The sequence below is a fragment of the Strix uralensis genome, chromosome Z (assembly GCF_047716275.1).
Source record: "Strix uralensis isolate ZFMK-TIS-50842 chromosome Z, bStrUra1, whole genome shotgun sequence".
Lineage (NCBI taxonomy): Eukaryota > Metazoa > Chordata > Aves > Strigiformes > Strigidae > Strix > Strix uralensis.
In genome coordinates this window covers 98,939,327-99,011,108 of record NC_134012.1, presented here as the reverse complement: position 1 = coordinate 99,011,108, position 71,782 = coordinate 98,939,327, and the positions used below count along the sequence as shown (strand labels likewise).

The 71,782-nt window shown below is 40.5% G+C and overlaps 1 protein-coding gene across 4 annotated transcripts; it reads left to right on the top strand.

Annotated features, from left to right (window-relative positions):
- Positions 1-12,489: 12,489 nt before the first annotated feature.
- SMAD2 (SMAD family member 2) lies at positions 12,490-64,506 on the top strand. Of its 4 annotated transcripts, XM_074857094.1 has the most exons (12): positions 12,521-12,571; positions 16,112-16,153; positions 24,078-24,370; positions 48,867-48,956; positions 50,108-50,301; positions 50,807-50,941; positions 54,100-54,174; positions 55,481-55,534; positions 56,611-56,823; positions 58,618-58,755; positions 58,914-59,058; positions 62,596-64,506. In XM_074857094.1, the coding sequence occupies exons 3-12, from the start codon at positions 24,135-24,137 to the stop codon at positions 62,717-62,719; spliced, it is 1,404 nt and encodes a 467-aa protein (XP_074713195.1). In that variant the 5' UTR covers positions 12,521-12,571; positions 16,112-16,153; positions 24,078-24,134; the 3' UTR covers positions 62,720-64,506. The 4 variants fall into 4 exon arrangements, with proteins under 4 accessions (XP_074713194.1, XP_074713198.1, XP_074713195.1 ...); XM_074857093.1 differs by lacking the exon at positions 16,112-16,153 and having other exon boundaries at positions 12,490-12,571; XM_074857096.1 differs by lacking the exons at positions 12,521-12,571; positions 16,112-16,153 and adding an exon at positions 12,648-12,667.
- The last annotated feature ends 7,276 nt before the right edge of the window (positions 64,507-71,782 follow it).

The following is a 71,782-nucleotide window of genomic DNA, read 5'->3' as shown; positions in this document are numbered from 1 at the left end:
CTCACATCAAGACAGGGAGCAAGGAGTTAATGAAGTCTTGTGCTCAGAGACCAGCTGTGGGGGATGGTCTTTAGGCAGCTCTTGAACTGTGGCACTCACTAACCTGCCCATTAGTGTTGCTGGAAAAGGCATATGTATTTTCCTACGTGAAGTAAAGTAAAACCAAGAATCGCATGGGGAAAAAATAACACATTTCATCCACAAAAAAAACAATCCGATGGAGATCTACCTCCAGCCCTTTTGGTTTTTCATCTGTTTAAATGGTCAGGGTGCAAAGGGAGTGGTTGGGTGCTGCCCGGAGTCGTAACCACACTGGTTAATGTTTCAGTGCTCAGTCACGTCTGGTTTCTAGCTGTTACCTGCTCTCACTCAACTGATTTTTAACTCACTTGGCATTTTCCATGCGTGCGAGATGTTTGATTAGATCCCTTATGCTGCATGTGTGGAAATAAAAGGCCAGCTAAGAACAGACAAGCGATTAGGCGTTAGGTGAGGTATAATCCTCCCTAATCACATTTCTAAACCTGGTAGTTGGAGGTAGGATTAGAGTTATTAACATGCGGACACTAAGGCATATAATTTATTTAACAATTACTGGCTCTTTGTGAAGGGGGTATACAGAAGCTGCAACCACACACCGGCTCCTCCATCTCATGCAGGATGAAGCTGCTGTCAGTGACAAAGATAGCAGATACGGCTTGCTGTCCGCTGGCACAAAGGGCAGCAAAATAGGGGCTACCTTGGATACAAGCAGAAACAAATCTGAAATCCCCTCGCAGGACCCCTATCCAGTCCTATAGGAGCATACCTGACATCTAGATATTAAGCTGCGTAAATACAAACAAATAAAAAATCATAGGGTGAAAAAAATTTAGCCAGTGTTTCTTAGTCTTCTCTTCCTGAACGCACTGTAATACAAATGTACAATAGTTTAAAAAGCTGGAACCTGTTGCCTTCACCTCCTGCTCTTCATAGTACAACTGGCAAGTAGTGATGTTGTGCAAGAGCAGCAGGGAAGGAAATACTAGAGCTCCTGGATCAAACCCCATCCTGAGCTTGTCCTACAGTTTTCCCAGCTCAGCTGGGCACTACGGTGTTACATCAGAGATTTACATGCCAGTTAGACATCCTAGTAGTCAACAGATTTGTATTTTAATTCTTCAGTCTGTCACACCGATGTACCTCTCTGCCTCTGGAGAACTGAGGTTTGATCTTGTGATTGCATTGAAGGATGTTTGGAACAGCAAGGTTTTTTTTCCACTTTGTTAAAAAAAACAAACCAAAACAAAACAAAAAATGAACCTCTGTGCCCCAGCCTGTTGCCTGGTACGCATTAACCTACTGAAGGATAGTTCCAAGTTGCTCTAAGAAGGATGTCGGATCTGCTCTGCAGCAGAAGGACTGGATGCCAAAGCCTGGGGGCAGCTCAGTCTGATCCCAGGACCATGCAGATGCAGATGGAAAGCTCCAGGGAGAGCCCAACACACACAGCTCCTTTGTCCGAGCTCTCTGGTTGCCACAGTCCCTGGCAAAGGCTTGGCCCAGGGCCAGTTGTGCTCTCCCAGTCAAGTCTTGGGCATGGTTTGGGATTTAGGTCAGGCCAGGGACCATTTGCAACAACGTTTTTCATGTGCCCGCCCTGTTTTGAAAGCCGAAAGTCTAGTACTCTGGGCGTTGCTCATTCCACGCCAGTGGCTGCGGCCAGTTGGCATGGTACATAGACCATCCCCTGCTCTGCACTGCTATACCAGCTGTGCTCACCATGCTGCATGAAGAGAAAACGATACTGCTACGGTCAGGTTTAGACCAGGTTCCAGGTTTAGACTCCACAGATTTAGACCCTGCATGCTCTTCTGGGTGCCTGGGGCCAGGCTTGCAGGTTTGAGGCATCCAGAAGTATCCAAAAATGAGGAGGCTCCCTTTATAGTCAGCGCAGAATAATAGGAACTCCAGGGGCTTATTCATCCCACCATAAAACAAGCTCTAAAATAGGCCAGATGAACTGTCCTCTAGACAGCCCTCTTTTCCTGATGACTGTAGAAAGTTTAGAACTCTGACATCTAACTTCTAAAGTTTGGTGTAGTGCATCCAACCATCTGTCTGCAGGGATAAGGGGCTGGTGCTGGAGGTAGCCTCAAGGCACCCCTCAAAAGACACTACAGATCTAGCCTGTAAATCCCACAAATGCCTGTTGTTGTGTATATTATAGAGCAAAACCAGGTTCCAGATATTCTTTTCTGGGACTGTAATTATAATGGCATGGCCGGAGAGGTTGTTCCTGCTTCTCTGATCTCCCTTCCCCAGGCTTTGTTCTTGCCCCAGACAGTGGCCATGCGATGCAGCTCCTGCCTCAGAGCACGGAGATCTTGCAGGTAATGCACTTTAAAAAGGACCTGACAGCCTTGACAATGTTTCCAGCTGAGACTGTAGTCAGGCCATGTCACAGATTTGAGTCATATCGGTCACTGTTAAATCACTGTGCTCAAAAAAGGACAAAAAGACAGGAGAGGGGAATGGCAGGATCCCTTCATGGAGACAGTCTTATCTGTCTGGAGTTTTAAATGGTGCTGGGACAATTCTCTTGCTCCTCTCCACTCCTCACCCTTTTGCTGAGAAGCAACCTAAGAAAAGAATTTGATTATTTGTTTCAAAATAGATGTTTTTCCCAAGCCACTAGCCTTCATTTTTAAACTTATGCCAAGTGTAAAATGTCTCTGCTTTTCTTCTGGTTTTATCTAGCAACAGGAGACCCTTATCTACTGACATTACCTGTTAAATAAGTGCAAACTACCTGTAACTGCAGCATTGCATGTGCCTGGGGAATTTATGTAAGCCTAAACTGATATCAGGGATGGACTTTGGAAAAAAACCTCAAACATCTTAAAGAGGCAGAGTTGATTAATCAAATCATGTCTTCATCTGAAAATGTTGTACCTGCCACTGACGAAAATAACCTCAGAGATGATGATTGAAAGAGAATTCACAGTGAAAATATTCTCCCCTATCATTTTGTTAACTTTGTGCGTTTGACAGCACGTCACCGCGTCTAGACAGTTTCACGGGTAGGCTGACAATCAGCTGTCTGGCACTGACACGTGGTAGGTGAGACGCTACATACGCTCTTCCTCCAGATCAACTAGAGGAGAAATATCAGGAACATCAGCTGAAGGATGAGAAGATAGCAGTCAGGAACAGATAATCAGAAAGAAGCCCAAGCACACCGGCTGTTGTTTCTCCAAGCGTTACCATGAGAGGGCAATTCATGCACAGAGCATTGTAGCTGCCAGTGCCCATTAGCATGGTCACTGGGGTTTGTGCTGGGCATTTTTCTTGATCAGAATGACTCCTGGACTCAAAGCCTCCTCGAGGCAATCTCCGCTGTGTTTCTTAAGAGTGGACAGAGTTCAGACTGACATTCCCCGACTGTCTTCCTCCCCAGACAGTGTAGTCACCTGTAACACCAAGCTTGGTGCATTGCAAAATCCACCCGGACCTGGGTAAGCAGCCAGCCCTGAACTCCATGTTGCTCTGGTTACAACACTCACAAACCCTGAGCTACTGAGTTCAGTCAAGAGGTTTTCAACTCTGTTTAAGTTATAGACATATCCTGGAAAGGGCTTTCCAGATGATTCTTTTGTTGCCTTTAACTTCAACAGGGTTTTTTTCTCACTGGTGGGCCAGAGGCAAGCTGAGCTCCATACACAAAATTTAACAGTAATAAGTGCACCCAATTCAGGGACCTTCAAGGTTTGCATTATGATAAACTCATCTGTCAGGACTACTTGGGGCTTCACAGGGCCAAAATTGTCAGGTCTCTGCCCTGCAAGAGCACAAACATCCATCACTTGTGTTAGCTAAGGAGAAGCCTATGGTTGCACTCAACACAGTAAGGTCAAAACTGCACTCAGAAGGTGGCTGTGTCCTTGAGTCCAAAAATATCTGCCAAAACTTGCCTTAAATCCTTACCATCAGATTTAGCATTGAAATTTCTGCAAGATACTTGCATTCATTCTGCAAAGGAAGACACAATGTCCTTGGAACATCTCTAATATCACGTCTTGCCAGTGCTTGAGGTGCAAACTATTGTTTCTTTCTTTAATCTTCAAACTGGCAAGCAAGCCATTGCTTCTGAGGGATGTTACTGTTTGTCTTCAGTTGCTGTTGATTACAAATTGCTGCAGATTACTGTTTGTCTAGACTCAGAAAGCTATTTATCTTGGAATGACCACTTACAACAGTATTATTGGACATTAGCCTCGTTCACATGTTTCTTCCTCTTTCCAGACCACTGGTTCTATTTCAGTTGCTGCTTCTATTTATTTGTGCATGGCATGCATTTTCCATGTTTTATAAGACTTTAATCTTTTTGTAGCTCTTTCTTGCCCTGTTCCTTGCTGTGACATATATCAACAGGCTGATTAAGTTCTGAATCTGACTTTTGCAGCCCATGTGCTCTGCTTTCCTCATCTCTGGTGCTTAAAACTCTATGATCTGTAATATGTTTGACTGCAGTCGTGTCAAACTCGCATGAAGGAGCTAACTCAGCTAGACTGCAGTTTCAGATTTTGTTTGGTCACATCTATCAGAAAACATACCTCCCTATTTCCATTTTCACTAGCAATAATACTACTCTAAAGCATTTAACATCTCATTATTGTCTGACCTTTCTTCACCTGTAAATGCTAAAAATCAAAAGCTGTCCTTGCCTGTGGTTGTAAGCTGGGAGTCTTTTGCTTTTGCCATGTTTCATAAATATTGACAAATTACTTTTATAGAGCGATCTGCATAGTGCAGTAAATTCCTGTCTCAAGGAATCAAGGCTGCACATCTCAACTTTAAGAGCAGGGACTGCATTTTGGAAGGCAGTGACTTTAAAAAGGATTTACAGGTCACTGTTGAAAACCATGTGAGCCTATATTCCTGGTTTTACATAGTAGAGGAAATGGGGCCTTTGAATTCATAAGCAGAAGACAACTGAATACAGGCAGAGAAGTGTTATAACACTGTAAATGTATTAAAGGACTGTTCATGGTTTCATTGTCCATACTTCAAAAAGGAAGTTGCAGAGATAAAGAGGATTTGGGATAAGGGCTGAAGTTTGAAAACTCTCACCCTCCTTGCGCTAAAAGACCAAACAAACTCAGTTTAGTTTGTTTATTTAAAAAAACACACTGAGGTGCGACTCACTCCCAGTCACCAAATACTTATATGTAATAAAGATTTCTATGTGAAGACATCAGTCTAGGAAAACAAAACCAACAAAAAGGTATAATGAGATCTAATGGCATGAAGCTGAAGCTAAACAGATCCCTTACAGATAAAAGAGAAAAGCTCTCATCTTCACCGCACCAACTTACCAGGCAGTTGGTGGATCCCTCCCACCACAGGTTTGTAATTGGAGTCAAGCTGCCTTTTCCATGGTTGATATATAATCGCTCGGAGCTGCAAAGGTTGCGGTCTTGAAAAAGGATTCTGGACGGGAAATTATTTGGCCTTTGAAATGAATAACATATAGTAGATGGTTGTAATGGCCCATCTTAGTCATAAATTTGAAGACTCTGGTAAAATGAGGATTTTTAACCTCTCAGTGCCTTAAATCCTGGAGCCAGAACACGGCACCAGGACAATATCCTCCCACATATTGGTGAGAACCTGGTCTGTATTACCAGAAAGGCACTTCCTCAGTACAACAGGGCAAAATTTACTTTTGCAGAGAATAGATTTTGCTGCGCTGAGAGAGGACACATGCCCAGCACCAGCTTCTTGCACCCTCTTGATCCTAAACTAAGGCAGGACAAAACCAGCTGAATCTTACACCAGAGTGAGGCAGGGCTAAGTCCCTCAGTCCTCCCCAACATCCTCTGTAAATATGATGGCTATCACAGTGTCACACCAGGCTGTCCAGAGGAAAGAGATCCTGCTTCGGTCACCCCAGTCAAAGAAATCCGCCTGCCTCCCTGGTAATGCGGGGTGTCAGGGATGGAGGCTCTCACACAGACTTCCCTGCGGATTACACAGAAAAAGCCATCCGCTATCTTCAAGCGTTGTTAGGATAAAGATTTTTTGCATCAGTGATTCATCATGATAAATGCCAAGAGCTGAAATAAACAACATGACAGTTTTGTAATGATAAACTCCCAGTATATTTTTAAGGCCTAATTTTTTATTATGGCAACATTTTTATTTGGTGATAGCTTCACCTGCGTAACAGTAATACATGCTTTATATCTGTAAATAAAACTAAGCAAGAAAGGATTTTTCAGGTTCTTTGAATTCTTGCTTGATCTATTCCGTCCATCAGAATAACAATAACTTTTTAAAAGTCATAAACCACTAGTTTCTGAAAGCACAAAGAGAATGTTCAAAATCTGTCACTAAAGCTTTGCAAGACCAATAACGACATAAAGAAAACTTTTACCTCAAAGGATTCTAAACACTTGTTCAACTAATATAGACAATATATACAGAGATCAATTCCAACTCGGCTACCAATCTTGCACAGATGGCGTAGAAAACTGGGGTAAATCTCATTGAGACTAATCTATACAAACATATGCTTAATTAGCATAGTGCATCTTACACAGTGTAAAACAGAAACAGACTGTATTGCAATAACTGATCGCAGCATAAATTGGTTTATTTTGATCCTTCCTAGGGAGGCACAAACTATTTTTTTTTTTATTTTGCAGATTTCACTGTAATGAATTAATTTCAGCTTGCTGTAAAAAGCAAACAGAAAAAGGAAATAAGGATGACAAAAAAATTAATCATACCGAGGTTTGCATTTATGCTGAATTTTGTTCCTATGGCTGATCCCACTGCCTTCAGCTGGCTTGTTCACTGTGTAGATTTAAACATTTACACAAATCCGTGCTGGACCAAGGCCTACCATTAATTCAGAAACAAAGCTATTGTCCCCCAGGCCTACTCACCAATTACACTTGTTTATTTAAGTCAATAAAGACAAACTTATGTAAATCTCTTTGTAAACAAGGCTATTTCACTTTAATGATGGCTTATTTGGGGTTAGCATAAATGTGTTTCTAATCAACTTCAACTAATCCAAAATAAAGGATGTAGGCAGATGAATGGTGTGGTATTTGGAATAATAAGACAGAGGGATAACCCGGGAAAAAACAGAAATGCTGACAACACAAAGTGTTTCTAATCTGTAAAAATCAGGAAAACAGAGGAAAGTAAAGCTAGTTTCAGTGACTATTGACGACTGAGAGTAGACATCCCCCAGCTAGCAGTGAGCAGAGGGGTAATGTTCAAATGGGTCCTCAGGGAGATCACCTGGGGAGCCTCTGCCCCTCCTTATCTCGGGAGGGAGCAGCCAAGTGCTGCTGGACACAAGGGAGGTCCTGCAAAACCATCCCAGAGGCTCCGCAGTCTGCTTAACTGCAACCTCTGCTGCCAGCCCAGCATAATTAAAAAGCGTTTTGAGTTCAAGCAGTCTGAGATATTGCCGTTCCTTGGTGGTGGCTGACCCCACCTAAAGTTAGGTGTAAAAGCGAGGCTTTGAAGCCTGGAGACTAGGATGAAATTGAGTTCACCGAGCTTATGTATAACATTCACGATTGCATCTGAGTTACTGAGATCCCTGGATGGATCTGGGCCTTTGGGTTCCGGATGGGAATTACTGCCCGATTGCACAAAAACTCCCAATCCATTTCAGCGGAAAGTCAAGCAAGTTAACGCAGCAAAAGAATTAAAAATTCAAATGTTTGTCTGACTATGCCAAAGTTGTCTCTCTCAACTCACTCTGCTTTTGGTTACTCGGGGCAACTGGGATTATGTGCAAATAGGCACTAGGAATTAAGATAAGGTAGTCAAATCATTTACTCATCAGAATTATACAGTGTAAATGAGGAATGTGAGCAGATACACAGATCTTCTCATGGTGCTATGAATTTTTTACAGGAGATGTCACTTCTAAGGATTACTGTCTAACTCCATTCCATCCGATAAATGTAACGTACTTTGTAACACAAACACCAACCAGCCTGTACTATGATGGGTCAGAAAGGCGTATCTTTGCTTTTAGCTCATTATTTTGAATACTAGTTTTTTCTTAAGTCCACTTTGACACGGGTACAGGACAGACACAGCAGGCTTACATCAAGGGCTGGCTTTTTTTTTTTTTTTTTTGCACTGTGGGACTGCTTCCTTCTATTTTTTTTTTTTTTTTTTGCTTTGCTTTGAAATATCCTAACAGTCTGAAATGACAGTGATTTATGTAATATTGGAAACATACTTCTGTATTTCAGAAGAGGTAGGGAACAGATTTGAGTTTCAACATTTCAGGGAACTTTCATTACTGAAAAGATAAATAGAAGAGCAGAAATGTGAAATGCCTTTTTATGTATTTTGCTGTTACTCCCAGCCTTAAGCCGTAGCGCTTTTTAAAGTCTGAGGAGTACTTGGCCCTTTGCACATATTTAATCTACTATGTGCCAGTATGACTGAGTAGAAGTTCCTATTCACTTTGGAGATTTTTATGCCTCATGCGATGGCTTTCTTTTCATTTATGATGTTAAGGCTCTTCTCTCGTCACTTTAATGTAATGCCTGTTTGGACAGTACGCCAGCACTTAGTCGCCTGGAAGATCAACCGACATGCTCCTCATTATGTGATGGGAAAAGCCTAGTGTGGTTTCCTCTTTAACCCTCTCCGTGCTGCCACAAGAAGTGATACAGTGTGAAGCTGCTTGCAAACTTCATGTGATATGACGAGGAGCAAAGTTTAAGCCCATATTGAACCCCGGAGGCTGAGGGAGACACAGTCTCAGTCCTAGAGGAGTTTTGTCACGCTGTTACCTACACGCGGGGAAGTTTTTGCAAGTGTTGCACTGTTCTCCCCCGTGGCAGACAGTCCCGCCATGACGTGGAAAGGCTGCTTTCACGCCATTTGGCCATGAGGTAATGCGGCATGAAAGGGAATCTGTCCCTTTTACAGTTTCCAGACCCAGCGTCTCTGCGCACCATCCTCTCTTTCATAATCTTTTGCAGATTTGTGGAAGATGAAAGCTACCTTCACGTTAAGTTCAGAGACAAAATAACATGCTGAAATGGCATTTCCAGTAAGCAGGGAAGCAGCACTGCAGTCGCTGATGTAAGAGACAAAGCACTTACCGAAGTGTATGCTGGTGCTTCAACAGAATGAGCTAAGAAATCTGGGAGCATTTGGCAGTGATTCTCCATGGATTTACGGTCATTTTTGTCACACATTATTTCCTGTCTTGAACACACTGGCTGATCTTTTCGTATTGCAACTCTGCTCAAAGCTCTTCCTTTCTTTTTCAGTTTAACAGATAATTTTGACATATCAGTAATGACCTCAACACAAAAACGATCTGCTCTGCCTCCAAGCCCTGCCTTCCTGGCACTGCACTTCACACTTGTCTCCACCTTCACCCAGTGGTATCTGATAGCGTCGGCTCATTTAGAAATCCTAGGTGTCTTTGAAGTTATCTGATATTGGTGTTGTGTTTCTTTTACCTCTTAGGGGATTTGGTCACAGCCTTTGGGAAGTCAACATGTGTTCTCTGTAGCATAGAGCAGCCAGCGACCATTTCATCATGTCATCTTTAGATCTTAGATTACTTCCTGTGTTCTTTCTAGCAGGCAGGTGATGTTTCTGTCTCTCTGTACAAGAACGCCTTTTGTGAGGATGTTGATCCCTGACACATGTTACCTCGTGAGAGATGCTGATGCTCTTCCACTGCAGGTTCAGGTCCCAACTGGACTGTCAGCCTAACTGCTAATGTCCAAAATGGGCTGAGCTACATGGTTTAGTTAACAGGACCTAGCAATATCCAGCCTTGGTATCAGGATTGAGTTTTGTTGTTTGTTTTTACCAAATCGAGTACTATTTCTGCACTTGCAGGTGTGTGGCTGGGAGCCCTGTCTAGAGCGGTGCTGAAGTTGCAGATGCACGTCTTGCCTGGCTTCTCCACGGCAACCTCGCTTCTCAGGTAACTTCCCGGCTTTGTGACCTGCAGCCTCCATGCCGCCCTCTTCCATTCGCTTTATTCCTCCTGCCGCTTGCAATTTGCTTTCCTAAAGAAAGGAGGTTTATGCAGGTGCTGGGTTTTTTTGTCAGAGTTCCCCCATATAAGCTTGTCAACCTTCTGACCTGTTTCAACTAAACCTAACAGAGACACAGAGCTTTTGGAAATACAAGGTCTGTCAAGTGGCTGTATTAGAAAAGAAAAACCTTGTTAGCACTCTGCCTGGGAGAAAGGCATGAGAAAGTTCAGCCCTTATCAATTCTGTTTGGCTTCCTTGGCAGTAGAGAAATCGCGAGTAAATGAACCAGCCATAGCATGTGCCACTCCGTGCCCCGACAAAAGTATGTTGGGGACATAGAAGGGAGCTTTGGATGTACCAGAAGTCAGCCTCAGGGATAGAAGAGGAGTGGGGGCTGTGGATTTATTGCAGCAGAGAAGTGAAGGGAATGCCTGACACAAATTCATAGAAAAACTGAGCTTAATTAACTTGCTGTTCATAGAAAAAAATTATCTCTGAATGCAGTGAAACCTCCACAAAGCAAGTGCTGTGCTGGCTGAATAGCCTGTATCTGTTTCCAGGTACAACATGCCTGGAACACCTCCTTATCTTTCAAAAACATGATGGCAATCTGTTAGCAGCTCTGCATTGTCTGCAGCAGGTATCTTCTCCATTTTACTTTTGTGTTTGTTTCATAACCAGCTTGAATCTCAAACGGATGGAACCGGAGGGAAAAAAACAAAATAAAAAACTAAGTAAGCTACATGTCTGCTTCAAGCTGGGAAAATCCAAGCACAGAGCAGGCAAGAGGGAGACTTCTGTGAGTCTGCATCTGTCAGAAGGGCTAAATGATGGGAGAGGTGCCTCACCTGGCTCCTGAGAATACCAAGACTGTTGAGATGGGATACGTGCCCAAGACGGTGAATCATAACACCTACGTCACCCAGTGCAGAAACCGTTTCAGTCTGGCAGAGGAGTGTGTCTCTGGAAAGCAAGCTGTTACGTTGGTGAGATGTGACCTCAGGTGTAAGAGAAGCGGCCTGCAGTTGAGATATATGGAGCGGGGAATGAAGAAAAGAATCAAAAAGTGGAAACAGGAAAACAGAGCATCTCCAACAGACTTACAGCAAAGCAGGAACTGACCTTTTCACCCAAACAAACCTCAGTAAACTCCTATCTTGTGGCTTCGCGCTCATGATTCGGGGAACCTGCTGGGCATCACCGCAAGGACCTCTGCAGACAAAGCAGCGATGGGTTTCACATGCTGATGGGTCCCTGGCCATGCAGTTGCAGGCAACAGGCTCTAATTTACTTGTGGTGAACCTGGGCATTTACTTAGGTGCAGTAATTTGGTTATATTACATCATTACTACACCACAGGTGGTTAAAGCTCTGTAGTTGCAAATCAAAGACAGGCAGTAAAAAAAAAATATGAGGGGAAAACTGCTCTCTTAAGAACCAGTGAATATGGGGGGGGGGGCAGCCCTGAGGCTGGTGCAGGCAGCAGCAGGCAGGAGGAGACCGGGCAGGCTTCAGGGCAGGCAGCAGCAGGCAGGAGGAAGCCTGGCAGGCTTCAGGATAAGCAGCAATAGGCAGAAGGAGGCTTCAGGGCAGCTTTATTTCAGCGTCACACCTTGGGGACCGTCAGGAAGGCAGCAGCTCTGCAGGGCCTGTCCTAGCCTGGAGCTGTTATGCCATCGCAGGAGACGAAGCCTCGGGCAGTTTAAATCTGTTTTGGGATGAGAGCAGGGGAACGGGGCCTGGTGAGGGGCTGGGGAGCAGGGCCATGCTGCCCTCACTATGATTGTAGGATGGAGCTGCGTCGAGCCCCCCTGAGGGGCCACCATGGCTCTTGCCCTGCACTAGCCCTCTGAGGCAAGAGGTTTCACCCTCCCTTGCCCAAGAAGCATTTAAACTTCGATTTAGTTACGGCTGTATTGGCCGCTCGAAGGCAGGAGGTGTCCCCAGGCCGGGCGCGCTGCAGTCCCTGAGGTAACTTCTGGCGGGAAGGAGCGCACTACTTTTTCTCAGCTCCCACCCGCTCCCGGCGCGGAAGGCTACAGCATCCGGCAGCGCTGCGCCTTCGCCATCCAGTACGGCTGCGCGCCTGCGGGTCACTCAAACCTCCGCTCCTCTTCGCCTTTCCCGATCAACCGCCCCTAGCGGGTGCGTGGAGCGCAGAGTGACAGCCGGCGCCGCCAATGAGCGGCGCCGCCCCGCCCCCACCGCGCGGGGCACGCAGCACCGCCCACCCGGCTCCGTCTCCCTTCGCCTCGCGTCTTTTTTTATTTATTTCTCTCGCCTTATTTTTTTTTTTCCGCCGCGGGCACTCGATTGGCGGCTCAATCCGCCAATCGGCGGCTCGGGCCGGGCTTCGCCGCCCGTTGCCCAATCAGTGCCCGCTGTTCCTCAAATGACGGCCGGCGGAGCCAACGCGCCGCCTCCCCGCCCACCTCGGGGGGCGTGGCGCGGCGGGAGCCAATGGGCGCGCGGGGGGGCGGGCGCGCAGGAGAAGGCAGCGCTGAGGGAGGAGGGCGGCCGCGCAGCTCGCCGAGGAAGAGGTTGGTCCCGGGGCGGTTTCGGCGGGCGGCCTGGCCGCGCCGCGGGAGGGGGACGCCGGGCGGCCGCTCCTCGGGAAGGGGCTCCCTGCCGGCGATGTACGGGCTGTGGAGGGGGGCGGCGGGACGGGCCTGGTCCCGGCGAGGGGACGGGGGCGCCTCCCCACGCCCTCCTCCCCCTTTGTTGTGGTGGGACGCGGCCGGCGCTGAGGGCGGCGGGCGGTTGCGGTGGGCCCCGGCGGCGACCCGGGGTTTTGAGGGGGGCGGCTGCTTCTCCCGGCGGGAGGAAACGGCCGCGTGGGGCGGGGGAGCGGCTCCTGCCGGGCGCTGGCTGGGTCTGTGTGAGGGGAAGCGGGGCGGGAGGGGGGGGGGGGCGGGGAGGTCGCTGTCACCCCCCGCCGCCCACACGCTGGAATAGCCCCCGACACGGGGTGGGAAGGGCCGGGTTGTGCCCCCCTGCGTGTGTATTGGAGGGTGGGGGGTGGGGGGGAAAGTTCTGCTTCTCCTTCCTCTCCCCCCTCCCTCTCTGCCCGGTCTTTTTTTCTTGCAGAGATCAGGTGTGCAAAACTTCCTGCCGGGGTGGTGGAGAAAGTTAGGAGCAAGTTGCAAAGAAGTGTTTAAAATTGCAAAGCTTCGCTTCAGCCAGTGCCCTTTTGTCTGTTCCTCTCCTAGTCCAAAGCCACGGATGTGAAATACACGCTGCCTGCATGAAACGTGTGCATGCGAATTGAGATTAGTGGTTTTCTTCACGGCATTAGTTTTAATGCTGTAGCTATCTATGCATTGTAAGGTGTAAACAGTCTGTTAAGTGTTTTCATCTACCTAGATGAGCGCATGGGAGAAGTGTTGTGTTAAGTGTGAGTAGTTGGAGTTAGTGCAGAGCTGTAGAGGTCCTATTTGTAATTTTTTGTGGGGCGTGGAGAGGAAGAGAAAAAATGTGACACAGTACGGTCTTTTAGTCTTCACTCTGGGGAAATAAAAGGAAAAAAAAAAAGTGGGTGAGTGAAGAGCCCTTGTGATAGTCTTGGAGAGCTGTTGAATTGAATAGCTGGGATTCAGAGTGCAGCCCAGTCTCATGTCTTTTTGGTTGTTTGTCACAGTTTTTGACTAAAAAAAAAAAACCCTGATACGTGCGTTGTTATCTTCTCAAATACTTTACAAACAAGTGGATAGCATTAAGAAAAAGTTTTGCTTACTGAGTTTACCAAACAAGTGTTTCTGAAAATGCTGTTAGTGAATGCTGCAGCCTGTGTGTATTGTGTGTAGAGCTCATGTTATCACAATTCATGGTTATAAACAAGTCAGATTCCATCTGTAGCAAGAAGTATATAATGACAGCTTATTAGAAGACCGCACATAACAGCAGGTTTGTCTGTTCTTAAGTGTTCCTCTCTTTGCCTGGAGAGCTGTACTTTCAGACTGATTCATGACATTATTTCTGTGGGGGCTGGACTCTAGTGCGAGACTGATTAGTCTTTGCTCCGCTCTCCAGACTAAAAAAAGCCCCTCTTGTTGTTAAGGTGAAAGGCTTCTCTTAGCAGAACAAGGTTGCTGTTTAGACTTTCCTGTGCTTTATTGCAGTGTTGGAGCTTGCGTGAGTAGATTATTTGTGTGTGTGTGTGTGTTCCAAGGCGTAGCTTTGAATCTTTCACATTTACAAAATACTGAATTAGAGGGGAATGAGAATGTAAGTAAAGGGGAGGTTTTTTAAGTCTGTTCCCCCCATTTGCTTAGCACTACCATGATGAAAGATAGCATTAGTTACAATTGCCTTTAAAAAGAGAAAGGGGAGGATCTCATTTAAGGTGGTTTAAACTTAACTCAAAGGTGAGTCTAAGCACATATTTAACAATATATCTGGGATGTTTAATAGAGTAACGTGGTAGTTGATTGTTCTGCAGTTGTGTGGGTCAGACGCGGACTACATGGACAGCCACCGAAATGAGCAAAAGTGTTTGAAGATCCAGTTTTCCTTATGGAAGAAGCTGGGCCTGTGTAATATGATCTTGGAGAGGCATTTGTCAACTTTCCTGAGGTTCTGTTTGATGATAAAAAGGAGAACACAATTGCAAAAACGAGGTTAAAAAAATCAGTGTCTTAACTGATCTCTTCTTTTCCTCCACCCAGAAGCTAGATTCATGAACAAAATCAAATAAGCTTGAATTACACAGTGAATCTCCAAATGAAAGGCCCTCCTGGGTCCTTCTCCATCTTCCTGTTCCACTTGATCTTTCAGAAGTGTTGAGCACCAGTTGATATAATTGAGTTTATTGGACCTCAGAAAAATTTCTGCTACTGAGAGCAACTTTAAAAAACAAAACTTGTTTCCATCTCTCTAATCCCTTTCCCACAAAAGTACTGGGAGAACAGGCTTTGTAGTAGGTTCTGGATAACAATGAATCTGAGCTCTGCTTGAGACTGAAGAGAATTCCTAAGTTTTGTTTATATAAAGAACAGTACGCAAAGTTTTAATTGTTATAAAAAGTATTCTAGAGTGTTCAAATGTATTCAATGCTGCCTTAATGATTGTGCATGTAAATGCCCTGTAATTGAAAGCATCCATTTATGGGCCTGACTTGCTAAGTGAGCTGTAAATTCTGCTTTTCAGATTGGATTTAATGACTTTTATCATAAAGCCACAAACTGGTTGTGAACTGTGCCGAGAGGCAAACAATACCTAAGCTTACTTTGCCAAAATATTTGTAATTGTTGATTTGTTAAACTGAATTGCTGCAGGTCATGCGATGGGATTAGTTTTTTGTAATAGAATGGAGAGTACAGGCAGTCCTGTGTTCAATACTCTCTGGGCTAGAAGAAATTGGCTACTGCAGAAAACCTTCCTGAACATCGCTCTCCATTTCCAGTAGAGAAACTGTGTTACAAACAGTGAGGTTTCGTTCCAGATGACATTTTATTATGATTATGTGTGTTTGACAGCCCTAGTGTGAAGTAAGACCAAGAAGAGACTGCAAGAGTGGAGTTCCTGGGGCTCAAGCTTGCTTTAATTATGCTGGACATATGCGAGCTTAACATAAGACGCTCTTGGGTGCAGAGTGAACTCTGTGAAGGAGGTGGGGGACTGGCCTTGTTTGAAGAACATATTTATGTTAGGCCTGAATTGAAAATGAACTTGCATTAAGTAATTGTTAAATGCAGTTGTTTGTGGTTTAACCAAGTGGAGAAGCTGCTAAGCAATACAGATAAAAACTGAAACATGTACCCAGGTACCTGATGATCGGTTCTGTGTATATTCCTGTCAAAGTTAGCCCAGGAGTATTTATTCTCTGAAATAATGAAACTGACACTTGCCTGTTACACATGGAAAATTTTAGTCAAAACAAATGAGGTGAGAAGGGCTTAAACTGCTGTGGTTTGGAGTGCTCATTTAGTGCTTTTGTGGGGCTGTTAAGGCCTTTTAGTTTTAAGGAGCAATACTGTGAGTTTGTTCATAATACTAAGTAGGTAGAAAAAGTATGCTGCTTTGCAGAGACAGGTGAATTGGCCAACTGCAGTTGTGGTAATTTTCCTCTTTTGTAATTCTAGGAGAGTTGCTAAAATACATCGGTCCTATTAGTTTAATCAAAGGTCAGTAAAATTAACATCTCTTCTTTCTCATGTCTCCAGTTGCATGCAATTTTAGTATACCATGAATGCATGTGTTACATACAGTGTGCTAATTTTCTAATAGCAATATAGCTTTTCATTATTACATTTGTCTGTAATTTGCAGTAGTCCTTAGTCATTGAAGAAAAATCCAGCTTCTGAAGCTTTCATAACATCATGATCGTGCTTATTTTAGTTCCGTGTATGAGAAACATGAGTTTTCTCATTTGATTCATAATCAAACTTCATGAAATGAATGAGAGGGAAAAAGTCTACTTTCAAAGTAGGTGGGTAATTCTGTTTTCAGTGAGCCATATAAAGGTAATACCGTTATACAGAGTTTCAAGATGCATTGCAATACCAGAGAAAATGAACCTAAAATTAATGTGTAAATTGATTCTGTATATAGGCACATTGCAAAATTCTCCTTCTAAAGCTGACCCAGGAGAAGAATTTTCTTTGCTCCTGTCCCCCCAGATCACAAGCAGCCTGCCTTGAACTTCATCGTCTCATGTCAAAGCTGAACCAGGACCTTGGCTTTACTTCTCGGAGCTTTGGCTTGTGAGCAGGCCAGATGGAGCTGCGGGCCAGATGGAGCCCTTGGGAGGGAGCTCTTCAGAGCCACTCCCCACTGCTGGCCTAATTGGCTGAAAAACTGAACTGGGGGGTGGATCTGAGGGCATTGGTCAGTAGGGCTGGATTCCCCTTCCTCCAGCTCTCCACCCCCACCTTCCCCAAAGCAAAAACCCCAAACGCCCAAAAACCAGTAGGGGAATGCTTGAAGCTGTCCTACTCTGAGGAGAGAAGACTGGGCACCACCTCACTTTCTTGTGTGGTTCTTCAGAAAAGTATGTATGTGGCAGCATGTTTGGGTATGACAAAACCAGGTGTCTTTCATATGCGTTTGTAGGGGAGGAAAGAATGAACCCTTCTGAAATCTCAGAAGGCAGTTTTTGAAGGGGCTGTGGGTGCAACAGAAGTGAAATGTCTTCTCTTGCCTCTTCCACTGAGTGCTTTAACTAGGGTGTATTCTGTCTGAAAGGGAAAAGACTGGCTTTGATTTTGGTTTGAACTTCACACAGAATTCAAGTTTCCTGTGAGTTGAGATCATTAACATTGGGGAGAACTTTCTCAAATTCTTCTGAGAATAGACTGTCATCTTGATTGGAATAACAGCCTAAAGGATGCATAAGCAGATCATAAATTAGTTTTGTTTTGTTTCTGTTCAGTGCAAGATAAAATACTTCTTTTATTGTTTCTCTAAGTCTTAATGACTTTGTACTAATGCAGGAGACATATGCAGTGGTGCAAAAGCTATGGCCTTTAAAACTTGAACTCTCACTATTGCTTAGCCTAATGTAAAGTCTTGATGCTGCCTTAATAGACTGTGCTTCAATTAATGTTACCTTATTGTGAAGCCAGTAATATCACAGGGGCACTTGTGAAGAAGAGTGAATATTCCCTTCTCTTCTAAGAGATCTGAAACACTGGACTTGGTGAAATTGGTAAAGAATCCTGTCCAAATTCCAGGATTAATGAAAAAAACATTGCCTTAAAAAAAAAAATCACAAAAAATGGCACTAAAATAGGGAGGAAATGAGCTTGTAGACTCTCTCTCAAATACCACAAATTATTTTCCTCGATCTTCTTTCCTCAGGAGCTTAACTTCTGTCCTCTTTATTCCAAAAGAGCTCTCGCAGATGAAATTCCTCTAAGCCAGAATACTTCTAGTAAAACCAGGAGAGATCAGATTTCTTTATTTCAAGTTTAAGATGAATAAGCAGACTGATATGAAATATGTTGCATAAGGCTTTAGAATAAATTAGCCAGAAGTTACTTGATATTTTTGGTAGCACCAGTGTGTTTATAGTATGTTCCAGACACTCAGGAAAGGAAAATTTCCCTTGAAGATTTTAGTCTGCTAGCATGCTGCCCTTAAGGTTTTCTTCATCTTTTATGCTTAGTTATTGCTGGGATCATGGGCTTAATATTTAATACTTGTTCCAGAGAACCACAGTACAATGGAATAATAGCAGACATGACTCAAACCGTGACTTTAAAAGTTGCCAACTATGACACTGTTTGACCAACTATAGAAACATGTGTGCATCAGGAAGCAGAGATATACTACCAGGGCAGAGATGAAACAAATACCACCAAAGTTAGGCAATTTGTAAATTTTCCAGTATTAATCTGCTGGGAGTATCAGCACGTGCTCCCTGTGTTCCAGCAATCTGAAGAAATACTTGTATCTCTCTGGACAACAGAGTGAGTACTCCTTGAGTATTCAAAGCTGCAATTTCAAGGCATAGTCCAGAGAACTGGAAAGGGATAAAATAGTGGAAGTTTCCTGCTATGTATTGCACTCTGCCTTGGTACTAATAGTTCAACTATAGTTGAGCTCAGAAAGGGGTCTTGAAAATCTCCCTTCAGTTGCTTACAGAGTCCCAGTATGTTGGTGTGTTGTAGTGGAAATTGGAAATAGTATACAGGAGGGTAGAAGATCAGATTCGGGCTATGGTGTTTGGCACTGGTAGAAGAGTGAACAAAGGAGAGATGATGCAAAGAATAAGCGATGTCAAAGCACATTTAAGGTCCTTAAAGGCCATAAATGAGTACTCAGTTTTTGGAGATGGTTGGCTGTAGACTACAAGGAAATCACAAAAACTGTATCATAAGGAGGAAGGGATATTATGTATTTAGCATGTATTTAATGTGCAGCCATTTTAGCAGTGTCGATGTGTTTCATGCAGTGTTGGCAAAGATTGTTTTTTGGGTGTGTTTGGGAAAAAAGCATCTTATATTTTATGTGGATGAAGAAAGTATACAATGAAAAAGTCAAGAGGAATGTTTTTAGCAAGAGGCTAGTGTAAACAGTGAAGTGTATGAGAGGATGATTTTTCAGGATCAAAACTTAAATTACTGTATCAATTTCAAGGCAAGAGTTACAGGTGATGAATTGAAATGGGATTTTCTGGTCAAAAATGAGCTGCAGCAGTGACTCCTAAACCCATTAGTGTAATCATGGTCTCTTAGATGGTCTAGGTGGATACAGTTAGAACCCAACGCAGCTATAGGGCTCCTCACTTTTATTTGAGCTCCCGCCAGATGTTCATCATCAGGCGTGTGCTGTCTGCCTCGTGTCTCCAAATTCCTCATGAAGTTTAGATTTCCATCTTTGTACTTTTTATTTTAGTTACAGTGCTGAGAGCTTTAGGATAATATGACCAAAAAGATAAGTGAAAAGATAACCACAGACTGATACAATTTTCTGTGGTCTTTAGATCAATCCTTATGCAGTGTTTTCAAGTACTTGTAATTTAATTGAAGTAAAGCTTTCAGGCTTGGCATCTGTCCAGAGAAGTTTCCCAAACTGTATGAGCTCGTTCAGATACTTTCTTTGTGACAAAAGGCTGATAGTCCTCTGTTGAGGGAGGAACGTGGTTCAAATGTGCAGAGTCGTGAAGCTTGCAGCCGAGAGAAATACAAGCAGTTCTTCAGCAAAGCTTGTAGTGGTAGAACAAGAGGTACTTTCTGAAACTATGAAGAGAATAAATCAAAATAACTGAAAATACTTCTTTAGACAGTGGGCAGTTAAATTGTGGTGCTGTCTGCCACAAGAGGTTGTGGAGGCAGATTCAAAAAGCAGTTGAATTAATTTGTGAACAACAGGTCCATAAATAGCTGCTAAAGGGAACAGGTAGGAATGTAGCCTTTAAATTCCTGCTATGACAGTTGAAGATGCTGAAGAATTATGAGGAAAATGGGTTATGTAAAACATCCAGGTTCATGTTGAGTCACATGTCCTTGTGCCACTTTTGGTGATGGAGCACTAGGCTAGATGCGTCACTCCTGACCCAATAGGGTATTTCTTAATAATGCCTTTATGGCTGCTTTTTCATTCCATAATTTCAACTTACCCAAATTGCTCATAATTCAGCCTAACCATGCCTTGCACTCTGCAGTGCCTCCTCTAGGCTTGAAGCAGAGTGCCACTTTTGCATAAATTAAGCTGGTTGAAATACTCTCCTGTGAGTACTCATCAAAATCGGCTCAAGTATTAAGCTGAATGAAGTCCTGTCCTACTTGTGTCACATTCTTTGTGCTCAGCCTTTGAAAGATACAGGGCCACTACTGGAATAACTTAGTGAAATTCTTATTGATACTTCTGGCAAATCCCTGACATGGCAAAACAATAGCTAGAAGGAAGAAGTTAGTTTAAGCCTCCCAGACTCTTAGTCTGCAGCTGTGCTGTATGTTGTGTGGTGGTTTGGGTTTTTTTAAAGCTGCTAAGCTGCAATAATCATTGTAATAAAGAGTTCTTTAAGCATGTCCCTTTGTTTTTTGTTTTTTTAAAAGGCTAACTTTCACAGGGGTAGCAGATCAACCTGTACTTTCTGACAGCCTCTACAGAAGCTGGATGAGCACACATCTGTAAGGGAACTGGTTAAAACTAAGTATGATATCTGGAAATTTCTGATTAGTTAAGTCTGAGCTGAGAGTCTTTTGGAAATGGGAAAAGAAAGATTTTAATTTTTTTTTGCCTCTTAGTATGTCAAAATAGCATGAGATTTCAAATAGAAAGAAAAACTGAAATGTATGGGGTTTCTAAATTCTTTCCTGCTGCAAGACTTAAATCACTCGATGTGCATTTGAAGCAGAAAGGCAAATCTTAGTTTTTTAAAAAAAAAAAAAAAAACAACAAAAGCACCTGAGAATACAGCAAATGACATATAGATCAGTGTTATGTCTTAAGGGAGAGAGCACTGCAAAATTGGACACCTCATCACAAGGAGCATTGTAAGGCTGAAAAATTAGATAAAAGCATTGAGAATGTTTAGAGGGCCTGGAAGAATAGGCAATTTACCTTGGTGGTAAATGAGACCCTACTGAAGTGTGTGTTTTATAAGGCTGACAATCAGAGCAGTATTCTGGGGCATTGAAAGGTATCACATTTGAAGCTGAAAACCAGGAAATACATATATTATGTGTCAGTGAGATCCATAAACGGGAGAAGAATTGGTGTGTGGACAGGCAGTGATAGTGGTACTTGGTTGCATCTCTCTGTCAGCACTGAATTTAATGTTCAGATATTACACCATCAATTGCTAGTGCTTAAAACATGATCTTTGAAGCAAAAGAGACTGTCCTCTGGTTTAGTCTTTTTGAATTTCTTGTGTATGCCTCTGGTGCATCTAATGTTGGACTTGCTCAGATGTGGAAGTCTTTTTATAAAGCTCTGAGTGACTGCTGTTCCCTGTTTCAGAAACCTAGTGTGAATGTTTATTAAAACAGCAGAGGCCGTGCAAGCCTCCTGTTCCATCTCTGGAGCTACTCAGTGTCGTGCATTAGGGGTCTAATGTGCTTCGCTCCCAGGCCCACGAACAGTTCCAAACATGTGGAAAAAGGGAGTAAGACTTCTTAATTTGGCTTTGCCACCACAATAAGTGTTCTAAATTAAAGTACATTGCCCGAGTTGCGTTTCCAGCAATGCAGTCAGCGCTAACTGCGCTGTTGAAGACTGGGGCTGGAGTGTTCCATCCACACTCCTGTAACTCACCTGACATCAGCGTGAGTACTCTGTGTGAGCCAGTGCAGCTTGTTAACCTGAAAGAGAACTAACTCAGCAAAAAAAAGCAATCCTTGATCAGTTTTTCACTTGGTTATCTAGCTGAGACTTTGTGGAAAGGTATTGGTGGTGGTGCCACAGGAAAGAGACCTGGGCTTCCTGTGGCAGAAAGCTGGTGCATTGCCCTGGCTCCCTATGAAACTGTACCCTGACTGTCCTAGTCATTGTTGAATTTGAAAATGTTGAATACCGAGAACATTTTTCCCATGTTTGCTGCAGCCAGGGTTCCAGTGGAATGCTTTTACAGTCTGCAAAACCTGCAGCCTGAAATACTTGGGGCAATTTTGTAATAATTTAACACTATTGAAAAAATCAAAGTTCTTTTCATATTATAGTCTTGTGTGAAAATGAATGCTTTGACTTTTTACCAAGGCCTCTACTGACAGAACAAGGAGCAATGGTTTTAAGCTGGAAGAAAGTAGATTTAGGTTGGATGTAAGGAAGAAATTTTTTTATGACAGTGGTGGTGAGGTGCTGGCACAGGTTGCCCAGAGAAGCTGTGGCTGCCCCCTCCCTGGCAGTGTTCAAGGCCAGGTTGGACGGGGCTTTGGGCAACCTACGCTAGTGGAAGGTGTCCCTGCCCATGGCAGGGGGTGTTGGAACTGGATTATTTTTAAAGGTCCCTCCGAACCCAAACCAGTCTGTGATTCTTTGATTTAGGATAGATTATTCTGAATCACTTTTCATAAAGTTACCAATGTTAATCTTGAGGCCGTGTTAATTGGAACCTCTGTCTCCTCAACCCCAGAAAACTACAATTCTTGCTTCAGTCGTATTTTTAGGTGCTTTCAGAAGCTTGTTTATGGAGGTATAATTTAGTTGAAACTGAAATGTCATTCTTACTGAATGTTCTGTTTTGTGGAAGTTGAAAAGTTATGATTTAAAGTTACCTGTGGAATATAATTTAGTGTTTGTTGACTTGTTGGTCTTCACTGAAACCACAAAGATATGAGAATGCATAAATTAGCCATGAATACTGTAGCCTGAAGTATCCCAAATCAACCATGCTGTTCTGTAGATGGGAAATTGCAGTCAGATGAAGTTGGTGTATTTTGGATAGAGGTGGGGAGTATGCCTGTGCAGGATGGAGAGGCACGAAGCTACCTTGAAAGCTCAAATTGGATAGCCTGAAGTGTTAGCTCTTAGCTAAAACAAGGTATTTTCAGCTGACTAAACTTACAGACCTTGGAAAGAAGGTCACTTTCTGGTGTTCAAATACCCATTTGTTGCCTGGATATAAGGTTGTTTTTGACTTCAATGCCATACTTTTATCCACAGGACCATTATGTCCTCAAGCAATTTCTAACAGCTGTCTGCCTGAAATAATACGGTTGATTTGGGGCTTATGTTTTAATACCTGAAAGTAGCCTAATAGAAGCTGCAAAAGCAAGATGTTTTTTCTAAATCTCTTAAAAGATTTGAAGTGCAAATTGCAGTGAATGATAAGCAGAGCCAAAGTTTCAGCATCCCTTCCCATCTTTCATTTTATATAAACATTCTGATCAGGTAGTTCATGCTGAATGAAAGGCTATCAAAATTCAGAACAGGCGGTTCTACTGCTCACGTGCCTGCAAACTAAGATTTTAAATATCCTTTAATGAATTTTGAAAGACTTGATGATTTTAAGTACTGCCAGTTGAGAAGATTGTCTGTAGGCCATTGAACTCTGGATTGAAAGATGGAAATAAGCTTGTTACCAAATTTATGAGTGATTTTCAAATCTGTGTCCCCAGTGGAACAAAAATTGTTAGTTATTTAAAACATGACAAACAACATGAGAAAAGGCTTGTGAAATGGCTGGCTGTTGGAAGACTTCTGTCAAGCAGCCTTAATGACTAAATGACATTCCAAACACATCTTTGCTTGCTAAATTAATTTGGAGATGGGCAGAACATGTGTCTGTGTGTATACAATTTGTTAATCGCTTGGGGAAAATCTTAATAAATGACTAAAACCAGCCAGCCTAGGTGCGAAGCTAGGCTAAAGTTAACTTCTTTCTGGAGTTGGCTTTAGCCAGGAAGGACTTGAGGAAAAATTAAATGTCTACTCCAACAGTAACCTCAGTCTCTGCTAAGTGTTGGAAGAGTCTGCAGCAAGCTTGCATTTGAACTTTATTGCTGAAGTACCTAACCATGATGCAGACTACTTCTGAACTATTATCTGACTTGTTTTGGGATGCAGTGTCCTATGGCGTTTGGTAATGAAAGGTCCTAAGCAAGGTCTTTGTTTCATGTGAAATGTCAGTGCTAATGTGTCTGTTTTGGTTTGTGTTTTTAGGGATCAGACGGGAATCTCTAATTTATTGCTTGCTGAGTGTTCTGTCTGGTGAAAGTCATGTCATCCATATTGCCATTCACTCCACCAGTTGTGAAGAGACTTCTGGGGTGGAAAAAATCTGCTGGTGGATCTGGAGGGGCTGGTGGTGGTGAGCAGAATGGTCAGGAGGAAAAGTGGTGTGAAAAAGCAGTGAAAAGCCTGGTCAAGAAGCTAAAGAAAACAGGACAGCTGGATGAGCTTGAGAAGGCAATTACCACTCAGAATTGCAATACAAAATGTGTGACGATACCAAGGTAAGTGCTGTTGTGTTTGAAACTGTTACAACCATTTAAGAAATGACTAATTGGATGTTTAGGCTGTCCTGTGAACAAATGACTAAAAAAAACAGCTGCATGCTTTTGATTCTTTGAAAATTCTTTAAAACCTATTTTGGTTTTTATATAGTGCTTGCTTACAACTGAATCACATGCTTTGTAAAGTCACAATTTCTAATAATATCTTTACATTTCAATTTTCATTACTGTGTAGATTCCAATTTGTATGTATTCTGGTGATTCCTAGCACAGCTCTTAGTTTGTATCACTGCCTTATGCTTTTGTTTAGTAACCCTGTCTATAATTGGAGGGGCATCCTTGAACCCACACTTCCACTTTAAAAAAAAAAAAGTCTAGTTTTTCCTTGGTCAACACTTCAGTCATCTAATTATTTTCAGTTATATCTGGTAATTTCATTTACATTATACAAGCTGCATCCATTCTCCCTTTTGAAGGGAAATTTTATCTTTGGAGGCAGGTTGTCTGAAGACCAGTTTTATTTACTGTAATTACTATTTGTTATTGGTTAATGAAAGTGCTTTTTATTTAATAACTTGGAGTATTTCTAGAGCTGCTCTTCTGCTCCTGATATGTATGTACATTTAGGTGAATGACTTGCATTCTACCCTTTTGACTTTCTCAACTTAATTCATAGCAACTGCTGTGCGAGAGGCAAGGGTTATGTTTGTAAGTATAATGCAGTCTGCTCTTGATTCATGTTGTACAGAAATCCCACTAAGGTGCCTGTGTAAGCTTATTATGTGTGACATAAGTATCAAATCACAGGTGTGTTTTTCTATGAAAAAGTTAGAGGATATGGTGGCATAGGAATATTCTGGGCACTTAGCCCCTTGACACTTAAAATAATTCCTGGGGGAGAGAAACTGCATCTGGTTTATGACCTTAATTTCTGTATTAGCACATTCATCCCAACTGCTTTTAAACTTTGTATTAATCATAGTGCAAACTAGATTTGACTGGTGTCAGTAATGATTTCCATATAACAAATGTGTTATAGCTGTTATCTGATAATGGTTTTAGCATTCTCTTTTAGATTTGACACAGCCTTCTGGGAAAACCATGAGTATGCTCTGAATGAATGACTACTTCAATTCTGTTCTCTCTTTTCTATTCACCTTTTGTTTCTAATGCTGCCCTCTGCTTCTATTTTCTTCCCTAGAGCAGTCCCAAAATTCTCTGGGTTTCCCTTCTGCTTTCTTCCTTTTGCCAACTGGAAAACAATCAAATAAAATATTAGAGCTTTCTTGTCTTAGTGTATCAGTAGACTAAGATTGGAACCTGTAGGGATACATATTTCATGACTTGACATGACTTTATGTATTTAGGAAGTCTTGACTGCAACAAAGATGAAATGCTCAACTGAAAGACTGTTTATATGACAGAAGCTAAATATGTCATACAGAGATTCACTTGATACAAAATGTGTATCTAACTTTCAGAGCTCTTAGACTTCCTAGAGCAGGGGTACTGGGACAGTAAATACTACTACTTCAGAAGAATATTTGTCTAATTTTGAAGATGATGTTAGAAGATAGCAGTATGCTAGTCTGTCGTTGTTTTCCTAGACTACTTTGAGTATATCCTCCCACTTTCATGACCTTTTGTGTTAAAGTAGACATAGTAAATAATTCTTTAAAACAGAGTACGAAGCTCTTTAATACTCTGTGTATCCTTCATGCTGCGACCAGCAGTTCTTGCTGGACTGTGATGTACTGTTCTCATCTGTCCTTCAGTCAGCTGTAACAAGGACTGGACCTAGGCTTTACTTTTCATGGCCACCTTAGGAGTAAGTTGGTAGCTAGAGAGCTTTTCAAGTGATATTGGCTATTATACAAGCTTCAAAATTAAACTAAAAAATGGCTTTGGTATTAAGGGGCGAGATGATGTCGGGGTTGCCAGCAGCGCTATACAGAATTCTTGAGTTTCATAGCTGGCTTTTGGACTGTTGATATTATTTCACTTTGACAGCAGTAGTCTGGGTTCCCAAGAAAGAACAAATGTCAGCTCAGTACTGTAATGACTTCTGGCGATTCTTGTTCTTGGATTTAGTAAGTTAATGAAACTGCTGCTTGAGACCCACTTTAATGAATGTCTTAAAGATTTGCAGATCAGCAGGGATAAATAATAAAATGCTGAATTTAAAACTTTTTTTTTTCTTCCTAGTCAGCAGGAAGTTTGAGGTGCTAAGCTGCTGAGATGCAGTTCTGATGTGACAGCTGGGCAAACTTTCCAAATGCTGTTCTGCTGGGGGAGGGTTTTTGTGTTTGGTTTTGAGTGTTGTTTTTTCTTTAAGTAGCTTTAGATTTACTTACTAATACTGTTTAACTCAGTGTAGATATTGACAAGTGTTATGGGATGCTTCTGTTTGCCACGGTTGCATTATTCCCTCAACAGAAGTTTCAGTTGCGGTTTCACAAGTTTCTGGTGGCCTTGGAGATTTCCAGAGAGTTTGAATCAGTACTTAACGCTGCTATACTTCTTCATCGTTGAAATCTAAAGCAACTAAACACCTACAAGCTTTTCTCAAAACCAGGAGTAGCTTGGACAAAAGTTGAATTAAATTACCTCTTTGGAAATGTGCATATACTTACTGTATGTCATTGATTATCCTGCTGCAATTAGGATTGTTTCATTTCTGTGCCATTTGTCAAGGTGACTACATACTAAGTGAGGCTGATACTGTGTACACTATGCGAAAGCTGCTCGTGGTAATTAACACAACTTCTTACACAGACTAACAGAGGTTCTGAGAAAGAAGCAAACAGATGGAGTGGGTGTTGGCATCGCACCGCAGGGGTGCTTAGCTCTTCATAAGTGGGTCAGTAATCTAGAGCAGAGGCTAAATAAGTACAGAGGTCCTTTTGACACTAGCCCTTTAAGTAATTTGTAGTTATCTTGCAGAATCCTCCCAGCAAGCCTGTGGGATTCTAATCGTGTAATCCCTGTGTATCCCGAAACTAAATGTTGGTGTGTGAGTTCACTTTTCTAAAATATGTAATGAATTTGGTAGAATTTGAGATACTGTCTTTATGCTCTCCCTTGCAGTTTTGACCAAATGGGGTGCAAGAAGCAGTCAGTGAAGAAACAAAGCATGAGCATCCTTTTATATAAGTCTTCTTCTGATGGAGCAGTTTCTTCCTTATTAGCCTGGATTGTTCTGTTGAAATAAATACTTTTTTAGCGGTAGCTAAAATCCAAGCCTTTATCAAACCAAACCATGCCATGTAGTGAATAGTCAACTGGCATATTCAGAGTCTATCTTCATTATTTAAAAAGTCATTTCAGTGGTGACAGTACAGAGTATTGGAATCCAAAGAAAGGAAACACAAATCACTAGTTTCAGTGTCCCAATATTTTGTTGTGATGAGCTGTGTGGATTTTCTGTCTTAAAAAGAGTATAGATATGCTTCATGCTTTCATCTTGCTTCTTTTAAATCAGACTTACCAAAATGCAATTGCTTTTGTTAAATGCCTGCTAGCGTACAGCTAATCACTAGAGCAGTTGGGGCAGGCTTGGGATAATGTTGACCTGAGCTGTTGTAGCTCCTATAGTTTTAAAATTTAAAAAAAAGCTAGGGAAGGGAAGCATTGAGTTTAGACTCCTTTGTGTGGTCTTATGTTCCTCTAGAGCATACACACCTGAAAACTAGTGCAGAACCGTGTCCTTCCTGAGCTGTAACTGGGTACATCCATATCACATCGTGAATTCTGCTTCCGTGACAACTGTGTATTAGGGCTTTATCTTCTTTGAAGGATGAGTAGTAATGGAGATGACCTGCCTACATGGAGTACTCCCCAGGTACACTGTAATCCTCATTTGTTGCATGTCATAACCCATTCACCCTCCCCAGAAGATTGATTCCATCCCACGCTGGGCTTTCGCTTACCCGTTGATGAACCTGCAGAGCACTGATGTATCTTACCTCCTTCCTGTCAGCTTCCCTGTTCTAAGTGCTGACATGGTCTGCACGATGCCACGCTGGACTGAGGCATATGAAATCACTCAATGTATAGGTGCACTTTTATTTTTTTCCAGTACATGCAGGAGGATGGGTCACCCACTACACCCAGAGATGGGTGCCTCCCATCAGTCTCAGCATCTCTAGCTTTCATTTTAGCTTTCCAGAGTGAATATAGCTTTCATGCATACCCTGACAAAAACCTGTTTGTAGTTTGGAGGAAGGAGAGTCAGCTAAAAGATGCATCTGTAACAGTATACCTCTATTTTCTCTTTCCAGATGTTTGTGTGCTTACTTCAGTACTGTAGAAGGGTTTGGTATAGCACCAGACAACTTCCTGATTGATAACTTAACAGACTTTCTTCTTTAACAGATAAATTTTTTGTCAATGTCAATAGTAGTAGCTATATTTCAGTTATTACATAAACTTGCTTTTGATACTGTGTATGGAACAGTACTTAACACTTGAATCTTAGCTTTAATTGGGAGGTCCTGAGTTCCTGCAGAGGAGGTAAATTTTATCACTGCTTTATATTAGAGGAAACTACAGCACAAAACCAAAGCAGTGTTGAATGTTGATGAAAAGTGATCTGGCAGACTACTGGCTTGAAGTAAGGTTTTAAGGCCAACTTCCTTAAATACTAATTCAGAGATTCTTTGCTGGGGTACTAGTACAATGCAGGTGCTTTCGAGTCTTAGGTGAAACACAGCAGTTGCTTCCAGTGCAGAGAGAAGGCTAATACCCCTATCAAACCCTTGCTTTCCAGCCCGCTGTGCTGTCAGAGTTATAGAAGGTATTAACGGAAAAAATGTGTTTTTCTTACTTAACAGTTCAGTGTATATGTAGAAAATGTAGTCTTGCGTGTGCCTTTTGTCCTTGCTTAACGTGACGATAGCATCCCTGTGCTATGTTTCCTGGTTTTCAGAAGCTTGTTTTTCCTTTGGTTTCTGCAACCTCCCGATTCTTACCTAAGTGAGAGACACAGATTCAAATCCTGACTTTTTTGAAGAATGTATCTGATTCATGGAATTTAGAGTTGACAGTTAGACTTCTGAAGCACCTGGCTTCTGCTTCAAGTATGAGACGAATTCTGAATTTTTGTACCATCCAGAGGCAAAGAAGAAACCCTACAATGAGTTCCATGGTTTTGGGAATATGGAAGATTGTGAGGGAGTGTTGGGAATACAAAACAGAGAGCTACAAGTGGTTGGTTGACTTTGAAATTAGGAGCTACTTACTGACCAACTTCACTAACACTGGTGTTTCTGTGAGCGTGTTAGGATGAAGTAGCAATATTTCAAAGCCATGTCTGTAACCTATCTTCCACTTTAGCCAATAGTGAAGGCTGGTAACTTTTTAAACTTCCATCATGGAACCATCACACCCTGATTCCCCTGGGGAAATAGCATGGTGGTGGAATTTAAGCATTACATTCAGAATACCTTTTCAATATTTTTTTCCTCTAAAGGAAAGTAAAAATGTAGTATATATTGACTGGTTCTGAAGGCTGTAATGTTTTGGGTTTTTTTTTTTTTTGTGAAGTAAAAGTCTACACATCCAGGAGTTTCTTTTCCATGTGACTTCTGAGCCTAAAAGGCTGCTCTTGATGTTAAAGTGACTAATGCTGTTGACACTTCACTTCTTTTCTTATCCTTGCTTACAGTGTCCAGGAAATAAATCCAGTATATCTTAATTCTCTTGTATTTCCGATGTATGCTACAAGGATTCAGATACTTAAAACTGCAGAATCTGGTGAAAGTTCATCAAACACGTGAAGGCAAGACCATTTGACATGGTCAGATTTCTCTAAAGAAACTATGAATTTCTCTGTTATGGTGGTGTTATTTATTCTTTCTCTTGTCCTGCAGCCCTTCATTCCCCGCAGTGAGTTATCACCATGGATAAGATAAGCAGCCTAGGCATAGCTTACAGCACATGTTAAAATTGTTTTCTGAAGGCTGGCTCTTTATTAGTTAATACAACCCTCTGTGCATGAAACTTATTTGTGCTGATCAAAGTGGCAGCACGAGTTAGCAGCAGAAATAAACTGGGCAGTGAAAAGACCTGTTTAAAGATGGGACAACTGGCTTGGAACTGCTCTTTGAGAGCAAATTTGAGAGCAAATAAATCTTTTAAAATTATGACAGTTTTATGCTTTTTTCTTCACATAACTGAATAAAAAGTAATTTCTAATTTAGGTGTAAAGGGCCCAGTTTTTCTGGAATATAACCTGTGCTACCAGTTAGCATTTTTTTTTAAATTCCTTGGGAATATTTGTCAGTAAAGTGATCACATGGCTGAATGCAGTAACCTAGTTTTAAGGATGCTTTTGATCACCAGTAGAGCAAAGTTGTCAAGCTAATGTGGCTTCTAGAATAGATTGTTTTCAAGCTTTAAGATCTTTCCCCAAAATAGGTTACTTCAGAGGATAGCAACACAGAAATTCCTTTGTTCCTTCTCTGTTAAAGCCATAGGAGATGGGTGATTTCAACAATTACATCGTGGGGGGAAGGTTCCTCAGGAAACTGTTCTAGGAGAGTTCCCAACATCTGCTGCTAAGCTATGAGTGACTTAGCTAAGAGGACAACAGCAGGCAGTTGGACTGGCACAGTAGATCCTAAAATAACATTGCTCTCCAAACAGAGGTGAAGTCTGTTTTCCCAGAAACAGAATTTGGCACTGTCTGTTAGTTTGTAGCAGCGCTGGAATAATTCACTATTCAAATTGGGGATGGACACTGATTCTTAATCATAGCTCACAAGTTGAGAACTGTTGTGTGTAAGCAATGTCCTCAAACCATATACCGTATTTCAGTCTGGATGCATTCACTTATATGTAAATTGGTTCTATAAATGTTTGAAGACTATACTTGAACATCTTAAGCTTTCTAAAATAAGTATAGATATTTAAGACAGTACATCAGAATACACTAAAGCACCATTTTTATTGCTGAGATTACAGGAAGAGCATGCTTGTAAATTGTTGATAAGCTGACTCCTTTTTCTTATGACAGGATTATTGAGGATGAAGCAGAGCCCCCTCTGCCTTTCTCTTGTTGGAATTTCAATAAAAATAATGCTTTAGAACAAAGCCAAAGAGATCTTTCCTGGAAGTATGGCAAGAGATGTCTGAGATTTTGGGGAGTGTTGGCCAAGATTAGCTTCAGAATCCCCTGATCCTCCTTGTAATAGCTGGTACTGTGAAGACTTTGGATGTGTTCAGTGGAAGGGCGTAGCAGGAGGATCAAATTGCCCTTGCTCTTCTCAGTCCTGTAACTGTGGTGGGACTTGAATGTTGTCTTTACATTCTCTGTAAAAGACTAAAAGAAACTCTTGGTGCTTTCTAAGTGTGTCACGCCAGGGTCTGGCCCCTGCAGTAAGGACAGAAGGGTGGTGTGCTTTGCAGTGGCTTCCTGTTGTGTGTGACATCTCTTCATCTTGGAGTTGGCCCCATGCGTACATACTCCTCTGGCAGCTTGCTGTGTAGCTTCCTGTCTTCCTCTTAGTAACTGGTGTTGTGCAGCCTGAATTTCATGCCTAGAAAACAGCTCAGCAGCTGCTTGCCAGGTGAATAGAGTCCACCTGCATTGCCTGAACATAAAATGTGAAAGATGATCCTGCAAGAGAAACAGTCTGTTGCTGAAAGCGGCAGGTGCAAAGCAGTTTGACTTTAGAGGTGTTTTTCTGACATTTTGCAGTGTCTTCTAATCTGTGTTGAGAGTTTCTTTTAACAATTTTATGATGACAGCTTTCAAGTGGTCTGTGTTCTCTAGTGCTGTATTTGTGCAGTCTGGATTAGTGTATAGAGAGAACAAGAGGGTTCCAAGAGATTGCACTAATTTCTTTGGAGCCTTTCTCAGAGCTGTGGTGGCAGAAGCTGGCACCTGGTTTTCCAAGACCATCACCTGCCCAAAGATAAATGAGTCCAGATCTTTCTAGTTTCTGAATGTTCAGGATGGTGTGGTTATAGACAGAAGGATGCTGGCCCTAATTACATATGTGTAAAATGACATGTTCAAGCTCTAGGTTGTCTTAAGTATTTCTTTTAACTACAAAACTATCTTAAAAATCAGTTTAACTGGTGTTTTATCACAAAACTAAACTTAAAAATGAGAACTGCTGGTCACTCAAAAATTTCTCAATTTCTTTCAAGCTTGTGAAAGAAAAATAAGTCTGTTCAGTCAAGCTAACCATGTGGAAATATCAGCTTGTCTGGCATTAATATTCTGAATTACATATTTTTTTAATTGTTTACTCGGGGAAGGAGCTTGTATAACTGCAACTTCTGTTGTGCCTGTCTTCCGAAACTGACTTTAAATAAATGCCTTTTTGAAGCCTGGTTGTGAAAACAGTGCTTGGATCATTTCTTACTAACAGTGTTTTGTGAACTGGTCAGCACTGTCTTGAGGTCCTGTTTATTCAGAGGAGCCATCATGGATGGAGGCAAGACAGAGTGCAGCAAATGGTCAAAGCAGAGTAAGCCAAGAAGTTAAATACTGTCATCCCCTCTTGCCTTAACCCCTTCTACATAACTTGCACATTATAGCCTAAAGTTAAATTTTGTTTGCTTTCTGCTATTTGATTCATAGCATCGGTGTATGTGATATGTAGAGTAGGAAGCAAGATTAATATGAGCATAAGATAATGCTTTTTCTTCTAATAGCATATTTTTCCTCTACCAACACTTCCTACTTGAAAGGCCACTTAGCAGCAAGACCTTATTCTTGATAATCTGCTACAGAAGAATATATGTGCATCAGTAGGGCACTTCCCAGAGAATTACAGCAGTTGAGGCCTTGGTCTAGTGTAGGTAATTCTGTAGAAGATTAATTTGAAGATTAAGTTTTCTAGCCTTCTAATACAGCGTTGATTGAAATTAAGAGTAGTGGTAGTGAGGTTTTATTGAAAATACGAAAACATAACTTGGTTTGCACAGCTGTGGCTGATGGTTTGGACTGAACTGCTGTAACTAAGGTTAAGTTTTAGTGTAGACATAGTTCAGGTTGCAGCATCTTATAATATTGATGTCATCCTGAAAAAGGAAGTCTTAGAGTATTAAACAAAGATACTTAGGGCTGCCAGTTTTTAAGCTCATGCAATTCAGGAAGCCATGTGACTTACCCACATAATTTGTTACTGAGTTGGTGTGCCAAGCAGAAAGTATTGGCATGTCATTTGAGGTAGGTCAACATGTAAAAATATAAATGTGCAAGATAGCAAAATAGCCAACAGCAAGATGATCAAAGGAGCTTGCCTCTCAAGTCAGGAAGAAAAATTTTTTAATTTGGGGGACTATATTGTATATCAACTGGAGCACTGGATAAAGGCTCAAGGGTGTGCATTCTGGCCTTGGCTCTGCTGCTTTTTCCCAGGTAACCATACAAGTTTTTATTTGCTGTCATTTTTCAATCTATAAATTGAGGTGGTTTTTTGTAACGCATGTGATAATGCCCCCCTCTTCACCTCACTGGTATAAGCTCTATTATTTGATTACAGAATGTAAGTTTAAGGCTTTGTTCCCATTGGCGTATCAGTGATGTAAAAAGCAAATCTGGGTGTGATGAGTTGTTGGAATCTGTGAAAGTTCTTTATCTTCAAGTTACTGTTGCTTCTCATTAGGATTGCCTTAATGGTAAGAAGTAGGAAGAGTTGGAATCAAAAATAAGTGTTAAAGCTTGCTTGATTTTTATATGCCATTAATTGTTTGTCAGGTTAACAACTGATGCTGGGGTTGCTGAATTTTAAGCAAATGAAAAATAGCTACGTGTGATTACTTTAGCGATTTACCTGCTCAGTGGATCCCTGTACAAAGCTCTAACTAGGAAGAGTAATATCTGTATCTGACATTTCATGCTACCATTAAGAAGACATGTTGGTCACTCAAGAAAAATATGTTGACTGTGCTTTATTGTCACTATTGAGTCCCAAATTATCTCATAAATAGTACTTATTTTTCCTCCAATAAAGGAACTGGGGCTTTAGTCAGCCCCAGGTTGATGCTAAACTATTCTCTGGCTTGCTGTGGTAATTAGTGTCTTTATTTCAGGCCAGCTATTCTGTGTGGTGAAGATTCCTCTCATAGTCTTCTTTTGTAGAAGTCAGCCAATTAGTTTTCTTGGTACTGTAACAAAATACCTGAGTGCTGTTTTTACTAGTGTGAATGTTTTATGACAACCAGAGCAATTTTACAGGAAAAACTTCCCAATTGTGTAGCTCAGGCTGTTAGTCTAGGACGAATTTATAGGATAAACAACATACTGTGTTCTCTTACTGCTGCAGCATTGAGCACAAATAGCTAGTTACCAGGTTCCCTACTGATTTAATCCTGTTTGTAATCTGCACCTGCTAATTTAATAGAAGTAATTTCCCATTTCTCGTTTACTGCTTGTTTCTGTTCACTTACTCTGACTTGGTTGCAGTGCTGATTGGTGGAAAACTTCTAAAATTTACGGTATACGATGCCATAGTCTCATCATGAACAGCTTTCGTTGGCTTCTGTCATGCTGCATTGTTTGAAGCAGACCGGCAGGATACAAGAGAACAATTGGGAGCTGGAATAAGTTCACATCTCGCTGCATATGCTTCAAAATTGGCAGAAGAACAATGAGATTGGGGAAATCCCCTTGGACAAGTGTTGCACAGTAATCTGACTTCAGCGTTTGTTCAGAAAAGATCCCCCAAATTGTGGCCTTTTATTCAGAAGCGTACAATCAAGTTCCAACAGGTCAAGAATTGAAAACTTTCATTTGGAACCTTTGCCTGTAACTGTAGGTAAACGGACCATTTCTTTGGATGCTTGGGTTAACTTTTCTTAGATACTGCATAGAAAGAAACCTGATGGAGAAGCAGCGAACTCTGAGTTTTGCTTAAATGCAGAATTTCAAAGTTACTCTGTAGTTGAATTGGTGAGTTACATCCCAGAACTGGTCTTCACTTCCTCTTACTTTTGTGGGAGGCTGCAAATCAAGTTCCTCTATTGATGTTTGAAATAATTTCAACCCATGCTGTAGTTTTGGATTTTAAACATGAAGAAAGGCTGGTATCTACTGATGTGGACTATTGCAGCTTTGTGGCATCAAAAGTCATGTTTGACTCTTGAGTATTTGGTTAAAAAAGTCTTTTCTCTTTAATAGGTAACTCAAATATTAATTTCATGGGCTCCAACTACATTTTCCAGGGGTGGCTTATGAACCTTGCTTGCTTTGTGTAAGTCTACAGCAGTGCAGCCTCCAGTCACCAAAGCTTATTGAGACTTCTTTACTGTCTTTCTGTAATAAATCTCCCCTTCTGTTATAGTGGGGGGAATTTGAATATAAACTTAATGGCCATGTTGGGGAAAGAATTCAAGTGTGTCCATTCTGGTAAGTTCCACAAAGCTAGTATGAAAGTACCTTTTTAGTTCCTTTGTGTAAATTTTGAGGGTCTAATATTCTGTATATGTCCCATTTACCTGTCTTGCAGACTGATGCCTTTAAGCACAGTTAGTAACCGAAAATCAATGTTTTGCTGTCCCCTGTACGACTCAATTAGATGAATGTAGTAGTAGAACAGAAGGCCTACTGAAGTGATTGTGCCCGTTACAAGCTGCATTGGTGGTGGCCATTTTAAAAATGTTGTAATAGTCTGTTCAGTGATAGGAAGATATTTTTATTGGAGCCCAGTGTCAGTGGGTTTGTTCATCATGTGGGAACCCTTCAACGTTTTGACCAACAACCACAGACATTCCAAGACGGATTTAAACAGCTCTCATTGCAGCGAGAAGCCACGTAACCATTTACTTGAATGCTAATGTTCCTCAAGCCTTTGAAATTCTCATTTCTTTGGCTGCAGTAGGACAGAGAGAGAGAGCAGAGCAACTGCCACCTCAGCAGAGGGCAGATGGTGATAGATCAGGGTTGACTCCTGTTAGGTGGAGTGAGGAAAAGAAACTGTCGGATGTCCTGGGAAAGTGCTTTAGCTGTTAAGCAATCGCATGTGAGGCAAGAGCACTTGCGGACATCGTCTTCAGATGCATGTTCTGGGATGAGCCAAATCACAGAATCATCTAGGTTGGAAAAGACCTTGAAGATCATCTAGTCCAACCATTAACCTCACACTGACCATTAATGATGCTGGATACTTCAGGACTTGTCTGTGATCTTAAATACGTCCTTTTCTGCTTAGCTCTAGGCAGGGAAGCTCAGGAGGCCGATTTTGATACGTTGTTCTAAGGGTGTCCCCTGCATACTCAGAATTTCTGTCAATAGTATCTAATATGGGGTCCCATATTCTGTTCTGCGCCTGAGGAGAGCAGAGGCCTGTAGTTAGGCACCTTGGCTATTAAGTTGCTTTCTTGATTTTTGCCTTTGCTAGGCACATAAGTCAATACCTCTGCAAACACACTAAGTTAATTTTAAAAATTAAATATTGGCTTTTTGTATCTAAACACTGAAACTTTTCCAGTCTTTTTATGGCTTTTTTGCTAGTTATGAATTTTCTTTAATATTTTTCATAAAATATGGGCATTGCTGTGAGTGGTGGCAACATCATTGTCTGACTTAATTTTTGTATTTACATATTTATCAAAGTGATGTCACAGTCATGACACAAGTACCATTCAGTTGTCTGCCCCAGTATGTTGTTTGGGGAATCTTGCTTTATGTCTCAAGCCTTACCATTGTTTCAAATATAGGAAACACTGCATGCCTTCGTTATATAATACTTGGTGTTTCTTTGAATTTTCATATCCTCATATTTAGAGATCGTCTCTTGTTTGGACGTGGATCAAGTTCAGTGTATTCTCTGTTTTACCAATTTTCTGCTAAGTATAGATGTCTTGGGCTGCAACAGGGGTCATTCTGGGTGTAGTGGCTTCCCTGCATTGAGCACTTTACATTATGTATCCTGTGTTCGTTTGTCTTCCAGGGTTTCTCAAGATGGCTGTGTAAATCATAGGGGAAGCTGTCCAGAGGCAGCTTCAGTTTGAAATGAGGTATTAAAAGATCCTGTAACTGTTGTTCCAAGAGTAATCTTTTTGCCAAGTTAGCATATTTGTCAAGGAACGTGGACAAGATAAATGTCTTGCAAAGCTAATCCCTCCCCCTCACTACCCCAAATACCCACTAGTTTGAGAAGGTTAATCAAAATGTCACATCTTTTTTTCAGCTGTCCATCAGTTGCGAAACAGCCCACTCATGCGGTAGCATCAGCCACTCACCCACTTGGAGGATGACGGACTACTTGAGAAAAAATTATGTGACTTAGCCCTTGATAACTGTACCTGTTAGCTTGTGGGAAAAGCTTTTACCACACCTACTATGACTAATAGTGGTTAGAGAGCTTGAGATAAAGGTCATTTTTAAATGTCTGTCTGGTGTTAGTCTTGAAATGTATATGCTGAGCTTTGTTTATGTCTTTTGAAAGTATGATCTTCTGTGAGATGGCTGTCTGCTGTTAACAAATCAATTTGTTGTGGATAGATCAGCCAGTATTGTGATGCATATGTCTTCCTATAAAGATACTTTGTCCTTTGATACTTCTGATTCTATATAGGTCTGTTAAGGATGATACAGAGCATTAATCTGTGAAACTGCACCGGGTGTCATCTTAACCCACTGCATGGTATTGCTTACTAATACAAAACAGAAAAAAGTAACCCCATGTGGTGTGAAAAGAAATTGAGATGAATCAGTTAGGTTCTTCATTCCTTATGTAACCTGTAAGTAAAAGAAAGGTATTGCACAGCTTGACACTGCTCCCAGTCCAGAAGACCGTGCTAGTCATCTGTCCCTTTAGTTGGAGCATTTCAGTGGTAATTTAAATATTAGAAAGGAATTGCTTGATCAACTGTTTTCATAGGCGTGGAATAATGAGAGTGGGGGACAGATGGTGATTTCTCAGATGGAGTTGCTGAACATACTTGCTTCATAGCTGCCTGCTACATGATGTGGTGCAACATCTCACTAGCTACACGGAGCTCTGATTCTTTTCCTAAATGGGTGTTTTTGGAGCGTGTGTTCCTAGTTATGCTTCCTTTTACTCTGATAATAGAGTTGTGATCCTTTATTTCAGGGGGTGGTGGTCTTGTATTTTCTGGAAAGCTTTTGTCTGAAAGTCCAAAGAAGTTTTCTGGTGTGGTGTTCTTGGATGAAATACAGCTACCTTATCTTCAACATTAGCTTGCTCAGACATGTAATGGACCTGGTACATTCAGCTATGGGAGTTCCAAACTTGCAAGCTTCCATCCCAGTTGAAGCGCTGTATTTATGTTTCTAATGATACTGTGAGAAACTGCAATTTAATAGAGCAATCACAAAACTCAGTTTAACAGATACAAGCAGTGCAGGAATCCAAGTTACCATTTCAGGAGTGCCATCTTAAAATACAAACATTTACATCCTCAGCTTGTGGGTCCACATGATAATATTTTTTTCTTTGTTGTTGTTGGGGTTGTTTTCTTTTTTCTCCCTGCCTGGTTAGTCTCTGGGGAGCTGCCATTGTGAATGCTGTGTACACTCATCATCCTCACTAGATGCATCTAGAATTCACTAGCTCTGGTGGCTTTTTTGAAGATGTGATTGGGGGGAGTAAATCTGTGTTGTGGATCATCTCATCTCCAGTAAGACTGCTTCAGAGTTTGAGACATGAATTGCAGCTGCTGAAAGCTGCGGTGGTATGTTGAGAGTAGGGAACTGTAGGGCAAGTTTCCCAGCAAAGCTGTTAGCTCATGATTTCCATAGGTTGCTTTTTGCATGCTCCGTCTTCAGTCTCTGAGTGTAAGTCTCGTGGCCAGCTCCCTGCTGACCCCTGAGCGAGGCCGAGCTGTGTTGCGTGCCTTTTATTTCTCAGTGCTGAACACTATCTCTGTGCTGCTTGACCTTGCCATTTAGAAGCTCACGAGTTTGCAGGCTGCTCTCCACCTGACTTTGAACAGAGAGTAAAGAGTCCTTGATAGTATCTGCATCGGAACAGACCATATGGACAACAAGAGAAGAAATAAGTATTTTACTTCTGCTTGGTTTCCATGGCATCCTGGAAAAATTGCTCTTGAACTTTGAGGTGCTATCCTTCCTGCATTTCCTAGCATGGAGAGAAAAATAAAGGTAACACTGATTGTAGTTGGCTGCTTTATTTTGTCTGACAGCACTGGGCTAGCATGTCAGGATTTGGGAGAAGGGAGGAATATCTTATATCTGTATTTTTGCCTTTGTAGGCAGTTCGTTGCACACGTGACCAGGAAGAAGTGTGCCTTTAGAAAAAGCAACAGAAGCATATACTGTTCATCAATGTGACTTCTTGGCCTGGCACTCTGCAAAACTGGAAGAAACTAGCTACTGGCCCTGAAATAAGCAATGGGCGGCTCAGATGTTGGGCTATAACAGAGTATCTTTTGTACCTCACGTTCCACTTTTGCGTCCCCTGTGGACATCCTTAAAGTTTAAGCCGAAGTAAATGGGCGTTTTTCAATGACTTTTTTATTTTCCCACAGTGTTAGAGAGGTTAATTGTATCCTGTGCCTCCTGCTTTTCTGGCTATTTTGATGTGTTAATTTTTTAGCATATATCCATTTATAAGGAAGGTTACTTAAGTCATTTTCCTGAGTTCAGATGTTGCATTTTCTATTTGATGTAATGATTTTGAATGCACTGTATAAAATTCTATGTAAACTTTATTCGTAAAAGGGCTCCGATTATGAGGAGTTGTGTAATGGTTCCTGGTTTATATTCCACTAAATATGCACATACATAAACATTTTTCTTGGATATCATATGTCCTGAATGTGTATGCGGGGAGGAGGGAGGCAGGGGGAGAAGGTACAGTTAGTATTTTGAGCAAGTAATCTTTCTGTGTTGCAAATGCTTGAAGAAAAAAGTTCTACTTTTGGATTCAGGGAAGGAGGGGAAAAAACAAGCTTTTTTCATTACGTATGAAGACCAGTTGCTTAAATAAAAGTAAGTTTAAGGGGTTGGAGACACTGGGGAAGCACTCATAATTGTGGGAGCCGAGTGCCCCAGCTGCCAGTTTTACTATTGTTTTGTTGAGTCTGTGCTGAGGGAGAAACCTGGGCTTTCAGCTCTGTAAGAGCTTTCTCTTCTGGAGTTGGGGCTCTTCTAGACATTACTTAATATCCTTTTCCTAGACTTAACAGGCTCTGTTTCTCCTTTGAAGAATGAGAGAATCTTAACGAACTAACTGCCCACCTGTACTTAGAACATGTGTAAATACCCATTTACTCTGATTGCTAATACTACCCTTTAACAGAACTTTCCTAGGGGTCTGCTTTTCTACCCCAGTGTCTATCACAGAATGGTCTCCATGGAAGAATCTTGTCCAGCTCCTCTTAAGGATGAGTGCCACTGCAGATCTCTGTAAATCGTTTCTAAGAATTCACACTTGTGCTTTTTATTCGGTGTTGGTTAAGATATTGGCTCATCCCTCTAGCAGGTGCTTGGAAGAAAAATCGTTTTTTCACACTGAATTACTGAACCTTTACATTTTCTGTTGCAAGAAAATGAGATCGGGACCTCTGTTACTTCACATCATTCACAAGCAGGAATGAACTGCTGTAGCTTTGAGTCATGCCATTTGATGAATGAGTATGCCTGGTTATGTACATTTAAGTGAGTAGATGACATTTTGTCACTGATATGGGATGATGGAGGTGCAAGTAGAAAGATTGGTCAATTCTGCAGGGATGCAAAATGGTGGAAGATTCAAAGAGGAGGTAGGATAGATATCTCATGAAAGTAACTTAACATTTGCATTGTTATTGCAGATGTCTTTTAATGTTTTTGAAGTAAGCGTAGTGCAAATAACCTTTTCACTGCCACCCCTAGCATGAGGAAAACAAACCATGAGCAACATACATTTCAGTAGTTGAGACACTTAGGCCAGCCAAACTACACTTTACAGTAAGCTTTTGTTCAGACAGCTGGGTGTACAGCTAGTTGAGGTGCTCTTTGCAAAGACAGGTAATATAATTAGCATTGTTACTGACTGGTACATAGACGTTTTAGGCTGTAATAGGAAGAAATGTTAATTGCCAGTATATAGAAAGGACTGTCAGGTCAGAATATAAGAGCAGCTACACGTATTTTCACTTGAAACCCAGAATTAAGGAAACCGTGATCAGGCAGATTTTGTGGGAACTGTCATCTGTGCTGAATACAATACTGTATGTAAGCCAGTGAACTTTTTTAATTGCTGACTTTTTCATTTATTTTACACTGAAGCCTTTCAAATCAGTCTTTCCTATTACTGTTGTCTTTGAGACCGTCTATGAGCTAGTTCCAAAGGTTTGGTATGCCTCTGTCCCAGCTGTTCTTGAACCCCAGTTGCATCAGGAAGAAGATAGCTGGTGTGAGAAGGATGCTATTTTTCAATCCATCAATTAATTGATCCTTTTCTCAAAATTAGTATCAGTGGATTGTAATGGACAGTGTCTTCACAGAAATGCAACTTCAATCTAACTACAGCAGTGATGAACCAGAGCCTAAGTCAATGTAGTGATGTTCTTGCCTTGGTTTCCTGCTCAGTATCTTGCTGTGTGAAGTCTTGGATGTGAGGTCTTACATAGCAACATTTTTTTTAAAATGTTAGTATGCAAGGGTACAGTTCTTCAGTCTGTAGACTGGTTTCTCAGGCAAATTTTACAGAAGCAGCCATGAACCATGTTAAAACAATGGCATTTGCCCATCTGTTGTGAGAAAATGGGATTCCATAAATCTAGTGGCCATTTCTTACTTCTTTAACTCTATTTTGAATAGCTTGGTGTAGCTCTTGAAGCAAATTCTGCACTACTTTTCTGCCCACTCGACAAAATATTAGTCGAGGTAGTAAGTTCTGTAAATGTTAGGCTAGTATAAGGGTGTTTGTGTGCCTGTACTAGGTAACTTCTCTAGGTCAGGTGTAAACCTGATCACCTTTTCTGCTGTTGTTGTGTTTTTCTTATTTAGTCTGTGAGGGGAAACATGAGTGAAAAGAAATATCAGGCTCACATCTGTAGGGAAGACTTTGCATGAGAATTCCAGAACTTGAAACTAACTTTCATTCTCATCTCCCACTTTGAAACAGATACATAAATTATTTTTCATTTCAGTCTCAGCTCCAGCACTACAAATGCCTCAGAAAACATTGGGGCAGACATTAGATTCAGTGGAAGAAAGGCTCATGATTATAAGATGCAGGAGGAAGACAAATGGAGAAGATTGCTTTGAACGTGGACTTGCAAACTTGTTAGTGGCTGTAGATTCTGAAAGATTCAGGAAAAATGTTAGGGGTTCAGTGTAGTGCGTCACAAATAAGCAAGTTAATGTCCAAAACCATTCTTTAATGATTCCTGTATAATATGGGCTTTGACTAGCGTGATGCTATTTGCATTTCAGGTTTTATTTGTTGTCTTTCTAGTGCTACCACTTCAGGTAAAGAGGAGGCTGTCAACTGAACTCTGTGTTTTAGCTCCTTTAAAGCTGCTCCACTTTGCAAGACTTTGAAGAAGAAAGTGGGATTGCAGTTATGTATGAATTGTGACAATATTTAACAACTTCTGCATAGAGTTTCTGGTACTTCATATGTAAATATCTTTGAAGTGGTTCTGCCTACTTTCATCTGATGTCGTACTTGCTGCAAGCACTTCATTTAGTACAAAAAGTACCTAGAGGATGCAGCATTGCCAATACTGTAACTAGAGTTAGTGGTAGGATAGTTGCTTTGTTCATTCTGTCTCTCAGTAAAAACTGGTAATAAATTCTTAGTAGCAGCAACCTGTAATATACAGACACCAGCCCAAGCATGTGTGTGATGGTTTTGGTGCACATAGGGTACTGTTTAAAACTGCTGGCTTCAGGCTCTGTCAACTGTAGCCTCAAATAAAACAGCATCTCTATAAAACTGTGTATTATTGATGAGACCTGTGACCTTCACTTCTGGTTGTATCTTCTATTTTGCAAATGCACTTGGGAGAAGTACAGAGATGTCTTGGCGTGTGTGCAGCTCAGTGCCACGTGTAGGCACCAGCTTGTTTGATGCCATCGTCTTGGACAGTACTTGCTTGAATCCACAACTCAGTACCTCTGGCTTTTAACTGTACTGAGAAACTGAGCCTAATTAAGCAGCCTAGGTTGAATACCAACCTGAGGTGGCTTTATTAGTTGGCATCTGGACATCAGTGAAGGGATTGTGGATTGTTCTGTGTAGCTGCATCTCTCAACTAGTGAAGTTTCTAATTCAGAATTACTGGCACTGCAAGCCAGAATGCAAATAACTCTATATTCACTACAGTGAGGTCATGCTGTCACAGACTAACATTAATACACTGGTTGGCAGTGGTCATCGTGTCCTGTTCAGCCCTTATCCTCTTCTTTTTTTCACCTAGATGGATCAGCATCCTTTACCAGGTAATCATATTGCAAATACAAGACTATTTTGGGGCAGTGTGTCCCAGTTGAGGTGATGTCCATCTGTATTTTTGGACTCTTGAATGTGACTATAGCATGTTACTTTAGACTGTTTCATCCCATGTAGTTTATATCTGGTTGTTATGGATTTTGATGTGGACTTTGATTCCTCCAACAGGGATAGAATACATTAAAGCAAGCAATCATATTGCTTGCTTATGACTGTGGCACAAACCACATTTGTTCATGTTCATTCTTCCTGGGCAGATCAGTAGTTCATCTGTATTTGAACTGGGACTTGATAGTCCAGTTTTGTAGTAGATTTACGGATACTATTGTTCCACTAAGATAGCTTGCACTGTTTACTGATTGGGAACATCATCTGTGATATGTAGACTAGGCCATGCAAATACTTTCTGGTTATCTTTGATATTTAGTTTTTTTCTCTGTCCACATTCTTCTTGTGTGTGTCAGTATTTTCTGTCTTACTAAAGAAAGGCAGTTTTGGCACTTTGTCTCAAAATTGTGAAGCATTGCTACAGCTCTTTGCTGTTTAGGTAATTTCTTGCCCAGAGTAGGTTTTTTTGGAACTCAGATTTTCCTGTTAAAGGAAATGATGAAATGGAAGAAGTGAAGGCATACTGTGTGCTGTTGCATGCTGATAGCCACATCAAAGATACTTCTTGCCAGGATTGTACAGTATCATCTGAGGTGCTGCTCCTTATAAGCAGATGAAGAGTCAAGTTGAAATGCCAGCTCTTGCAACCCTTTCCACTTGGGGAAAGGCTCTGACAGAAGTAACTTTGATTCCACCCAGTAATAACTTGTTTGACCCTTTCTTCATCACATCAGCCCTCTGGTCAGTCCCAAGATAGGAATTGCGGGACTGAGTTGTCCCAGGTTTAGTGTGTAGCAGCTTAACCAGCTAGACTTTGACTCTTCCCTAAAAATCTCTGGGTCTCAAAGAGTAGTTGTTATTCTTTGCAAGTATCCTTTGAGCATTTCTCCTTTCTCTAGGAAATAGTTTTCTTTTCTTAGGATTTCAGAAAACCTGGGAAACTGAGCCAGTTTGATGCTATGAATTTTTTTATTATAATTTTGCATTTATTTATAATAAATTCACTGATTTTGTCAGGTCTGCAAAAGCAGCAATCTAGTATTCAAGGAAGTTTGGTCTGGGAGCGCTAGAAGCCACAGAACATGGTGATTTGCTAATCTAAGCTAGTGCTGAAAAGATAAAAATATTAGCTTTTGTATAGTTGACCTCGTTTCTGTCAACAGACATACTGTTTTGAGAACAGCAATGAAAATGCTCCTTGAAATGAAAGTGTCTGCTGTGGTGGGAGGAAGTATATTATCTTTAAGCTTGTATTTTGGAGTATATTTAAGTGCTGTCTACACAGGAAAAGTTTAAGTACAGTTTGGATACAGGAGCCAAATTATTTTGGAAACAATATTGGCTTATCAGTGCTGCAGCATACCGCAAGTTCAAAACCAAAAACCCCTGTTTGGTAAAACATGAAGCCCAAAGTGTGCTTCTCAACTTCGGTTTGAGGGCAGCCTGCTTACTAAAGGTGAAATGGTGATATGTCTTGGCTGCTTTCCTCCTAAAACGTGCCTGGGAATGTTCCCAGGTACTGTGGCCAACTGGCTCAGGACTGCCTTGTCCATACTCTTAAACTCTTAGCTACCAGGGCAGGGTGGCTGCAAGTGGTGGTCCCCATGGCGTGCAACTCACAGACCTGGGAATTGTGTGGGAGAATGGTAATTGGCACGGCCCTGTGCTGGGGAATGTCCTAGCTGCTTTCTAGCATATGTGATCATGTTCCAGGGCCTGGGAATGTTTCCAGACAAGACTTAACTTAAAAGTACAGATGTTAGTCCTTGATTCTTCTAGATTCTTTATGGACTAAGGCATAGGAGGACTGTTGACATCACAAGGTGTTTAGGATGCTTCAGAAAGGTAGGTTGAGGAGAGAATGACTCCTATTTATTTTGGGGCAGTAATTCTGTACTACTGAAGAGTCTGTACCTCCTGTCTCCCTTTTAGATGTATTCAGGGGTTGTTTAAACATGCAGTCACCTTTTTGCCAGCCACCACCTTTCTGGGATGAGTAGGCATGTCTGCCCTCGGTCAGGCTATTGCTTGAGTACGAATGAGCATACTGTGGCCTTTCATGGAAGTGCTGTGTATGAAGTATGCTTTTTATGGTTGTGAAGAATTTCATTCTGATTTGGGGTTTGTGTGTGAATATTAAGAGCCCTAGTTTACTGTCTTGGTGACGTGGGGAGGGGTATGGTATTGTGTGTTTTAGCCAGTGGATCTTTTATGTGAGCAGGAGAGTGAAGAGACCAATTTGTTTCCTCAGATTTTTCTTCCAGTGAACAGTAAAAGCTGTGTTGAGCTACTTTTTTGATCACACAGGATGATTTCCTGCAGGCTCTTCAGTGACTGTGGGTTATTGGAGTTGGAGTACAGTCCTAGTGTAGATGAACCAGTAAAATGGTGGTATTAATCCCAGCTCTAAGCAGACAAACATCCTGGAAGACGGCATATCGTGCAAGCTGCTGAACATCAGAGCATTTTTGCTCTAACTGATCACGTTTTCTGTACCTTCTGGCCAGCCTTCCCTCTATGGTATCCTGAGTTTCATTGCAAGCAATGGCACTGTCATCACACAGTCATCTCATGATGCTGTTTGTCTTTCCATAGGTTATGGAATATGCTGTCAGCTTTGACAGTTTGAATATTTATAGAGAGAAGAGGTTAGCAATATAAAATACTGTTCATGTTCATTGTGCTTTGTCAAGGGCTGTGAAATTTTACTTTTGCACATGCTGTCTTAAAAGTCTTGTGAAACAGATGTGTGGCATGACATGCTTACACGGTGATGCACCCCACAATTTTGGGAACATGTAATCTGTGTGACAGCATCAGCTTTGGAGCACTGCTTTGTATAAAGGATCCATTGCTCAAAGGTAGTAAGCTGTCAGAGCTGACTATGTCAATTAATATGCAGCAGGCTTTGTGTCTGCTGATTGTTCTTCTGATTTAATGTGCATGATGATCTCTCTTACCAGCAGTAGTGGTGTAGATTTAAGGACACAGTACAGTGCAGGGATGCTCCCTGGTGTCCCACAGGCTGCCTGTGTGTCTTCAGGGCAACTGTTTCAATCCTTGTGCAGTTTCTGGCAGCCTGCTGTCCTGGAGGCATTTTAGGAATACGAAAAAGAGAGATTGCAGGCTGTACCAATGCAGTGATGGTCAGCGTCCCTCTTCAGCCTGCTCTTTCTGGAGAGCAGATGCTCCCCGTGTCTGAGATGGATGTAACTTGTTTGGGACAGTTGGCTCTTTTGAAGAGCTGAGTGTATGTCTTAAAATGGGCTCTCTGCTGCTCTCTACTAGACAAAAAATCATCTAGTACAAGACGTGCTGGTGATAATCAGTAAAATGTTAAAGGCCACATCTTATTTAACTTTTTTATTTGTGATAAATGTAGGCTGCTGTCCAAAATTACACTCTTGTGTTGTAGCGCTTGTATAGCTCCACAGTGAATAGAAGGACTGATCTGGCTGAAAAGTAACTCTCAAAACATAAATTTTCAGCTACATATGTTTTGTAGTCAGGTAGCCAGTTTATAGATTTGAGTTGCTGCTCAATTGCATGGACAGTTCAGCCTCCCTGGGATGGCTTTAGAAATGAGGCGTGTGGGACAGGAAAGAAGGGGGCAAGAACCATTTGTTCACTTCATCGGTAGCCCACACTTATGTTTTATTAAAGTCACCATGAAATTGAGGTGGTTGTCAGCTCAGAAGGTGGTTTCACAGTGCTGTGCTGTGTCTGCTCTTTTGTTTCATAACTCTAATGAATTTTCCCTGTGCAGGGAGGAGAAATAAAAATACCTGCCTCACTTCTCTTCCCTTAAGCACTAATCCAAACTTGTGAGTGTATCAGCTAAGCTTAGTAGTTTAAATTTAATTCACAACACCTATATTTAAAAGCAGGAGTTTGGTGAACTTAGATTCTTTCCTTTTTTTTGCAACTTTTCAGAGGCTATTAATTTTAAAGGTAATGTAGCATCCAGTCAAACTTCAGGTTTTGTAATTAGGAAGTGGAGATGTAAGTTGCTTGTGAACCAAATTCTCTTTGTTTCTGCAGTGTGAGGTCTAGTTGTGTGTTACTTGCATAAAATAAACTATAATTTTTCAGTGGTGAGAGAGCAAGTCTGTGATAGAGCTGAGCTTGATTTATGCTTCTGGAAGTCTGCTGCCCGTTTGCAAGTCCATGCTGTTTTCTTTTTCCTTAAATCTGCCACCGCTTTTAGTTTGTGTCTATGACTTGAAGGTTCCTTTTTCTTTACTGTTGTGATCTTGTCATTGAGCTGATTTGGGAAAGAATTAGTTGTCTTTCCTTTTCTCCTGCTTGATTTAGCAATTAAAAGTTTTGTTATTTTATAGTTAAGTCTTAATATACTATACTGTAAAACTGTGTTAAACTTTCTGTGTTTTGTATGCAGTGGAAAAGAATATTTAGTTCTTTAATCAAGGAGAGTATAGAACACAGAATTATCAGCTACAATGTGCTTTTCTTAAGAGTCTGAATTTTCCTGTTTTGGGAAAAGCAGCAAATTAGTATGTGCATAGAGAATGAGATTAATGCTTAAGTGGTGGTACCTGAAAGTTAGACTCTGATGTTCGGTTTCAGATACACATGGCCTTTGTTTGAAGTCTTAGGGAAGCTTATGTTTCAAAACAAACAAAAACAAAAAACCTAACCCAGAAACTACTCTTTAAAACTGAATTTTGTTAAGAGCTAGGCTGAGGAAGTTTTGCCTGTTTTAAGGAACATTACAATTGTACTGACTACTTAAAACGAGAGAACTTGTTCACCTTTTAAAAACATTATCATTTACCTTGAATCACGTGTTCCATTTTGATAGCCTCCTTCATATAGAAAATATAGCATGAGATGTCAGTTTAAATGCAAGTCTAACAGTGCTCTATCTTCTATGTGAAAGGAAGTATTCTGTACATTTTTCCATGTTTGACATCATGGTGTTTTGAATAACCATGTTCCATATTCATACCAATTTTTTGTTTTTGTTTTCAATTTATGCACAGCACTTGCTCTGAAATTTGGGGACTGAGTACACCAAACACGATAGATCAGTGGGATACAACAGGCCTTTACAACTTCTCTGAACAAACCAGGTGAATATTCTGCCCTCTCTCGCATCATAGAAATCTTGTGGGAGGGAATGGCTTTGGAGGGTCTGTAATGGGATGCTTTAGCTGTGAAGTAGACTAAAATGCTTCCTAGGCCTCTCATGGTACAGCATTTTAAAATATTTGCTTGCCAGTGTAGAAATCCAAGTGTTCTCAGCTGATGTTTTGACCAATGAAATTCTAATTCTGGAATATTCCTTTTTCACGCCAGTGCTATTGAAAGAATGGGAAGACTTGTTAAATGCAAGCTCTAATGTGATTTGGTATTTATATTAACAAAGTTGGGAAACTTAATTCTTTAGACCTAATCTTACAAAGTGTTTAAACTGCTTTGTATGCCACATGCTTTCAGTTAAATCTTGCTAATTGGCTCAGATACGAGCTACTAAAGAATTGTTTGCAAATTCTTCAGTAGTTAATGGTGGGCAAATTCTAAACAGGGTCTTTATTTTTTCATGTCACATTGCTTGATTTGTGTATTGAGGTTTGTCTCCCATCCCATAACAGTCATAAACATCTGCATTTGTGTAAGCATATGCAGTCTGTCTTAAAACTAGCAAAACGTTTTCAGCTGGTAGCAAGGCAGATGAAGTCAAGAAGATAAAACTGTACAGCCCTTACAAGATGTGCATTCATGCTTTTTGCATTACAGTTATACTGCCATGTGGATCACTTGGGCAGCTGACTGCTTATAGGCTTATTTGCAGTCCTGTGGGAATTCTTATGCTTAAAGCCATAAAGCATCCATGCCACAGCAAAGCCTTGAGGTCTAGCAGCGGAAGGGACTATTAAGTGTGTGATTTTATTTTATTTTTTTAAGTGTCTTCTGCATTTAAAAAAAAAGTGTATGTAGTAATCATCCTAAATACTTGGTTGGAGGTAAAGTAGCTTTTAATGAACTCTAAATTCACTGGCAATAATTTGAGCAGCTCAAAAATAAGTTAAGACACTGCTTGATACCATCATTTTTATCACATTTGAAGCCTTTTAACAAGAGTATGAATGTCACTCGCAGTGTTGATCCACTGAATTCTGAAAATAAACAAACCACCCATCCTGTGTATGTACACTGTTGCTTGAGCGATTAAGAGACAGCATGCAGTCTGTAAATACTTTTCAACATCTTTCCCCTATAGATCTCTCGATGGCCGTCTACAGGTATCTCATCGTAAAGGATTACCGCATGTTATTTACTGTCGTTTGTGGCGTTGGCCAGATCTTCACAGTCACCATGAACTTAAAGCAATTGAAAACTGTGAATATGCTTTTAATCTTAAAAAGGATGAAGTATGTGTAAACCCTTACCACTATCAGAGAGTGGAGACACCAGGTAGGAAGACTGCTTCTGACTTTCTATAGCAGCATCTGTACGTACTTGTTCAGCATAATGTTTTAAATGAAAAATAGAGAAAGATTATGCTTTCTCTTGCCAAAGGTACAAGATTCTTAAAGATGCAGCTTTTGAGAATACCATCCCCTGGAAGTTTTTAATAGTAAAGATGCTGAAGAATCTTTACAAATGTGTTGGATATCCCTAATAAACACTTCAGTACCACCAGCAGTTTCCAGCTGGCTAAGTATGGACCAGACCGAAAAGGAGAACAGAGATGACTTACCTTTGCTCATGTGGAATAGTCTTACTCAAGAGATACCTCAGGAATCTGATTCTTCTAGTAGCAAGCAGTACAATTGCAGTATTAGCAGTAGTGAGAATCAGAAAATTTCAAAACATATTAAGAAATTGTTAGACGTTTTAGATTTTATTTTTTCCCTTTTAGCTCACAGAACTGTGTGTTTTGAGGGTCTTACTAATGCTTTGAATTTTGCTTTTCCAGTCTTGCCTCCCGTACTAGTGCCGCGTCACACTGAGATTCTAACGGAGCTTCCGCCTCTTGATGACTATACCCACTCCATTCCTGAAAACACTAACTTTCCAGCTGGAATTGAACCACAGAGCAATTACATACCAGGTATTTTCTTAACTCCCACCACAGCCAGTACACTTAACATTGTGCCACTAGAAGAAAGATGGTCATTTCATCCTCTTAAGTGATCAAATTAGTTGAAGATGCACCAATGAATTAAATCTAGTTGATTTCAAGTATCAATTGCATGGAAATACCTGAACACTGTTTGCAGAACATGATCCTGTGTGAAACCACATTGCTGTGGTTTCACCATAACTTACTTGGCTTCAGTAGCTTATTTAAGATTCACAATGCTAATGAGTACAAAGTAGACCTTCACATTATACTTTAAGCCTCTTTTACAAAGATATAAGGGTTGCCAAATGCTGTGTATTGGAGACTGAGTAGTAAACTGCTGCTCAATCTCACCACGTGTAGTACGCAGAGAAAACTTTTAAGTTACGAAACAGTGACTTAAAAAGTAGCTTCATCTGTAGTTCACAATCAGTCAAGGTCTCCTTTGTGTATTTGGTACTGTTGTGTGCATACCGTTCTGTCTTTTTAGTATGAAGGAATAACCTAATAATATTGAACTCTTAAAGAATTCCTCCTCCCCCTCTTTGCCCCTTCCCCACCCCAAAACCAATACTAAGACTAACCTGCCACAGTGCACCCAAAAGCCTGTATGTACCCTTATTGAAACATAAAATTAGTGACCTTTGTTTCCTGCCCCAGCTTCCTGTTTCCTGTCTCTTCAGGAAGTTACCTGGAGTGTAGAACCAAGCGAAGCTGAAGTTTTCTCATAAATGTTTAATGCAACTGTGTTACAAACAAACTGAAAATTCAGATCTGGACTCTCCAAGAGTAAGATGACTGCCTTGAAACTCAGATATGTGCAATGTACAAATTGTATCTACTTGTCTTAAACAGGATGTTGCTTGTGTTTTCTTTAAATGTATCCAGGAATTGAAATGGCACCAAAAAATTTTCAGTTCATTTGATCTCTTTTGTTTAATTTATGCCACATTTGTTGACACCTAGGGACAGCAGAACTTTAAAGAGCAATTTAATGTGCTAGAAGTTGGTATTGCTTTCTTAACTTGTATATTCTTCTTTGACTCAATCTGAGGGCTTTTGATAGCATTTGCAAACAACTTACTGCAAAGCCACCATTTGAAAATCCAGTGCTATGGAAATGCGCTGAAGCAGCTAGATAGTTATTTGCAGGAAGTCTGTTCAAGGCGATTGCGGGTATTCACATGATCTTCAAATGTTTATGCAGCTAACCACACCTTGCTACCTCCTCTCTGTCACTGACACCCTCCTGTTGTGTTCGTATCATGGCATCTTACTTCATTTGACCTTGCTAACTTAATTTTGAATACTTAGTTACGTTCTGGTAAGTCTTGTGTGTCCTGACAGCCTGCTTCAGAGAACCGTTTTCTCTAGCGGTAGGCCAGACTAGCAACCCTGCTAGTTTTACACCACAACACTGTCTTAGTACTTGGTCTACGGAGAGGTGGGTTTCACCTACAGGTGGGAAGATGGCGATGGTGGAGGTACAGGGGAGCCTTTGGGGCTGTACATTGCCTTTCAGGTTACAGATGCACTGAGCTGCAGTGTCCAGACTTCTGGCAGCATTCAGGCTCTGCAAAGAATTCTTAATGCTGCACTTGAGCGTTTATTTCCAGCTGTGGTGGTGGTGTTCAACCTCTGACCCTAAAACAGTATTAATAGTACTACGTTGAGGAAATCTTCTCTGTTCAGACAGAGGCTAGATATGAAAAACCATCTGTGCCAAAGAGCCTAGATTAGCAACTGGAAACAGGAGGCCTGGGTTGGATTAGAAATGGTTACTGACCTTTTACCATGGCTGTGGGCTTAACTATAATGAATGATTTGGAGATGGGTGGAGTCCACTTTATCACAATGAATTCTATAAAAATGTTCAAAACAAGTATGATTTTTGTCATCATACTTCTTGCTAGTAAAGATTCCCCTTAATCTTTCTTCTAAATTCTCACTTGAATTTCTGTCATATCAGTATTTAGCACACTAGTTTTACAGAATGAACCAAAGCTATAATTCTTTTGGTTCATTTTTATTTAATCAAGTGACTTCATCTAGTTTCCTCTTGCTGACTTGCTTCTGATCTTACTATATGCTGTAAATCTCAGACATGATATTTGATATAATTTTATTCTAATTCTTAAGGAAAAGGCTTTATCTTTAAATTTCTGCTGTTAGGTAATAATGTAATTAAATGTGTTTAATCCCTCAGATGTCTCAAAGACAATTCTAAGGCGATTGTAGAGATAGTTAGCTTCAAACACTCTCACTAAAGAAACCCAGGTTTTGCCTTTAATATATAGGAAAAGACATTTGCCCAGTTCAAAGAAAATTATTTCCTGAAAGGCAGTTGGTTAACTCATTATCTGGATTGCAAAGTACATCTTGATTGGAGAAAAGGAATAACCATACTCTCCTGGGTTTTGAAGATATTTCTGTGGAATTAGACACAGTTTCTAGTATCAGAATGCTTCAGACTTGTTATTGAGTTTACTTCAGTCTGTGAAACTCCATCTTTAAAGAAAGCTAGGAAAAGAATAGATGATCACTTTAGTGGAGCTTGGGTGTAATAATAATGATAATAAAGCTTGTGCAGTGTAACTAGTTAGATAATACAGTTATCATTAGTGAGTGAAATCAACTGTTGAGTATTGAAGAAAAATGGATTTGGGGATTGAACTGAAAAATGACCTTTAAATCTAGCAACTTCTATAAGGCGTGGGAGGGTATCTGATCTGATGGTTATACCGCATAAAGACAACTCTTTTTTTTTTTTTGTAGAAGTCACCAGATGGTTTTTTCATTTGTAATTCTACTAAATGTGAAAGCTGTTGATCACAATTGCAAAATTGTTACTCATTGTAGTGAAAGTATCTTGTCTTAAATAGAACAAACAAGGATTAGCTGTTAATTATATAACATATTGGAGAAATTGACTGGCATACAAGAGATGATACATTTTACATAGACAATAAGGCAGGTAATGGGTTGGAAGCCCTACTGGAAGGAAAAAGGGACAGCAAAATGAAATTCTAATTCAGTGTTCAGGTATCATACGGAGCTCATGAAGACTTGAGGACAAAACCCCCAAATGCTAAATCTTGCAGATTTCCCTAGTTGTTGAATCAATAGGTGGATATTTTTTTTGACAGAAACACCACCTCCAGGATATATCAGTGAAGATGGAGAAACAAGTGACCAGCAGTTGAACCAAAGCATGGATACAGGTAAAACTTCTGTTTTTTCACTACTTTGAAGACTTGGGATTACTGGTTGTGATCCCTCTGCATAGCACATGAATTCAGCCCAAACGGTGATGGCAGTAGCAGTCTGTACAACCTGGTGGTTTCTGTTTAAAATATCACTTTCACTCTTTCGTGAAGAAAATAATTTTCTACTCGGGGAATGCTTTTAAAACATTCTGTGCCATATTAAGTACATTTCATTTGTTTCATAACAAAAACGTACAGGTCTTAAGTCTTCATCAGAAAGACTTAAAATAGATTTTGATAGCTGACTGGTTTCAATTTACCCCTAACTTTTTACCATCTGGAAACAGGTTCATTGAAGCAGAATATCTGTTGGCCTAAACAAGTTACAGAAATGCTGCATTTCGAGAACCTGTCTCTGAACTCTGACAACCTTACCACTTCTGCCATGTTTCAAATGAATTCTTGCATGGAAGGGTCTATTGAAAAAACAGTAGAAACATTAAGCATTTGTGCCTCTGTATGAAAGGGTTTCTAGATAATCTGGTTGGCCTTAGGCTTGGACAAAGCACAGTTAATGTTCTGGATAAGAACCTCCTGCTATGCGCTGGCAGAATTGTGTGTGTGTTCAGTTAGCTAATGTTAGCAACCTTTTTCCGTTAATTGGAATCAACTGTGCTCATTTCTGTAAGAACTGCAATATTTTCCCACTATGTGACAATAGGCACCTTAATTAAAAAAGCCCGACATCAGCAGTCCTTGTAGGAAGGTTTCTGTGCAAAACCTCTCTGTATTTTGCCTACTAGTGCACAAATAGTGCTGGAGAGTTCATGTTTTTCTGAGTGTTTTCCTTCCTCCTTCCAGGAAAGAATAATTTCCTCAAATGAGGAAATCCAGCTTGTTCTTTTCTAGAGATAAATCCTCTCCTTTGAGAATAGAGAGGTAATATCTTTCTTGTCTCGTCCACTTTTTCTTAGCTTTTTTTTCCACTGAATTTGGGAAGAAGTCACTACCTTCTCACTGGAGAGGTGCATAAATAGTTACATTCACAGAGTGTGCATGAAGCGAGAGCTCTGCCAAATACAATGCTAAGATGTTAATCGAGTCTTTATGAGGAGGGGTAGGTTCCCAGGAGTCTGGAAAATTAAATGTAATCTTAATTCTGAATAAGCATGTGACATGCTGGAAAACTAGTTGTAGGATTTCTGAGGTTTCTTATTCCAAAGAATTATAATGTGAAACTATTATCTAGATACTGGTCATACCTATCCATCTGAAATAGCAAGAATCATTTGCTCTGAAACAATCTTTATTGCTTCAACAGGATCTCCAGCAGAGCTGTCTCCTAGTACTCTCTCCCCAGTTAATCATAGCTTGGGTAAGCTGAAAATACTTTTAATTGTTTCTCTGTGTGTGATGACTCTTCTTTATATATATAATTAAAAATGAAAATGTACTTTATAAAAGTAAGAGCTGTATTAGGAGAAGACTATTGGGTTGGCTTCCTGATGATAAATATAATAGGGCCGGGTTAATAACTTGGTAATAAGTACTCTAATTCTGTAACTGTTGAGCTTTTAGCAAAGAGAAAAAATAATATGGTTGTGTGTGCAGGAATAGCATTTATAAAATAAATAGTTTAAAGGACATTAAACCTATCCATAGTGCTGCCCAGACTTGCTGTCTCCCTTGTATGTGTTCTGTTGCTCTTCTCATGTACTGTTTCACGTGTGACCACAGCACAATCGTTGCTCCCACATTAGTTGCCCACCTGCTTTGATCAGGTGCCACTGCTGTGTGTCTGTATAAATGCCTCAGGAAGATCAGATTCCCTTGGGTTTGTTTAAGGAACGGTGACAGGATGTGACAGGAAAATGCTGTTCAGAATGCTGAGTAGGTAATTAGTGTAGGTAAAAAGGGGAAGCAGCACAGGAAAGGCTGAAGATGCACAGGGAGGATACTGAGCCCTGGTAGGGGAAAGTAAAAGGAGCTTAGAGCTGTAAAGAGACAATATAAGATCTAGTGTAATACAAGGGAACATCATTTTCATATTAATATTTTTTTCCTTTGTGTGGTTCAGTGTTTGATAGTTTAATCTTTTCTTTAATGTTGCCAAAATGTTTGCAAGTTACAGAAAGGCAACAGAAATGTCTCCACGTCTGGCACTCACAGCAACACTAGCTTAATCATTTTGCTGAGGAAAATGCAAGTACTGAACTATGAGAGTTGTGGTCAAATTAGATCACCCTTTCTTCCCCTCCTCCTTCCCTTGTGTGGAATATTGAATACCATTCTGTTTACCGGGGTGGGTGAAAATGACAGCAAGCAAAACACAATTTGAGTAGTTTGAGGAGACTATCACTGTCATTTCCAGAAGGGACGAATAGCAGGGCAGATAAATTTCTTTTTGGTCTCAAATTCTGTGTTAAGCTTATCTTTTAAAATTTTTTTTAGACTTGCAACCAGTTACTTACTCGGAGCCTGCATTTTGGTGTTCAATAGCATATTATGAATTGAATCAAAGAGTGGGAGAAACCTTCCATGCATCACAGCCTTCCCTGACCGTAGATGGCTTTACAGATCCATCAAATTCAGAACGATTTTGTCTAGGTCTGCTTTCCAATGTAAACAGAAATGCTACAGTGGAAATGACGAGGCGGCACATAGGTAAAAATCTCTGATCTTTTAACTATTTAATTTCATTTTAGCCATTAAATTATCTGGAATGACCCAGGTAGGATGGGCAGATCTGTGCATTGGGTTCCTTTCACCCTTGTGCAGCCAGCCATTGAACTTCTCTTGAGGCTTGCCAGGGAGAGCTTGGTCTCCTGCCAAGTACAGAAGTGGAAAGGCACAGAGGTCACCACTTCTGAAATCAGGGAGAAATGTAGAAGCTTCTGCTTCCACAGCCAGCTGCAGTTGGGAAGAGATGTAGCGATGTCTGGAGCTGAAAGGAGCTGCCTTTCCTCAGTCAGTAGCCACTAAGTCGGTGGCAGCAGCAGTCACACAGCTACCAGGCTGCGAGCAGCACAGGAGGAAGCCACTCTGCTCTATGGGATTTTTGTTGCTCACGTTGCTGTTCTCTGCCTTCTGGAAAAAGACGATGCACCAAAGCGTTCTGAGGGGCAGGTTTTTGGGTTTTGAGCTCCTTGTTGGTCAACTCTGCCCTGGATAGCATTTATATTCAGAGTTGCTTATAATTGACATTTAAGCTTTAATTACAAAATGTTAACATGTTGCTTAGTTTATTCTAATTTATAAAATACAGAATGGACATTGGTGGTACTTCTTGAATTCTTTTTCTGAAATGGGAAAAGCTGCCATTGATAACACACTGCTTCAACATGATTAGGATTTTCTTTGCAATGGTTAGTAAAGAATATTGTTTTCCACAATGCAGCATCTTGGCTTTAATTTCTTCAATAAACTACTTCTTTTTTTCCCTTTAATTTTTTCCTGGATTTTTTTTATTTAGCAACGTTTACGAGATTTCTCTTTGTTTTTACGTTTAGTAAAGTTCAACCTCTTTAGTAGAACCTGCTGACTCCCTCTATGCCAAATCCAAATGCATGTCTAATAAAATTTTAGATGTGCAGAAACCCAGGCTGTGCCTGTGCTGACTGATCAAAATGGTCAATGATGAAGAAAAGCAAAAATGTAAGGAGCTCTCACTTTTTTTTTTATAGAGCAGCTCACATTTTGTTTGAAAAAGTTTTAAAGAAAAAGGGGAAGAGCAACTGTGGCCTTTAAAGGACGTGTTAATTTTAAATAGTTTTCTTTGAGATCAATTGTACATTAGTTATCTTACTTCTGCTAGAAATAACCCATACAGATTTTTTTTTCTACTTCAAGAACAAGAATCACAATTTAAAAGTGAACAATAGGATTTCTTAAGGGTATTTTTTTTATAATAGGGCTAAATGAAGTCCTGTTGTTTTTGTCATAGTACAGGGAAGGGGTATGCAGTGGGTTGTGAAATAGTGTGGGTGCATGTAAGCGGAGAGTGTTGAAGGGGAATACTTGTGGTTTTTTTGCCATAGTGGCCTGTACCACTTCACATACAACATTTTAATACTAGCACAAGTTTTAATTCTATTGAATCTAATCTTTTTATTTCAATTTTGGTGTTTAAGTGAAAAAGTTACGTGGTATTGAACACTACTTCCTAACTTGGATTTGGTTACAAGCCATTACATGGCTAGAAAATTCTATCTCACTCTTACCCAAAGAGTATTCTGCTTCTCCTTTAAATATTGTGTGTTTGTGGGTGAAAAATGCAAATTAATTGTGTTTTGCTCCTGCTACAGCTGTCAGCCCAGCAGTGTGGTCTTGTAGATAATTCAACATCCAAACCTGTTCCTGTAAAGAAAAGCCTTGGTCTTGTCTGAAACAAAATACTCCCTTATTTGTTAATATGCTCAGGTCATATCATAACTAGAGTTTCTTTGAATTTTGCTACAGGAAGGGGAGTACGTCTCTATTACATTGGTGGAGAAGTTTTTGCTGAGTGCCTAAGTGATAGCGCGATTTTTGTTCAGAGCCCCAACTGTAATCAGAGATATGGCTGGCATCCTGCAACTGTGTGCAAAATTCCACCAGGTTAGTAGCCTACCAAAGGTCTCACATAAAATTATCCAGTGAATGTATTCACTGAATGACATTTGTTTTCCTGTTGATAGTTTCTTTGTAGTTTTGGGCTTCTGTGTAGCAAACACAAGTATTCATTGATGGTACCCTTTTGACTCATTTATTTATAGGATGCAATCTGAAAATCTTTAATAACCAAGAATTTGCTGCTCTTCTGGCTCAATCTGTGAATCAGGGTTTTGAAGCCGTTTACCAACTTACTAGAATGTGTACCATAAGAATGAGTTTTGTTAAAGGATGGGGAGCTGAATACAGGTAAGAAAAAAACCCTTTGCTTTTAAAGTTAATCATTTTTCTTCTTTTACTACTACACTATTTTTGCCTGTCTTGAAAGCCATACATACAGGCTGCTTACTGCTATTGTAGATATGCTGTCTGCAAGTTGAACCCATATTTTCCTTTCTTCCCCTCAGCTATGGAGCACCTAAGTCATAAAGACCAGTAAGCTGATTTTACTATTGCATCGAAGTCAGCTCTTGAGCAAGGGATGTTGTCAAAGTTCCGTTTCCTCGCTCAGTCCTGCTTCCTTGTTTATTGTGGTGAAACCACTGACAATATCTAGAAGTTTCACAGTTTATGCTCTGGGATTATTTGTTAGATGTACAATCAGTCTGGTCTCTGCCCTGTTCTGTAGGGTGTATAATGAGTTTGTTAGGTAGTGGTGTGGGATGCAGTTCATAGTACCCGACAGAAAGAATTGGAGTCACTTGGGGTGTATTCTGCAGAATAAAACAGCTGGAGAACATCTAAGGGATGGCAAGTATTTTGGAAGTTGTAGTGGAAAAAACTTTGCAGGAGTAAAATGGCTGTGTTTATGTAGTAAAACTGCTAAAAACAGTTTTTTGAGTGGAAAAAATAGTCTTTTATCCGCTATTGAATAGATTCCAATTGTATTCTCTATTAGCGCAGACTAAGAGCTATAATTGAGGACAGTGCCTGCTTTTAATGTAGTGTGGGAATTTGGGAAGAAAAGGAATTGACTTCTAACTGAGCAGTATTAAAGATTTCATTATTTTGGTGAGCTAGAGATGTGGTTTTAAACAAATCCCTTAAACCTCTCTAGAAATTGTCCAAGGAAAGAAAGGAGTCTGACATATCAATACAGTATTGCAGCACATAATGATTTTTTTTAAATCCATATAATTTCTGAAGTTAAATAATGACATGTAGATTCCACTGTGAATCCTGGGGTTTTGATTCCTCTATCTGCTCTTGAAATATATACATGTAAATAGCAGTGTCAGTACATGGGGGAGGCTTCTCTGCTAAATGAAGCCAATTTTGTAAAAGCCTAATTAGATGAAATGAGAAATTTGAGTAGTGGAATAAATTGGCACCTCTTTGTTAGCAAGAGGTACACAAGAAGGAATCTGGCTCAAGTTTAAAGAATTGTTGGATTTGGCTCAAAAGGAGTATGTATACACTTACGCATAATTAAATACAACATTCAAATCAGAATAGAAGAAAGGCTTAATCAGTCAGATTATATGGAGTCAGCTTGAAGTGAGTGGAGTGTAAGTACTGAGTTAAAACAGTGGGGAGGATTTTGGTAAAGTTATTTCTAAGGAGGGAGAATGTTGGTTGTTAGTAGTCTATAAACGGTTCAGAGATCATAGGGTTGAAAAAGCTCCAGTGGAAACAGTGCCAGAACAGCACAGAAACTGATTGCTGACATAATGCTGAACTAGTTTCTTTGCATTTCTGTTTAAGATGGTGCTAATAACTTATTGCAAAAAACTTGTAAGTTATGCTGCAGTCGCAATTAAAGCAAGAAGGGTTGCTCCTGCAAACACAACCTTGAATTTCAATGAGTGTAGTCTGAATTGTCAAAGTAGACCAGGAAGTGCTGTAAAATCCATCGTTCTTGTTAAAACTTCCGTGCTTCGTTATTATGTCAAAAATGTATCTCATAGAATGGGCTTTGGCAAAGCCAAAGCATTACTTACGTTTTAGGCATGTGGCGTATGTGAATAAATGTGCAGATATGGCAAGGTGGTAGATTTTACAAGCTTGGTAGACAAAATAGCTTATAGCTTTTTACTTGATAGATGTTGAATTGAGGGTGATGGCTCAGATCAGCAGACTAGTGTCACGTTAGCACAGGAACTATCCAGGTCTAGGATCATCTTCTGAAGAAAGTTAAGTAGAGGTAAGTACAGAAGAGACTTAGTGATACATGAACAGGAAATCAATGGCTAAAAGAGGCTGAGTTTTAGCTTTGAGATGGCTGCTAAGTGCCTGTCACTGTTTTATCAACTTTTGCCAGTGTAGTGCAAAGCCAGGGTTGTTGAACAGAACCAGTTCTAACATTTTGAGGAAGTGTGTTGTGGAACACATTGTAGGGGAGTTGACAGCAGTGGAATAATGAACTTCCTTCTTTGGGAGAGGATTCAAGAGTAAATGGAATTGTATTTCCTGTGGTTTAGATTGTTCTTCTATTGGATCACTTTGTTTTCACATAAGCATTCGGGACTAAGATAACAATGCTTTTTAGAGTGCTGAGAGAGCACAGACCCCAGCCGCTTTCTTCTCCTAGAAAATGTGAAACCACAGACAACTTCTGAAATCCATCCTCTCACTGGCTTAATCTTTCTGCCTTTTCAGTTCCTCTCTTTATATAAACAGATTTCCTTAAAGCGAAGGATTGCAGTGCCGACAGTAAAAATGAAGGGGCTGGGTTTGTGCCTGAGTAATCTGCTGCCTTTGAATCTTAATGCCTCCTTGCTTTGACTTTGGGATAGCTAGCATTACTAGGAAAAACTGGCTTAGCAACAGTAGTCTTGCCAGTCTAGTTTGGGAAGACTCCCATGCCTGGAGTGGGTACAGTGAAATAACAGGATTTCTCAGGCAGAGTATGTCCAATACTGATTTCTTTACTTTGGAGATGAGAAGAAAGATTTTTGAGTAACAGGTCTCTGAACAAGGATATATGGGAGAGTGAAGGAAGTTTCTATAGTTATCAATCCTTCAGCTTTACTGAGGCTTTCTATATGGTGTTTAGTTAAGGTCTTCTGTTGTGGAAAATTATAGGCAAGTTTATGTAGAAGACAAGGGAAACACAATTTTTACTTGAATTGTTTGTGTGAGGATGTTACAGTACAAAACATGCAGAAGTGTAAGATTACAGGAAATCAGAGATCAAGTTTGGTCTTCCTTTGAGATAGCATCAGTTGGCACAGTATAACCACACACTGTGTTTTGACGTAGTGTTTCTGACAACATCTAACAGTTTCCTTATAGATTTATCTTGTCAATTGCTCCAAAAAAGCCAGACCTTATGATTGCAGTAATATTGTGCTGTTTGGCCACGCTGACAGTGCAGAGCCAAGTGCTTCTATTCTGTATCTCTCAGTAGTTGTCTACAAAATTCAAACCCAGTTATTCATGCAGACCCTTTGAAGGTTAAGATACAGCTGCACACAGCTATCTGATGTAAATACCACGTTGGTTGGACTATCTTCAGTTTTGAATTTCATTTTAGAAGTAAGGTTCTTGGTGTGGCACTTGAAGCAAATGCTGCAGTTCTTATCTTATTCTCCAGAGCGAGCGGAATATTCTCAATGTATTACAATAAGCTTGTAATTATTGATGTGCCTTATAGATATGGGATGTTTTGTTGTTTGGGGTTTTTTTTTTTTCTTCAAAGAGTGTCTGAAAAAAGCTTAGTAACAGTTATGGTAATGGTTGCAGGTTTTATTTTTATATGGATGGAAACATATTTGATCATATGATGGAGAACTTTATGGCAGCCAAAGCTGCTTTCTGACTTTCCTATTATTCTTTATTTTCTAGGCGGCAAACAGTAACAAGCACTCCTTGCTGGATTGAACTTCATCTGAATGGACCTCTACAGTGGTTGGACAAAGTATTGACTCAGATGGGCTCCCCTTCAGTACGCTGCTCCAGCATGTCATAAAACTCCTTCCTCCATTACCAGTGGGCTAAATATCAAGTCCAATCAACAGACTTAAAATAACAGCTCGTCTGTCGTAGTATTTGTGTGTGGTCCCCATGAACTGTTTACTATCCAAAAAGGTTTTTAAAAAAAAAAAGAAAAACAGCACTTGAGGTCTCATCAATTAAAGCACCTTGTGGATTCTGTTTCCTATACTCTGATACTAGATGAAAATTTAGTGTATAGAAATGCCTTCTTCAGAAAGAAGAAGGGACAGTTCTAAAGACTCTTAATGGTGTTTTTATTGGGTATATAATTGAGTGTCCTAATGGTTTATCAATAACATGAATAGCTAAGTATATGTACAGGTAATGTATAATGATCTCAAATATCACAGTATTGTGCTGTTCTACATTTTAGTTCCCATAAATAGTAATTTGTTTTTTCATCGGGGCAAATCTCTCATAAAATTCCAAGACTCTACTCCTTTATTCTTTTATATTTTTTTATATAAGCAGGTTTTCGAGTTGTCCTAAACATAAAAAGCAGACTTTCCTTGTAGAAAAGCTTAACTTTTTGCTGCCTTCTTAAAGAAAAAGAAAATCCCTCCATTGGAAGGGAAAGAAATGTCTTAAGATTCATCTGTGAAATCTTAAGACACTTTATATGCTTAATGGGGCCTAAAATGAATTCATATTATAAATTCCAAGTATCCATCACACTAGGAGTCTACTTTTCCCTACCCATCTGAGTTGATGCATCTGTTGCCAGCAGTATTGCTGGCACAGATATATTTTGGGACTTTTTTGTACCTTGAATCATTGAAAACAGTGGTTTTTCTCATAGAATGAGAATTTAATGTAGCATTGGATACTGGATTAAGTACGCAAGGTTATTGGCTTACCCCTTACATCTCTATTTTTTCATTAAACAGATGTCACTAAAAATCATGTTTTCTAGCTTTTGGAGCCAAATACCTTGAAAAATCCATTCCCAGGGTAAACTAGACTCTTTCGTATAGGTTTTAAATAGATGCAGCTTCTTAACATATTTCAGTAACAATTTAAATTTCTGATCTGAGTGGCTTTGTATAGCTTACTTACATACGGGATCATACGCATTCATTATGTCATAACGGGCCTTGTTATTAAAAGTAGTTGCTTCTGCAAAACCTCTAGGATAGTGGTTGCTGAGGTATGACCAGCGAAGGAGGACTTCTAGGTTCTTCGTGACAGTGCATGTTATTGTGAACCCTTGGACACTACAGCTGCACCATATTAAAAATATTCTGAAATATATTCTACAAATAAGTCTGGGTTGGGGAAGGGTTGGGAAACTGTATAGAAGGGTTATTCTGACTTGAAAAATATACATCTTACTAACAATCTTGTGATCTAGCTGTCTGTCATTCTTTTGTTATTGTGGCAGTAGCAGGATTGCCTTTGTCTGTTTTTTCCCATTGTTTCATCCATTACACTAGTACTGTACTTTGTAAGTACAGCTAGTGATAACTTAGCTTTGAGAATAAAATGTGGCCAGTGTTACAGCTTTTAATCAGTTGAATGAATTGATGATAGTGATGGATATTTTTATGCCGTAATGACTAGGGCATAGAAGCAATACCAAAAATCAAGCCTTGAAAAAAGTGGGCCAGACACCTTTAAAAAAATTGGCAAAGCAGTTACCAGTTTGTGCTAGTTTTACCAGTAGACTAATGTATTGGTAGAACTTGTGAACCTAAGAAATAAGCTTCATGCGTGTTGCATTTGCCTAATATGTGAATACACTAATAAAAGTTTTAATTCTCATGATGGTTGTTCTTTTTATTAATTGCTGTATGTATTTTCTGTTGAAGGTTAGGAATCATTCTAATCCACCCAAATGAATGGCACAAGTGTCCTGCGTGTTGTGGCTGGAAAGGTATAGTTAGATGTTAAAATTGCTTCTTATACAGCTATGGTGGAGGTTCTGGATCTGTGTGTGTTCAGTGATACAGAATTTATTAAAGCAGTTGCTTTTTTTTCTGCCACAATCAAATTGCATCCTACTAGCTCAGATGTTTACTTTCACCTGTGAAACAGTCAGATAAGAGCAACTTGTCTGGGTGAAAGATTCCGTTGCATTTATGGGCAGGTTGCAACTTGAATCGGTTGGGTGACCTAATTCTGTAGTATCCTTACTGCAGATTTCTGTATGTGCTCTTTCACTTATGGCAATATTACCCTCTTTGCCTTGAACATGGTAATAACCTTGCCTGCCCTTTTTTTTTTTTTGGTGCGTGCTTCCAAGTAGTGTACAAGGACACTGCAGATATTATCTGTGGACCTGTGTGCTGCCGGTGTGCAAGGCCATCTCAGTCTGTGTAGAACTCAGTTTTTTGACTTCTGTTAGTACCTCTAAAATACTCTCTACTGACATTACTGTTTCAGCCACAGCTTAGTGGAATAAGGGAACTTACTGCATTCCAAATGTTTGCTTCCCTGTATTTCATTTAAAAGCCTTTGGCAGTTCTTGAGTAACTTTAACCTACTCCTGTTTCTTAATCCAGTGCCTTTCTGACTTATCCCACTGTTCTGCTCTTCCTCAAATCTGACCAGTGCCTGCTCAAGCATCGTAATGCAGAATGCCTGTGGTACGTAAGGAATGTGACTTCATCCCTCTGCTGTTCTGCCAGTCAGAGTACCGATGTCCAGAGTACAAATGTAAAGTAAATTATTGTTTTCAATAAGGCCATTTTATTAAATAAAATACTTACCAAGCAGGAAGTACTCAAGTGGAGATACTTTAAGTATGGGTAGCCAGCTGCTTATCTGTATCATGAAGCTGGAAAAACTCTGTATATAACTGTTGACTTAAGTTTGGATTGGGATTCCATGTGCCTGGGTTCTGATCTCTCTCATCACTAGCCCTGTCTGAGCTTGATTTTCATAATACTGCCAAAGCCAAGTAATCAAAAACCAGGTAGTTGATGTAAACACCCAAGCCTAGAAATTATTTTTGAATTGCCTTTTAGCAGCTTGGATGCCCTGAACTGGCATTTCAGAACCCTTCCCCCTCCAAAGAAAAACCCAGTTTCATTTAGCAGATGTTCCAGGGCTGAGGCTTTGAGAACAGTGTCAAATGCCTGGACTCTTGCACCTTTAAACTGTGAGAATTGCTAGTAAAGCATCATCTCTCTGTATTTCCTCCTTCCTTTTGTGTATGTTTCCTATCTAGGTGGTAAGCAACAGGAGTTCTCTACTGTTAGTTTAGTGTTTTGCTCAGATCCTTTGGCTTCCAGGTGCTGTTACACAAATCTAGAACATGGTGAGAGCTGTGGTGTTTTCTTGTTCTTATTCAGGATGTTGTGCTTAATCAGAACTTAGCCTCCCTGAGAGTGATTGCAGGCAAGCAGTGTAAATAGTTCGACTTCAGACTCCCTGTATATTCAGCAGGGAGAGGTAAAGTCTGAATTTGGGGCTCTGAACTGCGCTCTGGTAGAGAGCTGAGGCAGTTGGCTGAGTTGCCTGATTTAAATGCATAAAGTGTAAATGTGAATATCTGCCTTAAAAGGTTCTTGGGTCCTATCAAAGTAGTCAGCTTAGATGTTTAGTAATAATAGCTTTAAACTAATTTACACAGTAAAAACTAGAAATTGCAACCTTCACTAAGCTTTTTATTTCCATGTGTCCAACTTGACTTTTCATGTTGAAGTGGGAGGGTGTGAAGTTTGAAGGTTTGATAATCATCTGCAGCTCTAAGTTGCTGGCACGATGAACTGTAAGTGTTTTGTTTTAACCTTCAAACTTGTCATACTTCATTGTGGTTACAGCTTTTTTTAGCATTGCAAACTGAAATTTTACTGCAGCTGGGTTTTGAGTTAAAATATTGTGAAATACAGGATTTCACTATACTCCACCCACATAGTGTTTTACTTGAGTATGAAGCAGTGTTCATTTTACCAAAACAAGTTTGACTGTAACCTAATTTTGGGGACACAAGCTTCAATACTAGCTCTGAAGAGTCAGTGAGGTACAGTCTTCCTTAGAAGAATTACACATAGCGAGTAACATGCCAGCTGTATTAAGAAAGTGCTTCTAGAAGGACCTGCTCATGGAATTAAATTACAACTAGTCTGAAAGTTTATTCCTGTTAAGAAAATATTAATGAAATGTGTGTTTTCCTGACCACTTAAGCTTGGCTACTAAATAACCATCATAAACTGTATTATAGGAGGCCGTTTAAAAATAACCTTCAGTCATGTTGGTCCCCTTCCATCTCTCTCTTGGGTAAAAATTTCTTGAAGTAAGATTGCTGTTTCTTCTCTTGGGAAAGCACAGTCTGTGGAGTGAGTTTCTAGTACTAGATTGTCACAGCTACGAAAACTAGAATCAAGGCTTCAAAGCTGAGAACAGTCTTTGATGTTACATTAGCTGTTGTTTCATTAACTGTAATCAGGATTAAATCTAGTTAGTTGGCAGAAGAAAAATGAATGACAAATAATGGATATGTGAAGATGTCAAACCTTGGTGCTCTTGATCCCTTTCCCCCATGTAGAAGATCTCGTTAGAATGGATTCAGTAAAGCCCGCTTGCTTGTCTTGTTCCTTTTGAAATAGGATCCAAACTGGCGATGGACATACATGCTCCAGCCCTACTGTTTTTCTCTTTTAATTTGCAACAGGAGAAGCTGGAACAAAGCTTCTGTTGCTCTTGATTTTTCTGTTAACAGCATCTAGCTATTTGCTCATCTAAAGCTGTAGTAAGGTATCATAAAAAATTTATGTATGCCTCAGGAATTAATTGAGCTTATGAGCAATGTGTACCTGAGGCTGCAAATTCCGTTTGATTTTAAAATTTATCTTTGCTTTAAAGTCTTGCCTTTTCATTTTGAAGTGAAATACCAAGAACAACTTTTGTGGCAGCAAGCACAGAAAATCATTATGCTTAGATTGCCAGCAGTTGCAGTTTATCTTTGGGTGAAGGGGTGGGTGCTGTCCGTCAGTTCTTACTTAATCTTTGAAAGGAGCTGTCTAGGTGGTTGGTCACCTTTGATCAAGGAATAACAAGACAGGAGGCTGGAGCCTCAAACATGCAGCCCGTTTACAAGGAAGCTGGAGCAGAGGCAGGTCAAGCTGTAGAGCCATATTCTGGAGCTGGGAATTGCAGACTCCCCAGGGTTATCTGCCGTACGCTCCAAACTCTTCAGAAATACAAAACAGTTGGATAGGGAGTAGTATACAGGTAAGCTTAAGTTGTCTAGATGCATGACTGACTTTGAAATAAAACTAATGCATAATGAATTTAGAAACACTTCAGAAGTCCTGTCTCTTCTGTTTGTGTTGCATGTCCTTGAAGAGTTGATCTGTAGGATTCACAAAGTGAAGCTGAGAAAAAGATGTGCTTAAGCTGTTGAGATTTGGTGGCTGGGGGGTTATTCAGCATGGACCCCCCAGGGCTTTCACAGCTGAGTGTTGGTGTATGGTTTTTTTCCTGTGGAATCACTGATGGAGCCTGTGGTTAAAGAACAAAAAAGCCTCAGGCAGCAGAAGCAGGCTCCTCAGGAGAGGAGCAGGGTCTGATCCTACTGAAGCTCCGAGAAGAGCAAAATTTATCTTGCCATGAAAGAGCAGCTGAGACTTGTGAGCTGGAGGAAATCCAAGGGATGCCACACAGAGAAGGACTGTGTACTATCAAGAGGGAATGTTAGTTCAGGTACGGGTCCTAGTGAAATTTCTTGGGGACCCGAGCCAAGTTGTGTGCTGATAGTTAGTTGTGCTGTGCGCCTGTGCTGTGCTTGGTTCCAAAGCTAGCAAAGGCAGATGAAGCTTGGGATTGTCTCTGCTGCCAGTGTAGATGGGTAAAAGCTCAACAAGATCCACTTGAGGGTTGAATGAATGTTTACTAGCCAGACTGCTGTCTAACAGTGGGGAAAGGATTTCAGAATTAGTTGCCATGTATTTTTTGTAAGTGATCTGCTGAATAACAAAGAACACTGACTTTGGAGGAGGAGGATCTGGAAAGAAACTAGATTTGTAGTGGGGAACAGATGAAACTGTCGTTTGGATGAGGAACTGTCATACATCATTGTACATTGTACACATACATACTTTGTACACCAACGTAAACCGTCTCTTTTTGTAGTTAAGCCTTGGACATGATAACATTAATTTAGGAACAATAATCCCCTTCTAGACAAGTACACTATCTTTTCTTTTACAGCTTCAGAAGTCTGAGAGTCCAATGGGAGGAAAAACCATAGCTATTAGCAATGCTGATGTTAGTACTGATGTGAGGGAAAGTATCTTCATAACATACTCAGACTTTGAGGTTTATGCAGCATGTGGAATCAAAATGGGCAAAGAGCCAGGGCTGAGAAATACTGAGGTTTAGTAGAACGGGAAAAGTGGTGGAGCTGAAAGAAATGAAAGAGTGGCTGATGCCTAGCTTCAGCAGTGATACACGGTCACAAAAGCACCCTTACCAGTTATCTGAACGCTCTTGATATGTATCTGCTAGTTAAAGATCTTAAAACTAGTTTTTCTTTTGTTACAACTGAAAGAGTAGGAGCACAGAAGGAGGCTCTATGGAAATTGGGCTGAGGGAAGTACAGATCTGGTTTTGCATCTCTGTTGTCAAAACTAAGACTCAGTGTAGTCCCTTTGGAAGCAACTTGAGCTCAAGACTGAAGAACTAACACAACTTGTCCTGCAGCTTGGCACTGGGTGGAAGAGACTGTTAGCTGATCACAAGAAGAAGCAGTCTTACAAATACATAGTAAGAGCGAAAAACCCACGATCCCTGTGGGAAGAGGTTTGCTTGTGGTATCTAAATGAATTTTGATGCTGGAGAAGAAAATTTTGCTTTGATGACAATGCTCGGCCAATCCTTAGGACTGTTCAGCTGCTCCTCAGCAAATAGTACATCTCATCCTGCGGAATGAAGGTGTCTTGTTGTGGGTTTTTGAGAGGGGGGATTTTTTTTTTTTTAGGGACTTAGCAGAGGGTCTGACTTACTGAAACTCTGCAAGACTTCTTCATTTCCTAATTTCATTCTAAAAACACTTAAATCCAAAGTTAGTGGATTTTTGCATGACAAACAGTAGCCATGCTTGTTAGCTGTGGAGAAAACTATCCTCTTCTGAGGCCCTGAGGAAGAATATTAAAGAGGATTTTTCTAAAATTCTTATTTACCAATAGCAGGAAGTCTCATTAGAAGGCGAGAAGAAAAAACAGCTTCAAAGTTATCTATTTAAAAAAAGAGAGGAGGTAGGAAAGCAATTAGTGTGCAAGTAACAGTTAAATAATTTTGTTTGGATTGAGGGGACTGGGTTGAGACTTGCCTGGTTGATGGACTGAAGCCTAGCTGAAGTGAAGCTCGAAGAGGGTTAATTTCAAGTGTAGAACACGTCATCACAAATGTGTATTACATTTTGTTTGTTGTGTCAACAGACACCATTGTGTTGTGTAGTTTTGTTTGGCTGATAAACAGTATGGCAAAGGTGTCCCGTCTCTGGTGAAAACACTTGAAAACAGATAAGCCATCAGTTGACTTACTAATTTTGTGTGATGTAAGAAATGAACTTGGTGCATCTGAGAAGGCAGTTCTGATCTTGGTACCATCCCAGGGGTCTAAGCTAAAGCTCAGTAGTCCCATTTCTCATGTGTGGATTCACACATGCCCTCTCAGACCTTATTTCTGATCATCTGGTTGAAATCGAGGGGGACTAACAGGAAGCTTTGCTGCTGTAGTAATACCTTAATTAGGTGATAATGACCATAATTCATGTGTTCTCTTGGCTCTACCTGCTATCAGTAGAGTTGTGGCAAATTTACACATGAGCAGACACTATTTGGAGTCAAAACTCTTAGGCGCTGTCTTTTGTTAGGGAACCAGAAGGCAACTGTAAAGTTGTGGGGATCTGTTTATACCCAGTGTTTCCCCTGGACGTGCTCTGAGAGCTGAGACATTTAAATGACCAGAAAGAATGATTTATCATGACACTGGGAGGGATGAGCAGGATTTGGGGAAGTTGGATCTCTGACCTAGGGGAAGCAAAGATGCTTTCTCCCCCTGCCTTCCCTCAGTCCCCCCTGTCTGGTGCTGTCAGAAGATCTGGGTATATTTAGAAGAACTAATGCCCTGTTAATTAGCACTCCAGTAGGTAACACTGGTCACACCAACTGCTGACATCGGGACTGTTACATCTAACTGGGTGGCTAACAAAGACAGATGGCAATGAATTAACTGACTTTTTTGACTGTGATTCAGATGCTGGCTTGAGGAGCTCCAGTCTGCATGCAGAGGCTCCCAGTAGGCTAAATTTGCTAGGAGCCTGTCAAAAGCCAGTTTAATGAGTTAGCTCGGTATTGAAATGCATTTGTATTTCTTTAATATTAGGCCAAATCGTTGAAAGATGCCTAGTTAAAAAAACATGTAGTTGGATTAAAACAGCAGGAGACCAGGGAGGAATTGGTGGACTTCTTCCCATGGCATTGGATGTTTTAAGAGGCGGTTCCAGTTCAACCCAAAATTCATATATCAAATGCTAATATTGGCATCTCTGCAGCTACGGAGCTCTGGCTAAGAGACTTCTCCCCAACCACGACCGAGCTAATTTCAAAGCTAATGATTTTTAAACTGTGCTTTTCAAGGTGTTTGGGAGCTATTCCTCCTCTTTCAGTGTTCTTAAGTGTCCCATGCTCTAGCTGGCATTGATGAAACCTGGCCTCTCACTGAGCGGTCTGGAATCTTTTTTGTATTTTGAGTTCTTGTTATCTGTGTGGTCAAGACAATGTCAACTCTTATCACAAGCCAAGTCCTTTAGAGCCTCTTCTTCACAGAAAAGAACTAATTAAGTGTGAAGATTAAAAAGGGATGAAATACTGATACTGAATATGATAGAGGTAACATGATCATAATTTCAGAAGTTAAAAAAAAAAGAGATCTCTTTTCTCAGCCTCGCTCCCTTAAAAGGTGCTTGCATGGGTTGTTTTATACAGCAGAGGCATCAGATTCTCTCAGCGCGGGTGTCAAACCTCCACAGCTATGGAGGAGTAGAGGGAAAATGATCTGTTAAATGTTTGTGTGGAGGAGTGCCAAGGGA

Bases quoted from the DNA above. Each gene is read 5' to 3' on its own strand.
- SMAD2 (XM_074857093.1), top strand. From the start codon at position 24,135: ATGTCATCCATATTGCCATTCACTCCACCAGTTGTGAAGAGACTTCTG. The intron at 48,957-50,107 runs GTGAATATTCTG...TTTCCCCTATAG, and splicing joins AACTTCTCTGAACAAACCAG to ATCTCTCGATGGCCGTCTAC. The intron at 58,756-58,913 runs GTTAGTAGCCTA...ATTTATTTATAG, and splicing joins TGTGTGCAAAATTCCACCAG to GATGCAATCTGAAAATCTTT.